Genomic DNA, 70,627 nt, shown 5'->3' on the forward strand with positions numbered 1-70,627 from the left:
CACCCACGGGAGACGGGCAAGCAGGGCGCAGTGCGGATCTGGCTGTGTCCACTCACCCACGGCAGACGGTAAGGCAGGGCGCAGTGCGGATCTGGCTGTGTCCACTCGCCCACGACAGACGGGCAGGCAGGGCGCAGTGCGGATCTGGCAGTGTCCACTCACCCACGGGAGACGGGCAAGCAGGGCGCAGTGCGGATCTGGCTGTGTCCACTCGCCCACGGGAGACCGGCAGGCAGGGCGCAGTGCGGATCTGGCTGTGTCCACTCACTGACGGGAGACGGGCAGGCAATGCGCAGTGCGGATCTGGCTGTGTCCACTCACCCACGGCAGACGGGCAGGCAGGGCGCAGTGCGGATTTGGCTGTGTCCACTCGCCCACGGGAGACGGGCAGGTAGGGCGCAGTGCGGATCTGGCTGTGTCTACTCACCCACGGGAGACGGGCAGGCAGGGTGCAGTGCGGATCTGGCTATTTCCACTCACCCACGGCAGGCGGTCAGGCAGGGCGCAGTGCGGATCTGGCTGTGTCCACTCACCCACGGCAGACGGTCAAGCAGGGCGCAGTGCGGATCTGGCTGTGTCCACTCACCCACGGGAGATGGGCAGAGAGGGTGCTGTGTGGATATGGCTATGTCCACTGACCCACGGCAGACGGGCAGGCAGGGCGCAGTGCGGATCTGACTGTGTCCACTCACCCACGGCAGACTGTCAGGCAGGGCGCAGGGCGGATCTGGCTTTGTCCACTCACCCACGGGAGACGGGCAGGCAGGGCGCAGTGTGGATCTGGCTGTGTCCACTCGCCCACGGGAGACGGGCAGGCAGGGCGCAGTGCGGATCTGGCTGTGTCCACTCACCCACGGGAGACTGGCAGGCAGGGCCCAGTGAGGATCTGGCTGTGTCCACTCACCCAGGGGAGACGGGCAGGCAAGGCGCAGTGTGGATCTGGCTGTGTCCACTCACCCACGGGAGACGGGCAGAGAGGGTGCTGTGTGGATATGGCTATGTCCACTGACCCACGGCAGACGGGCAGGCAGGGCGCAGTGCGGATCTGTCTGTGTCCACTCACCCACGGCAGACTGTCAGGCAGGTTGCAGTGCGGATCTGGCTGTGTCCACTCACCCACGGCAGACGGTCAGTCTGGGTGCAGTGCGGATCTGGCTGTGTCCACTCACCCACGGGAGACGGGCAGGCAGGGCGCAGTGTGGATCTGGCTGTGTCCACTTACCCACGTGAGACGGGCAGGCAAGGCGCAGTGCGGATCTGGCTGTGTCCACTCACCCACGGGAGACGGTCAGGCAGGGCGCAGTGCGGATCCGGCTGTGTCCACTCACCCACGGGAGATGGGCAGAGACGGTGCTGTGTGGATCTGGCTATGTCCACTGACCCACGGCAGACGGGCAGGCAGGGCGCAGTACGGATCTGGCTGTGTCAACTCACCCACGGCAGGCGGTCAGGCATGGCACAGTGCGGATCTGGCTGTGTCCACGCACCCACAGCAGGCGGTCAGGAAGTGCGCAGTGCGGATCTGGCTGTGTCCACTCGGCCACGGGAGACGGGCAGGTAGGGCGCAGTGCGGATCTGGCTGTGTCCACTCGCCCACGGGAGACGGGCAGGTAGGGTGCAGTGTGGATCTGGCTGTGTCCCCTCGCCCACTGTAGACGGGCTGGCAGGGCGCAGTGCGGATCTGGCTGTGTCCACTCACCCACGAGAGACGGGCAGGCAGGGCGCAGTGTGGATCTGGCTGTGTCCACTCACCCACGGCAGACGGGCAGGCAGGGCGCAGTGCGGATCTGGCTGTGCCCACTCGCCCACGGGAGACGGGCAGGCAGGGCGCAGTGCGGATCTGGCTGTGTCCACTCACCCACGGCTGGCGGTCAAGCAGGGCGCAGTGCGGATCTGGCTGTGTCCACTCACCCACGGGAGACGGGCAGGCAGGGCGCAGTGTGGATCTGGCTGTGTCCACTCGCCCAGGGGAGACGGGCAGGCAGGGCGCAGTGCGGATCTGGCTGTGTCCACTCACTCACAGCTGGCGGTCAGGCAGGGCGCAGTGCGGATCTGGCTGTGTCCACACACCCACGGCAGACGGTCAGGCAGGGCGCAGTGCGGATCTGGCTGTGTCCACTTGCCCACGGCAGACGGACAGGCAGAGCGCAGTGCGGATCTGGCTGTGGCCACTCACCCACGGGAGACGGGCAGGCAGGGCGCAGTGCGGATCTGGCTGTGTCCACTCACTGACGGGAGACGGGCAGGCAAGGCGCAGTGCGGATCTGGCTGTCTCCACTCACCCACGGCAGACGGGCAGGCAGGGCGCAGTGCGGATATGGCTGTGTCCACTTGCCCACGGGGGACGGGCAGGTAGGGCGGAGTGCGGATCTGGCTGTGTCCACTCACCCACGGGAGACGGGCAGGCAGGGCGCAGTGCGGATCTGGATGTGTCCACTCACCCACGTGAGACGTGCAGGCAGCGCGCAGTGCGGATCTGGCTGTGTCCACTCACCCACGGCAGACGGACAGGCAGGGCGCAGTGCGAATCTGGTTGTGTCCACTCACCCACGGCAGACGGTCAGGCAGGGCGCAGTGCGGATCCGGCTGTGTCCACTTACCCACGGGAGATGGGCAGAGACGGTGCTGTGTGGATCTGGCTATGTCCACTAACCCACGGCAGACTGGCAGGCAGAGCGCAGTGTGGATCTGGCTGTGTCCACTCACCCACGGCAGGCGGTCAGGCAGGGCGCAGTGCGGATCTTGCTGTGTCCACTCACCCACGGCAAGCGGTCAGGCAGGGCGCAGTGTGGATCTGGCTGTGTCCTCTGGCCCACGGCAGATGGTCAGGCAGGGCGCAGTGCGGATCTGGCTGTGTCCACTCGCCCGTGGCAGACGGACAGGCAGGGTGCAGTGTGGATCTGGCTGTGTCCTCTGGCCCACGGCAGATGGTCAGGCAGGGCGCAGTGCGGATCTGGCTGTGTCCACTCGCCCGTGGCAGACGGGCAGGCTGGGCGCAGTGCGGATCTGGCTGTGTCCACTCGCCCTCTGGAGACGGGCAGGGTGGGAGCAGTGCGGATCTGGCTGTGTCCACTCACCCACGGGAGACGGGCAGGCAGGGCACAGTGCGGATCTGGGTGTGTCCACTCACTGAAGAAAGACGGGCAGGCAAGGCGCAGTGCGGATCTGGCTGTGTCCACTCACCCACGGCAGACGGGCAGGCAGGGCGCAGTGCGGATATGGCTGTGTCCACTCACCCACGGGAGACGGGCAGGTAGGGCGCAGTGCGGATCTGGCTGTGTCCACTCACCCACGGGAGACGGGCAGGCAGGGCGCAGTGCGGATCTTGCTGTGTCCACTCACCCACGGCAGGCGGTCAGGCAGGGCGCAGTGCGGTACTGGCTGTGTCCACTCACCCACGGCAGACGGTCAGGCAGGGCGCAGTGCGGATATGGCTGTGTCCACTCGCCCACGGCAGAGGGGCAGGCAGGGCGCAGTGTGGATCTGGCTGTGTCCACTCACCCCCGGCAGACGGTAAGGCAGTGCGCAGTGCGGATCTGGCTGTGTCCACTCGCCCACGGCAGACGGGCAGGCAGGGCGCAGTGCGGATCTGGCTGTGTCCACTCACCCCCGGGAGACGTGCAGGCAGGGCGCAGTGCGGATCTGGCTGTGTCCACTCACCCACGGGAGACGGACTGGCAGGGCGCAGTGCGGATCTGGCTGTGTCCACTCACCCACGTGAGACGGGCAGGCAGCGCGCAGTGCGGATCTGTCTGTGTCTACTCACCAACGGCAGACGGTCAGGAAGGGCGCAGTGCGGATCAGGCTGTGTCCACTCACCCACGGCAGACAGTCAGGCAGGGCGCAGTGCGGATCTGGCTGTGTCCATTCACCCACGGGAGACCGGCAGGCAGGGCGCAGTGCGGATCTGGCTGTGTCCACTCGCCCACGGGAGACGGGCAGGCAGGGCGCAGTGCGGATCTGGCTGTGTCCACTCACTGACGGGAGACGGGCAGGCAAGGCGCAGTGCCGATCTGGCTGTGTCCACTCACCCACGGCAGACGGGCAGGCAGGGCGCAGTGCGGATCTGGCTGTGTCCACTCGCCCACGGGAGACGGGCAGGTAGGGCGGAGTGCGGATCTGGCTGTGTCCACTCACCCACGGGAGACGGGCAGGCAGGGCGCAGTGCGGATCTGGCTATGTCCACTCACCCACAGCAGGCGGTCAGGCAGGGCGCAGTGCGGACCTGGCTGTGTCCACTCACCCACGGCAGACGGTAAGGCAGGGCGCAGTGCGGATCCGGCTGTGTCCACTTACCCACGGGAGATGGGCAGAGACGGTGCTGTGTTGATCTGGCTATGTCCACTAACCCACGGCAGACGGTCAGGCAGGGCGCAGTGCGGATCTAGCTGTGTCCACTCGCCCATGGCAGACGGACAGGCAGGGTGCAGAGTGGATCTGGCTGTGTCCTCTCGCCCACGGCAGATGGTCAGGCAGGGCGCAGTGCGGATCTGGCTGTGTCCACTCGCCTGTGGCAGACGGGCAGGCAGGGCGCAGTGCGGATCTGGCTGTGTCCACTCACCCACGGGAGACGGGCAGGCAGGGCGCAGTGCGGATCTGGGTATGTCCACTCACTGAAGGGAGACGGGCAGGCAAGGCACAGTGCGGATCTGGCTGTGTCCACTCACCCACGGGAGACGGGCAGGCAGGGCGCAGTGCGGATCTGGCAGTGTCCACTCACCCACGGCAGGCGGTCAGGCAGGGCGCAGTGCGGATCTGGCTGTGTCCACTCACCCACGGCAGACGGTCAGGCAGGGCGCAGTGCGGATCTAGCTTGTCCACTCGCCCACGGCAGAGGGGCAGGCAGGGCGCAGTGTGGATCTGGCTGTGTCCACTCACCCACGGCAGATGGTAAGGCAGGGCGCAGTGCGGATCTGGCTGTGTCCACTCACCCACGGGAGACGGGCAAGCAGGGCGCAGTGCGGATCTGGCTGTGTCCACTCACCCACGGCAGACGGTAAGGCAGGGCGCAGTGCGGATCTGGCTGTGTCCACTCGCCCACGACAGACGGGCAGGCAGGGCGCAGTGCGGATCTGGCAGTGTCCACTCACCCACGGGAGACGGGCAAGCAGGGCGCAGTGCGGATCTGGCTGTGTCCACTCACCCACGGAAGGCGGTCAGGCAGGGGGCAGTGCGGATCTTGCTGTGTCCACTCACCCACGGCAAGCGGTCAGGAAGGGCGCAGTACGGATCTGGCTGTGTCCACTCACCCTCGGCAGACGGTCGGGCAGGGCGCAGTGCGGATCTGGCTGTGTCCACTCACCCACGGCAGAAGGGCAGGCAGGGCGCAGTGCGGATCTGGCAGTGTCCACTCGCCCACGGGAGACGGGCAGGCAGGGCGCAGTGCGGATCTGGCTGTGTCCACTCGCCCACGTCAGGCGGTCAGGCAGGGCGCAGTGCGGATCTGGCTGTGTCCACTCGCCCACGGCAGACGGGCAGGCAGGGCGCAGTGCGGATCTGGCTGTGTCCACTCGCCCACGGGAGACGGCGGGCAGGGCGCAGTGCGGATCTGGCTGTGTCCACTCGCCCACGGGAGACGGGCAGGCAGGGCGCAGTGCGGATCTAGCTGTGTCCACTCACTGACGGGAGACGGGCAGGCAAGGCGCAGTGCGGATCTGGCTGTGTCCACTCACCCACGGCTGACGGGCAGGCAGGGCGCAGTGCGGATCTGGCTGTGTCCACTCACCCACGGCAGACGGTCAGGCAGGGCGCAGTGCGGATCTGGCTGTGTCCACTCGCCCACGGCAGAGGGGCAGTCAGGGCGCAGTGTGGATCTGGCTGTTTCCACTCACCCACGGCAGACGGTCAGGCAGGGCGCAGTGCGGATCTGGCTGTGTCCACTCGCCCACGGCAGACGGGCAGGCAGGGCGCAGTGCGGATCTGGCTGTGTCCACTCGCCCACGGCAGACGGGCAGGCAGGGCGCAGTGCGGACCTGGCAGTGTCCACTCGCCCACGGCAGAGGGGCAGGCAGGGCGCAGTGTGGATCTGGCTGTGTCCACTCGCCCACGGCAGACGGTCAGGCAGGGCGCAGTGCGGATCTGGCTGTGTCCACTCGCCCACGGCAGAGGGGCAGGCAGCGCGCAGTGCGGATCTGGCTGTGTCCACTCACTGACGGGAGACGGGCAGGCAAGGCGCAGTGTGGATCTGGCTGTGTCCACTCGCCCAGGGGAGGCGGGCAGGCAGGGCGCAGTGCGGATCTGGCTGTGTCCACTCACCCACCGCTGGCGGTCAGGAAGGGCGCAGTGCGGATCTGGCTGTGTCCACTCACCCACGGCAGACGGTCAGGCAGGGCGCAGTGCGGATCTGGCTGTGTGCACTTGCCCACGGCAGACGGACAGGCAGGGCGCAGTGCGGATCTGGCTGTGTCCACTCGCCCACTGGAGACGGGCAGGCAGGGCGCAGTGCGGATCTGGCTGTGTCCACTCACCCACGGGAGACGGGCAGGCAGGGCGCAGTGCGGATCTGGCTGTGTCCACTCACCCACGGGAGACGGGCAGGCAGGGCGCAGTGCGGATCTGGCTGTGTCCACTCACTGACGGGAGACGGGCAGGCAAGGCGCAGTGCGGATCTAGCTGTGTCCACTCACTGACGGGAGACGGGCAGGCAAGGCGCAGTGCGGATCTGGCTGTGTCCACTCACCCACGGCTGACGGGCAGGCAGGGCGCAGTGCGGATCTGGCTGTGTCCACTCACCCACGGCAGACGGTCAGGCAGGGCGCAGTGCGGATCTGGCTGTGTCCACTCGCCCACGGCAGAGGGGCAGTCAGGGCGCAGTGTGGATCTGGCTGTGTCCACTCACCCACGGCAGACGGTCAGGCAGGGCGCAGTGCGGATCTGGCTGTGTCCACTCGCCCACGGCAGACGGGCAGGCAGGGCGCAGTGCGGATCTGGCTGTGTCCACTCACCCACGGCAGACGGGCAGGCAGGGCGCAGTGCGGACCTGGCAGTGTCCACTCGCCCACGGCAGAGGGGCAGGCAGGGCGCAGTGTGGATCTGGCTGTGTCCACTCGCCCACGGCAGACGGTCAGGCAGGGCGCAGTGCGGTTCTGGCTGTGTCCACTCGCCCACGGCAGAGGGGCAGGCAGCGCGCAGTGCGGATCTGGCTGTGTCCACTCACTGACGGGAGACGGGCAGGCAAGGCGCAGTGTGGATCTGGCTGTGTCCACTCGCCCAGGGGAGACGGGCAGGCAGGGCGCAGTGCGGATCTGGCTGTGTCCACTCACCCACCGCTGGCGGTCAGGCAGGGCGCAGTGCGGATCTGGCTGTGTCCACTCACCCACGGCAGACGGTCAGGCAGGGCGCAGTGCGGATCTGGCTGTGTCCACTTGCCCACGGCAGACGGACAGGCAGGGCGCAGTGCGGATCTGGCTGTGTCCACTCGCCCACTGGAGACGGGCAGGCAGGGCGCAGTGCGGATCTGGCTGTGTCCACTCACCCACGGGAGACGGGCAGGCAGGGCGCAGTGCGGATCTGGCTGTGTCCACTCACTGACGGGAGACGGGCAGGCGAGGCACAGTGCGGATCTGGCTGTGTCCACTCACCCACGGCAGACGGGCAGGCAGGGCGCAGTGCGGATCTGGCTGTGTCCACTCGCCCACGGGAGACGGGCAGGTAGGGCGGTGTGCGGATCTGGCTGTTTCCACTCACCTACGGGAGACGGGCAGGCAGGGCGCAGTGCGGATCTGGCTGTGTCCAGTCACCCACAGCAGCTGGTCAGGCAGGGCGCAGTGCGGATCTGGCTGTGTCCACTCACCCACGGCAGACGGTCAGGCAGGGCCCAGTGCGGATCTGGCTGTGTCCACTCGCCCGCGGAAGAGGGGCAGGCAGGGCTCTGTGTGGATCTGGCTGTGTCCACTAACCCACGGCAGACGGTCAGGCAGGGCGCAGTGTGGATCTGACTGTGTCCACTCGCTCACGGCAGACGGGCAGGCAGGGCGCAGTGCGGATCTGGCTGTGTCACTCGCCCACGGGAGACCGGCAGGCAGGGCGCAGTGCGGATCTGGCTGTGTCCACTCGCACACGGGAGATGGGCAGGCAGGGCGCAGTGCGGATCTGGCTGTGTCCACTCACTGACGGGAGACGGGCATTCAAGGCGCAGTGCGGATCTGGCTGTGTCCACTCGCCCACGGGAGACGGGCAGGCAGGGCGCAGTGCGGATCTGGCTCTGTACACTCACCCACGGCAGACGGTCAGGCAGGGCGCAGTGCGGATCTGTCTCTGTACACTCACCCACGGCAGACGGTCAGGCAGGGCGCAGTGCGGATCTGGCTGTGTAAACTCGCCCGCGGCAGAGGGGCAGGCAGGGCTCAGTGTGGATCTGGCTGTGTCCACTCACCCACGGCAGACGGTCGGGCAGGGTGCAGTGCAGATCTGGCTGTGTCCACTCACCCACGGGAGACGGGCAGGCAGGGCGCAGTCCGGATCTTGCTGTGTCCACTCACCCACGGCAGACGAGCAGGCAGGGCGCAGTGTGGATCTGGCTGTGTCCACTCACCCACGGCAGACGGTCAGGCAGGGCGCAGTGCGGATCTGGCTGTGTCCACCCACTCACGGCAGACGGGCAGGCAGGGCGCAGTGCGGATCTGGCTGTGTCCACTCGCCCACGGGAGACCGGCAGGCAGGGCGCAGTGCGGATCTGGCTGTGTCCACTCACCCACGGCAGGCGGTCAGGCAGGGCGCAGTGTGGATCTGGCTGTGTCCACTCGCCCACTGGAGACGGGCAGGGTGGGAGCAGTGCGGATCTGGCTGTGTCCACTCACCCACGGGAGACGGGCAGGCAGGGCACAGTGCGGATCTGGGTGTGTCCACTCACTGACGGGAGACGGGCAGGCAAGGCGCAGTGCGGATCTGGCTGTGTCCACTCACCCACGGGAGACGGGCAGGCAGGGCGCAGTGCGGATCTGGCTGTGTCCACTCACCCACGGCAGGCGGTCAGGCAGGGCGCAGTGCGGATCTGGCTGTGTCCACTCACACACGGCAGATGGTAAGGCAGGGCGCAGTGCGGATCTAGCTTGTCCACTCGCCCACGGCAGAGGGGCAGGCAGGGCGCAGTGTGGATCTGGCTGTGTCCACTCACCCACGGCAGATGGTAAGGCAGGGCGCAGTGCGGATCTGGGTGTGTCCACTCGCCCACGGCAGACGGGCAGGCAGGGCGCAGTGCGGATCTGGCTGTGTCCACTCACCCACGGGAGACGGGCAAGCAGGGCGCAGTGCGGATCTGGCTGTGTCCACTCACCCACGGCAGACGGTAAGGCAGGGCGCAGTGCGGATCTGGCTGTGTCCACTCGCCCACGTCAGACGGGCAGGCAGGGCGCAGTGCGGATCTGGCAGTGTCCACTCACCCACGGGAGACGGGCAAGCAGGGCGCAGTGCGGATCTGGCTGTGTCCACTCACCCACGGAAGGCGGTCAGGCAGGGGGCAGTGCGGATCTTGCTGTGTCCACTCACCCACGGCAAGCGGTCAGGAAGGGCGCAGTACGGATCTGGCTGTGTCCACTCACCCTCGGCAGACGGTCGGGCAGGGCGCAGTGCGGATCTGGCTGTGTCCACTCACCCACGGCAGAAGTGCAGGCAGGGCGCAGTGCGGATCTGGCAGTGTCCACTCGCCCACGGGAGACGGGCAGGCAGGGCGCAGTGCGGATCTGGCTGTGTCCACTCGCCCACGTCAGGCGGTCAGGCAGGGCGCAGTGCGGATCTGGCTGTGTCCACTCGCCCACGGCAGACGGGCAGGCAGGGCGCAGTGCGGATCTGGCTGTGTCCACTCGCCCACGGGAGACCGGCGGGCAGGGCGCAGTGCGGATCTGGCTGTGTCCACTCGCCCACGGGAGACGGGCAGGCAGGGCGCAGTGCGGATCTAGCTGTGTCCACTCACTGACGGGAGACGGGCAGGCAAGGCGCAGTGCGGATCTGGCTGTGTCCACTCACCCACGGCTGACGGGCAGGCAGGGCGCAGTGCGGATCTGGCTGTGTCCACTCGCCCACGGGAGACGGGCAGGTAGGGCGCAGTGCGGATCTGGCTGTTTCCACTCACCTACGGGAGACGGGCAGGCAGGGCGCAGTGCGGATCTGGCTGTGTCCAGTCACCCACAGCAGCTGGTCAGGCAGGGCGCAGTGCGGATCTGGCTGTGTCCACTCACCCACGGCAGACGGTCAGGCAGGGCCCAGTGCGGATCTGGCTGTGTCCACTCGCCCGCGGCAGAGGGGCAGGCAGGGCTCTGTGTGGATCTGGCTGTGTCCAGTAACCCACGGCAGACGGTCAGGCAGGGCGCAGTGTGGATCTGACTGTGTCCACTCGCTCACGGCAGACGGGCAGGCAGGGCGCAGTGCGGATCTGGCTGTGTCACTCGCCCACGGGAGAACGGCAGGCAGGGCGCAGTGCGGATCTGGCTGTGTCCACTCGCACACGGGAGATGGGCAGGCAGGGCGCAGTGCGGATCTGGCTGTGTCCACTCACTGACGGGAGACGGGCAGGCAAGGCGCAGTGCGGATCTGGCTGTGTCCACTCGCCCACGGGAGACGGGCAGGCAGGGCGCAGTGCGGATCTGGCTCTGTACACTCACCCACGGCAGACGGTCAGGCAGGGCGCAGTGCGGATCTGGCTCTGTACACTCACCCACGGCAGACGGTCAGGCAGGGCGCAGTGCGGATCTGGCTGTGTAAACTCGCCCGCGGCAGAGGGGCAGGCAGGGCTCAGTGTGGATCTGGCTGTGTCCACTCACCCACGGCAGACGGTCGGGCAGGGTGCAGTGCAGATCTGGCTGTGTCCACTCACCCACGGCAGACGGTCGGGCAGGGTGCAGTGCAGATCTGGCTGTGTCCACTCACCCACGGGAGACGGGCAGGCAGGGCGCAGTCCGGATCTGGCTGTGTCCACTCACCCACGGCAGACGAGCAGGCAGGGCGCAGTGTGGATCTGGCTGTGTCCACTCACCCACGGCAGACGGTCAGGCAGGGCGCAGTGCGGATCTGGCTCTGTCCACCCGCTCACGGCAGACGGGCAGGCAGGGCGCAGTGCGGATCTGGCTGTGTCCACTCGCCCACGGGAGACCGGCAGGCAGGGCGCAGTGCGGATCTGGCTGTGTCCACTCACCCACGGCAGGCGGTCAGGCAGGGCGCAGTGTGGATCTGGCTGTGTCCACTCGCCCACTGGAGACGGGCAGGGTGGGAGCAGTGCGGATCTGGCTGTGTCCACTCACCCACGGGAGACGGGCAGGCAGGGCACAGTGCGGATCTGGGTGTGTCCACTCACTGAAGGGAGATGGGCAGGCAAGGCGCAGTGCGGATCTGGCGGTGTCCACTCACCCACGGCAGACGGGCAGGCAGGGCGCAGTGCGGATATGGCTGTGTCCACTCACCCACGGGAGACGGGCAGGTAGGGCGCAGTGCGGATCTGGCTGTGTCCACTCGCCTGTGGCAGACGGGCAGGCAGGGCGCAGTGTGGATCTGGCTGTGTCCACTCGCCCACTGGAGATGGGCACGCAGGGCGCAGTGCGGATCTGGCTGTGTCCACTCACCCACGGGAGACGGGCAGGCAGGGCACAGTGCGGATCTGGGTGTGTCCACTCACTGAAGGGAGACGGGCAGGCAAGGCGCAGTGCGGATCTGGCTGTGTCCAATCACCCACGGGAGACGGGCAGGCAGGGCGCAGTGCGGATCTGGCTGTGTCCCCTCAACCACGGCAGGCGGTCAGGCAGGGCGCAGTGCGGATCTGGCTGTGTCCACTCACCCACGGCAGACGGTCAGGCAGGGCGCAGTGCGGATCTAGCTGTGTCCACTCGCCCACGGCAGAGGGGCAGGCAGGGCGCAGTGTGGATCTGGCTGTGTCCACTCACCCACGGCAGACGGTAAGGCAGGGCGCACTGCAGATCTGGCTGTGTCCACTCGCCCACGGCAGACGGGCAGGCAGGGCGCAGTGCGGATCTGGCTGTGTCCACTCGCCCACGGGAGACCGGCGGGCAGGGCGCAGTGCGGATCTGGCTGTGTCCACTCGCCCACGGGAGACGGGCAGGCAGGGCGCAGTGCGGATCTAGCTGTGTCCACTCACTGACGGGAGACGGGCAGGCAAGGCGCAGTGCGGATCTGGCTGTGTCCACTCACCCACGGCTGACGGGCAGGCAGGGCGCAGTGCGGATCTGGCTGTGTCCACTCGCCCACGGGAGACGGGCAGGTAGGGCGCAGTGCGGATCTGGCTGTTTCCACTCACCTACGGGAGACGGGCAGGCAGGGCGCAGTGCGGATCTGGCTGTGTCCAGTCACCCACAGCAGCTGGTCAGGCAGGGCGCAGTGCGGATCTGGCTGTGTCCACTCACCCACGGCAGACGGTCAGGCAGGGCCCAGTGCGGATCTGGCTGTGTCCACTCGCCCGCGGCAGAGGGGCAGGCAGGGCTCTGTGTGGATCTGGCTGTGTCCACTAACCCACGGCAGACGGTCAGGCAGGGCGCAGTGCGGATCCGGCTGTGTCCACTTACCCACGGGAGATGGGCAGAGACGGTGCTGTGTGGATCTGGCTATGTACACTAACCCACGGCAGACTGGCAGGCAGAGCGCAGTGTGGATCTGGCTGTGTCCACTCACCCACGGCAGGCGGTCAGGCAGGGCGCAGTGCGGATCTTGCTGTGTCCACTCACCCACGGCAAGCGGTCAGGCAGGGCGCAGTGTGGATCTGGCTGTGTCCACTCACCCACGGCAGAAGGTCAGGCAGGGCGCAGTGCGGAACTGGCAGTGTCCACTCGCCCACCGGAGTCGGGCAGGCAGGGCGCAGTGCGGATCTGGCTGTGTCCACTCACCCACGGTAGGCGGTCAGGCAGGGCGCACTGCGGATCTGGCTGTGTCCACTCACCCACGGCAGACGGTCAGGCAGGGCACAGTGCGGATCTAGCTGTGTCCACTCGCCCACGGCAGACGGACAGGCAGGGTGCAGTGTGGATCTGGCTGTGTCCTCTGGCCCACGGCAGACGGTCAGGCAGGGCGCAGTGCGGATCTGGCTGTGTCCACTCGCCCACTGGAGACGGGCAGGGTGGGAGCAGTGCGGATCTGGCTGTGTCCACTCACCCACGGGAGACGGGCAGGCAGGGCACAGTGCGGATCTGGGTGTGTCCACTCACTGAAGGGAGACAGGCAGGCAAGGCGCAGTGCGGATCTGGCTGTGTCCACTCACCCACGGCAGGCGGTCAGGCAGGGCGCAGTGCGGTACTGGCTGTGTCCACTCACCCACGGCAGACGGTCAGGCAGGGCGCAGTGCGGATCCGGCTGTGTCCACACGCCCACGGCAGAGGGGCAGGCAGGGCGCAATGTGGATCTGGCTGTGTCCACTCGCCCACGGGAGACGGGCAGGTAGGGCAGAGTGCAGATCTGGCTGTGTCCACTCACCCACGGGAGACGGGCAGGCAGGGCGCAGTGCGGATCTGGCTGTGTCCACTCACCCACAGCAGGCGGTCAGGCAGGGCGCAGTGCGGACCTGGCTGTGTCCACTCACCCACGGCAGACGGTCAGGCAGGGCGCAGTGCGGATCCGGCTGTGTCCACTTACCCACGGGAGATGGGCAGAGACGGTGCTGTGTTGATCTGGCTATGTCCACTAACCCACGGCAGACGGTCAGGCAGGGCGCAGTGCGGATCTAGCTGTGTCCACTCGCCCATGGCAGACGGACAGGCAGGGTGCAGAGTGGATCTGGCTGTGTCCTCTCGCCCACGGCAGACGGTCAGGCAGGGCGCAGTGCGGATCTGGCTGTGTCCACTCGCCTGTGGCAGACGGGCAGGCAGGGCGCAGTGTGGATCTGGCTGTGTCCACTCGCCCACTGGAGACGGGCAGGCAGGGCGCAGTGCGGATCTGGCTGTGTCCACTCACCCACGGGAGACGGGCAGGCAGGGCACAGTGCGGATCTGCGTGTGTCCACTCACTGAAGGGAGACGGGCAGGCAAGGCGCAGTGCGGATCTGGCTGTGTCCACTCACCCACGGGAGACGGGCAGGCAGGGCGCAGTGCGGATCTGGCTGTGTCCACTCACCCACGGCAGGCGGTCAGGCAGGGCGCAGTGCGGATCTGGATGTGTCCACTCGCCCACGGCAGAGGGGCAGGCAGGGCGCAGTGCGGATCTAGCTGTGTCCACTCGCCCACGGCAGAGGGGCAAGCAGGGCACAGTGTGGATCTGGCTGTGTCCACTCACCCACGGCAGACGGTAAGGCAGGGCGCAGTGCGGATCTGGCTGTGTCCACTCGCCCACGGCAGACGGGCAGGCAGGGCGCAGTGCGGATCTGGCTGTGTCCACTCACCCACGGGAGACGGGCAAGCAGGGCGCAGTGCGGATCTGGCTGTGTCCACTCACCCACGGCAGACGGTAAGGCAGGGCGCAGTGCGGATCTGGCTGTGTCCACTCGCCCACGGGAGACGGGCAAGCAGGGCGCAGTGCGGATCTGGCTGTGTCCACTCGCCCACGGGAGACCGGCAGGCAGGGCGCAGTGCGGATCTGGCTGTGTCCACTCACTGACGGGAGACGGGCAGGCAATGCGCAGTGCGGATCTGGCTGTGTCCACTCACCCACGGGAGACGGGCAAGCAGGGCGCAGTGCGGATCTGGCTGTGTCCACTCGCCCACGGGAGACCGGCAGGCAGGGCGCAGTGCGGATCTGGCTGTGTCCACTCACTGACGGGAGACGGGCAGGCAATGCGCAGTGCGGATCTGGCTGTGTCCACTCACCCACGGCAGACGGGCAGGCAGGGCGCAGTGCGGATTTGGCTGTGTCCACTCGCCCACGGGAGACGGGCAGGTAGGGCGCAGTGCGGATCTGGCTGTGTCTACTCACCCACGGGAGACGGGCAGGCAGGGTGCAGTGCGGATCTGGCTATTTCCACTCACCCACGGCAGGCGGTCAGGCAGGGCGCAGTGCGGATCTGGCTGTGTCCACTCACCCACGGCAGACGGTCAAGCAGGGCGCAGTGCGGATCTGGCTGTGTCCACTCACCCACGGGAGATGGGCAGAGAGGGTGCTGTGTGGATATGGCTATGTCCACTGACCCACGGCAGACGGGCAGGCAGGGCGCAGTGTGGATCTGGCTGTGTCCACTCGCCCACGGCAGACGGTCAGGCAGGGCGCAGTGCGGTTCTGGCTGTGTCCACTCGCCCACGGCAGAGGGGCAGGCAGCGCGCAGTGCGGATCTGGCTGTGTCCACTCACTGACGGGAGACGGGCAGGCAAGGCGCAGTGTGGATCTGGCTGTGTCCACTCGCCCAGGGGAGACGGGCAGGCAGGGCGCAGTGCGGATCTGGCTGTGTCCACTCACCCACCGCTGGCGGTCAGGCAGGGCGCAGTGCGGATCTGGCTGTGTCCACTCACCCACGGCAGACGGTCAGGCAGGGCGCAGTGCGGATCTGGCTGTGTCCACTTGCCCACGGCAGACGGACAGGCAGGGCGCAGTGCGGATCTGGCTGTGTCCACTCGCCCACTGGAGACGGGCAGGCAGGGCGCAGTGCGGATCTGGCTGTGTCCACTCACCCATGGGAGACGGGCAGGCAGGGCGCAGTGCGGATCTGGCTGTGTCCACTCACTGACGGGAGACGGGCAGGCAAGGCACAGTGCGGATCTGGCTGTGTCCACTCACCCACGGCAGACGGGCAGGCAGGGCGCAGTGCGGATCTGGCTGTGTCCACTCGCCCACGGGAGACGGGCAGGTAGGGCGGTGTGCGGATCTGGCTGTTTCCACTCACCTACGGGAGACGGGCAGGCAGGGCGCAGTGCGGATCTGGCTGTGTCCAGTCACCCACAGCAGCTGGTCAGGCAGGGCGCAGTGCGGATCTGGCTGTGTCCACTCACCCACGGCAGACGGTCAGGCAGGGCCCAGTGCGGATCTGGCTGTGTCCACTCGCCCGCGGAAGAGGGGCAGGCAGGGCTCTGTGTGGATCTGGCTGTGTCCACTAACCCACGGCAGACGGTCAGGCAGGGCGCAGTGTGGATCTGACTGTGTCCACTCGCTCACGGCAGACGGGCAGGCAGGGCGCAGTGCGGATCTGGCTGTGTCACTCGCCCACGGGAGACCGGCAGGCAGGGCGCAGTGCGGATCTGGCTGTGTCCACTCGCACACGGGAGATGGGCAGGCAGGGCGCAGTGCGGATCTGGCTGTGTCCACTCACTGACGGGAGACGGGCAGGCAAGGCGCAGTGCGGATCTGGCTGTGTCCACTCGCCCACGGGAGACGGGCAGGCAGGGCGCAGTGCGGATCTGGCTCTGTACACTCACCCACGGCAGACGGTCAGGCAGGGCGCAGTGCGGATCTGTCTCTGTACACTCACCCACGGCAGACGGTCAGGCAGGGCGCAGTGCGGATCCTGCTGTGTCCACCCACTCACGGCAGACGGGCAGGCAGGGCGCAGTGCGGATCTGGCTGTGTCCACTCGCCCACGGGAGACCGGCAGGCAGGGCGCAGTGCGGATCTGGCTGTGTCCACTCACCCACGGCAGGCGGTCAGGCAGGGCGCAGTGTGGATCTGGCTGTGTCCACTCGCCCACTGGAGACGGGCAGGGTGGGAGCAGTGCGGATCTGGCTGTGTCCACTCACCCACGGGAGACGGGCAGGCAGGGCACAGTGCGGATCTGGGTGTGTCCACTCACTGACGGGAGACGGGCAGGCAAGGCGCAGTGCGGATCTGGCTGTGTCCACTCACCCACGGGAGACGGGCAGGCAGGGCGCAGTGCGGATCTGGCTGTGTCCACTCACCCACGGCAGGCGGTCAGGCAGGGCGCAGTGCGGATCTGGCTGTGTCCACTCACCCACGGCAGATGGTCAGGCAGGGCGCAGTGCGGATCTAGCTTGTCCACTCGCCCACGGCAGAGGGGCAGGCAGGGCGCAGTGTGGATCTGGCTGTGTCCACTCACCCACGGCAGATGGTAAGGCAGGGCGCAGTGCGGATCTGGGTGTGTCCACTCGCCCACGGCAGACGGGCAGGCAGGGCGCAGTGCGGATCTGGCTGTGTCCACTCACCCACGGGAGACGGGCAAGCAGGGCGCAGTGCGGATCTGGCTGTGTCCACTCACCCACGGCAGACGGTAAGGCAGGGCGCAGTGCGGATCTGGCTGTGTCCACTCGCCCACGTCAGACGGGCAGGCAGGGCGCAGTGCGGATCTGGCAGTGTCCACTCACCCACGGGAGACGGGCAAGCAGGGCGCAGTGCGGATCTGGCTGTGTCCACTCACCCACGGAAGGCGGTCAGGCAGGGGGCAGTGCGGATCTTGCTGTGTCCACTCACCCACGGCAAGCGGTCAGGAAGGGCGCAGTACGGATCTGGCTGTGTCCACTCACCCTCGGCAGACGGTCGGGCAGGGCGCAGTGCGGATCTGGCTGTGTCCACTCACCCACGGCAGAAGTGCAGGCAGGGCGCAGTGCGGATCTGGCAGTGTCCACTCGCCCACGGGAGACGGGCAGGCAGGGCGCAGTGCGGATCTGGCTGTGTCCACTCGCCCACGTCAGGCGGTCAGGCAGGGCGCAGTGCGGATCTGGCTGTGTCCACTCGCCCACGGCAGACGGGCAGGCAGGGCGCAGTGCGGATCTGGCTGTGTCCACTCGCCCACGGGAGACCGGCGGGCAGGGCGCAGTGCGGATCTGGCTGTGTCCACTCGCCCACGGGAGACGGGCAGGCAGGGCGCAGTGCGGATCTAGCTGTGTCCACTCACTGACGGGAGACGGGCAGGCAAGGCGCAGTGCGGATCTGGCTGTGTCCACTCACCCACGGCTGACGGGCAGGCAGGGCGCAGTGCGGATCTGGCTGTGTCCACTCGCCCACGGGAGACGGGCAGGTAGGGCGCAGTGCGGATCTGGCTGTTTCCACTCACCTACGGGAGACGGGCAGGCAGGGCGCAGTGCGGATCTGGCTGTGTCCAGTCACCCACAGCAGCTGGTCAGGCAGGGCGCAGTGCGGATCTGGCTGTGTCCACTCACCCACGGCAGACGGTCAGGCAGGGCCCAGTGCGGATCTGGCTGTGTCCACTCACCCACGGCAGACGGTCAGGCAGGGCGCAGTGCGGATCTGGCTGTGTCCACACGCCCACGGCAGAGGGGCAGGCAGGGCGCAATGTGGATCTGGCTGTGTCCACTCGCCCACGGGAGACGGGCAGGTAGGGCAGAGTGCAGATCTGGCTGTGTCCACTCACCCACGGGAGACGGGCAGGCAGGGCGCAGTGCGGATCTGGCTGTGTCCACTCACCCACAGCAGGCGGTCAGGCAGGGCGCAGTGCGGACCTGGCTGTGTCCACTCACCCACGGCAGACGGTCAGGCAGGGCGCAGTGCGGATCCGGCTGTGTCCACTTACCCACGGGAGATGGGCAGAGACGGTGCTGTGTTGATCTGGCTATGTCCACTAACCCACGGCAGACGGTCAGGCAGGGCGCAGTGCGGATCTAGCTGTGTCCACTCGCCCATGGCAGACGGACAGGCAGGGTGCAGAGTGGATCTGGCTGTGTCCTCTCGCCCACGGCAGACGGTCAGGCAGGGCGCAGTGCGGATCTGGCTGTGTCCACTCGCCTGTGGCAGACGGGCAGGCAGGGCGCAGTGTGGATCTGGCTGTGTCCACTCGCCCACTGGAGACGGGCAGGCAGGGCGCAGTGCGGATCTGGCTGTGTCCACTCACCCACGGGAGACGGGCAGGCAGGGCACAGTGCGGATCTGCGTGTGTCCACTCACTGAAGGGAGACGGGCAGGCAAGGCGCAGTGCGGATCTGGCTGTGTCCACTCACCCACGGGAGACGGGCAGGCAGGGCGCAGTGCGGATCTGGCTGTGTCCACTCACCCACGGCAGGCGGTCAGGCAGGGCGCAGTGCGGATCTGGATGTGTCCACTCGCCCACGGCAGAGGGGCAGGCAGGGCGCAGTGCGGATCTAGCTGTGTCCACTCGCCCACGGCAGAGGGGCAAGCAGGGCACAGTGTGGATCTGGCTGTGTCCACTCACCCACGGCAGACGGTAAGGCAGGGCGCAGTGCGGATCTGGCTGTGTCCACTCGCCCACGGCAGACGGGCAGGCAGGGCGCAGTGCGGATCTGGCTGTGTCCACTCACCCACGGGAGACGGGCAAGCAGGGCGCAGTGCGGATCTGGCTGTGTCCACTCACCCACGGCAGACGGTAAGGCAGGGCGCAGTGCGGATCTGGCTGTGTCCACTCGCCCACGACAGACGGGCAGGCAGGGCGCAGTGCGGATCTGGCAGTGTCCACTCACCCACGGGAGACGGGCAAGCAGGGCGCAGTGCGGATCTGGCTGTGTCCACTCGCCCACGGGAGACCGGCAGGCAGGGCGCAGTGCGGATCTGGCTGTGTCCACTCACTGACGGGAGACGGGCAGGCAATGCGCAGTGCGGATCTGGCTGTGTCCACTCACCCACGGCAGACGGGCAGGCAGGGCGCAGTGCGGATTTGGCTGTGTCCACTCGCCCACGGGAGACGGGCAGGTAGGGCGCAGTGCGGATCTGGCTGTGTCTACTCACCCACGGGAGACGGGCAGGCAGGGTGCAGTGCGGATCTGGCTATTTCCACTCACCCACGGCAGGCGGTCAGGCAGGGCGCAGTGCGGATCTGGCTGTGTCCACTCACCCACGGCAGACGGTCAAGCAGGGCGCAGTGCGGATCTGGCTGTGTCCACTCTCCCACGGGAGATGGGCAGAGAGGGTGCTGTGTGGATATGGCTATGTCCACTGACCCACGGCAGACGGGCAGGCAGGGCGCAGTGCGGATCTGACTGTGTCCACTCACCCACGGCAGACTGTCAGGCAGGGCGCAGGGCGGATCTGGCTTTGTCCACTCACCCACGGGAGACGGGCAGGCAGGGCGCAGTGTGGATCTGGCTGTGTCCACTCGCCCACGGGAGACGGGCAGGCAGGGCGCAGTGCGGATCTGGCTGTGTCCACTCACCCACGGGAGACTGGCAGGCAGGGCCCAGTGAGGATCTGGCTGTGTCCACTCACCCAGGGGAGACGGGCAGGCAAGGCGCAGTGTGGATCTGGCTGTGTCCACTCACCCACGGGAGACGGGCAGAGAGGGTGCTGTGTGGATATGGCTATGTCCACTGACCCACGGCAGACGGGCAGGCAGGGCGCAGTGCGGATCTGTCTGTGTCCACTCACCCACGGCAGACTGTCAGGCAGGTTGCAGTGCGGATCTGGCTGTGTCCACTCACCCACGGCAGACGGTCAGTCTGGGTGCAGTGCGGATCTGGCTGTGTCCACTCACCCACGGGAGACGGGCAGGCAGGGCGCAGTGTGGATCTGGCTGTGTCCACTTACCCACGTGAGACGGGCAGGCAAGGCGCAGTGCGGATCTGGCTGTGTCCACTCACCCACGGGAGACGGTCAGGCAGGGCGCAGTGCGGATCCGGCTGTGTCCACTCACCCACGGGAGATGGGCAGAGACGGTGCTGTGTGGATCTGGCTATGTCCACTGACCCACGGCAGACGGGCAGGCAGGGCGCAGTACGGATCTGGCTGTGTCAACTCACCCACGGCAGGCGGTCAGGCATGGCACAGTGCGGATCTGGCTGTGTCCACGCACCCACAGCAGGCGGTCAGGAAGTGCGCAGTGCGGATCTGGCTGTGTCCACTCGGCCACGGGAGACGGGCAGGTAGGGCGCAGTGCGGATCTGGCTGTGTCCACTCGCCCACGGGAGACGGGCAGGTAGGGTGCAGTGTGGATCTGGCTGTGTCCCCTCGCCCACTGTAGACGGGCTGGCAGGGCGCAGTGCGGATCTGGCTGTGTCCACTCACCCACGAGAGACGGGCAGGCAGGGCGCAGTGTGGATCTGGCTGTGTCCACTCACCCACGGCAGACGGGCAGGCAGGGCGCAGTGCGGATCTGGCTGTGCCCACTCGCCCACGGGAGACGGGCAGGCAGGGCGCAGTGCGGATCTGGCTGTGTCCACTCACCCACGGCTGGCGGTCAAGCAGGGCGCAGTGCGGATCTGGCTGTGTCCACTCACCCACGGGAGACGGGCAGGCAGGGCGCAGTGTGGATCTGGCTGTGTCCACTCGCCCAGGGGAGACGGGCAGGCAGGGCGCAGTGCGGATCTGGCTGTGTCCACTCACTCACAGCTGGCGGTCAGGCAGGGCGCAGTGCGGATCTGGCTGTGTCCACACACCCACGGCAGACGGTCAGGCAGGGCGCAGTGCGGATCTGGCTGTGTCCACTTGCCCACGGCAGACGGACAGGCAGAGCGCAGTGCGGATCTGGCTGTGGCCACTCACCCACGGGAGACGGGCAGGCAGGGCGCAGTGCGGATCTGGCTGTGTCCACTCACTGACGGGAGACGGGCAGGCAAGGCGCAGTGCGGATCTGGCTGTCTCCACTCACCCACGGCAGACGGGCAGGCAGGGCGCAGTGCGGATATGGCTGTGTCCACTTGCCCACGGGGGACGGGCAGGTAGGGCGGAGTGCGGATCTGGCTGTGTCCACTCACCCACGGGAGACGGGCAGGCAGGGCGCAGTGCGGATCTGGATGTGTCCACTCACCCACGTGAGACGTGCAGGCAGCGCGCAGTGCGGATCTGGCTGTGTCCACTCACCCACGGCAGACGGACAGGCAGGGCGCAGTGCGAATCTGGTTGTGTCCACTCACCCACGGCAGACGGTCAGGCAGGGCGCAGTGCGGATCCGGCTGTGTCCACTTACCCACGGGAGATGGGCAGAGACGGTGCTGTGTGGATCTGGCTATGTCCACTAACCCACGGCAGACTGGCAGGCAGAGCGCAGTGTGGATCTGGCTGTGTCCACTCACCCACGGCAGGCGGTCAGGCAGGGCGCAGTGCGGATCTTGCTGTGTCCACTCACCCACGGCAAGCGGTCAGGCAGGGCGCAGTGTGGATCTGGCTGTGTCCTCTGGCCCACGGCAGATGGTCAGGCAGGGCGCAGTGCGGATCTGGCTGTGTCCACTCGCCCGTGGCAGACGGACAGGCAGGGTGCAGTGTGGATCTGGCTGTGTCCTCTGGCCCACGGCAGATGGTCAGGCAGGGCGCAGTGCGGATCTGGCTGTGTCCACTCGCCCGTGGCAGACGGGCAGGCTGGGCGCAGTGCGGATCTGGCTGTGTCCACTCGCCCTCTGGAGACGGGCAGGGTGGGAGCAGTGCGGATCTGGCTGTGTCCACTCACCCACGGGAGACGGGCAGGCAGGGCACAGTGCGGATCTGGGTGTGTCCACTCACTGAAGAAAGACGGGCAGGCAAGGCGCAGTGCGGATCTGGCTGTGTCCACTCACCCACGGCAGACGGGCAGGCAGGGCGCAGTGCGGATATGGCTGTGTCCACTCACCCACGGGAGACGGGCAGGTAGGGCGCAGTGCGGATCTGGCTGTGTCCACTCACCCACGGGAGACGGGCAGGCAGGGCGCAGTGCGGATCTTGCTGTGTCCACTCACCCACGGCAGGCGGTCAGGCAGGGCGCAGTGCGGTACTGGCTGTGTCCACTCACCCACGGCAGACGGTCAGGCAGGGCGCAGTGCGGATATGGCTGTGTCCACTCGCCCACGGCAGAGGGGCAGGCAGGGCGCAGTGTGGATCTGGCTGTGTCCACTCACCCCCGGCAGACGGTAAGGCAGTGCGCAGTGCGGATCTGGCTGTGTCCACTCGCCCACGGCAGACGGGCAGGCAGGGCGCAGTGCGGATCTGGCTGTGTCCACTCACCCCCGGGAGACGGGCAGGCAGGGCGCAGTGCGGATCTGGCTGTGTCCACTCACCCACGGGAGACGGACTGGCAGGGCGCAGTGCGGATCTGGCTGTGTCCACTCACCCACGTGAGACGGGCAGGCAGCGCGCAGTGCGGATCTAGCTGTGTCCACTCACTGACGGGAGACGGGCAGGCAAGGCGCAGTGCGGATCTGGCTGTGTCCACTCACCCACGGCTGACGGGCAGGCAGGGCGCAGTGCGGATCTGGCTGTGTCCACTCACCCACGGCAGACGGTCAGGCAGGGCGCAGTGCGGATCTGGCTGTGTCCACTCGCCCACGGCAGAGGGGCAGTCAGGGCGCAGTGTGGATCTGGCTGTGTCCACTCACCCACGGCAGACGGTCAGGCAGGGCGCAGTGCGGATCTGGCTGTGTCCACTCGCCCACGGCAGACGGGCAGGCAGGGCGCAGTGCGGATCTGGCTGTGTCCACTCGCCCACGGCAGACGGGCAGGCAGGGCGCAGTGCGGACCTGGCAGTGTCCACTCGCCCACGGCAGAGGGGCAGGCAGGGCGCAGTGTGGATCTGGCTGTGTCCACTCGCCCACGGCAGACGGTCAGGCAGGGCGCAGTGCGGATCTGGCTGTGTCCACTCGCCCACGGCAGAGGGGCAGGCAGCGCGCAGTGCGGATCTGGCTGTGTCCACTCACTGACGGGAGACGGGCAGGCAAGGCGCAGTGTGGATCTGGCTGTGTCCACTCGCCCAGGGGAGGCGGGCAGGCAGGGCGCAGTGCGGATCTGGCTGTGTCCACTCACCCACCGCTGGCGGTCAGGAAGGGCGCAGTGCGGATCTGGCTGTGTCCACTCACCCACGGCAGACGGTCAGGCAGGGCGCAGTGCGGATCTGGCTGTGTCCACTTGCCCACGGCAGACGGACAGGCAGGGCGCAGTGCGGATCTGGCTGTGTCCACTCGCCCACTGGAGACGGGCAGGCAGGGCGCAGTGCGGATCTGGCTGTGTCCACTCACCCACGGGAGACGGGCAGGCAGGGCGCAGTGCGGATCTGGCTGTGTCCACTCACTGACGGGAGACGGGCAGGCAAGGCACAGTGCGGATCTGGCTGTGTCCACTCACCCACCTCAGACGGGCAGGCAGGGCGCAGTGCGGATCTGGCTGTGTCCACTCGCCCACGTCAGGCGGTCAGGCAGGGCGCAGTGCGGATCTGGCTGTGTCCACTCGCCCACGGCAGACGGGCAGGCAGGGCGCAGTGCGGATCTGGCTGTGTCCACTCGCCCACGGGAGACGGCGGGCAGGGCGCAGTGCGGATCTGGCTGTGTCCACTCGCCCACGGGAGACGGGCAGGCAGGGCGCAGTGCGGATCTAGCTGTGTCCACTCACTGACGGGAGACGGGCAGGCAAGGCGCAGTGCGGATCTGGCTGTGTCCACTCACCCACGGCTGACGGGCAGGCAGGGCGCAGTGCGGATCTGGCTGTGTCCACTCACCCACGGCAGACGGTCAGGCAGGGCGCAGTGCGGATCTGGCTGTGTCCACTCGCCCACGGCAGAGGGGCAGTCAGGGCGCAGTGTGGATCTGGCTGTGTCCACTCACCCACGGCAGACGGTCAGGCAGGGCGCAGTGCGGATCTGGCTGTGTCCACTCGCCCACGGCAGACGGGCAGGCAGGGCGCAGTGCGGATCTGGCTGTGTCCACTCACCCACGGCAGACGGGCAGGCAGGGCGCAGTGCGGACCTGGCAGTGTCCACTCGCCCACGGCAGAGGGGCAGGCAGGGCGCAGTGTGGATCTGGCTGTGTCCACTCGCCCACGGCAGACGGTCAGGCAGGGCGCAGTGCGGTTCTGGCTGTGTCCACTCGCCCACGGCAGAGGGGCAGGCAGCGCGCAGTGCGGATCTGGCTGTGTCCACTCACTGACGGGAGACGGGCAGGCAAGGCGCAGTGTGGATCTGGCTGTGTCCACTCGCCCAGGGGAGACGGGCAGGCAGGGCGCAGTGCGGATCTGGCTGTGTCCACTCACCCACCGCTGGCGGTCAGGCAGGGCGCAGTGCGGATCTGGCTGTGTCCACTCACCCACGGCAGACGGTCAGGCAGGGCGCAGTGCGGATCTGGCTGTGTCCACTTGCCCACGGCAGACGGACAGGCAGGGCGCAGTGCGGATCTGGCTGTGTCCACTCGCCCACTGGAGACGGGCAGGCAGGGCGCAGTGCGGATCTGGCTGTGTCCACTCACCCACGGGAGACGGGCAGGCAGGGCGCAGTGCGGATCTGGCTGTGTCCACTCACTGACGGGAGACGGGCAGGCAAGGCACAGTGCGGATCTGGCTGTGTCCACTCACCCACGGCAGACGGGCAGGCAGGGCGCAGTGCGGATCTGGCTGTGTCCACTCGCCCACGGGAGACGGGCAGGTAGGGCGGTGTGCGGATCTGGCTGTGTCCACTCACCCACGGCAGGCGGTCAGGCAGGGCGCAGTGTGGATCTGGCTGTGTCCACTCGCCCACTGGAGACGGGCAGGGTGGGAGCAGTGCGGATCTGGCTGTGTCCACTCACCCACGGGAGACGGGCAGGCAGGGCACAGTGCGGATCTGGGTGTGTCCACTCACTGACGGGAGACGGGCAGGCAAGGCGCAGTGCGGATCTGGCTGTGTCCACTCACCCACGGGAGACGGGCAGGCAGGGCGCAGTGCGGATCTGGCTGTGTCCACTCACCCACGGCAGGCGGTCAGGCAGGGCGCAGTGCGGATCTGGCTGTGTCCACTCACCCACGGCAGATGGTCAGGCAGGGCGCAGTGCGGATCTAGCTTGTCCACTCGCCCACGGCAGAGGGGCAGGCAGGGCGCAGTGTGGATCTGGCTGTGTCCACTCACCCACGGCAGATGGTAAGGCAGGGCGCAGTGCGGATCTGGGTGTGTCCACTCGCCCACGGCAGACGGGCAGGCAGGGCGCAGTGCGGATCTGGCTGTGTCCACTCACCCACGGGAGACGGGCAAGCAGGGCGCAGTGCGGATCTGGCTGTGTCCACTCACCCACGGCAGACGGTAAGGCAGGGCGCAGTGCGGATCTGGCTGTGTCCACTCGCCCACGTCAGACGGGCAGGCAGGGCGCAGTGCGGATCTGGCAGTGTCCACTCACCCACGGGAGACGGGCAAGCAGGGCGCAGTGCGGATCTGGCTGTGTCCACTCACCCACGGAAGGCGGTCAGGCAGGGGGCAGTGCGGATCTTGCTGTGTCCACTCACCCACGGCAAGCGGTCAGGAAGGGCGCAGTACGGATCTGGCTGTGTCCACTCACCCTCGGCAGACGGTCGGGCAGGGCGCAGTGCGGATCTGGCTGTGTCCACTCACCCACGGCAGAAGTGCAGGCAGGGCGCAGTGCGGATCTGGCAGTGTCCACTCGCCCACGGGAGACGGGCAGGCAGGGCGCAGTGCGGATCTGGCTGTGTCCACTCGCCCACGTCAGGCGGTCAGGCAGGGCGCAGTGCGGATCTGGCTGTGTCCACTCGCCCACGGCAGACGGGCAGGCAGGGCGCAGTGCGGATCTGGCTGTGTCCACTCGCCCACGGGAGACCGGCGGGCAGGGCGCAGTGCGGATCTGGCTGTGTCCACTCGCCCACGGGAGACGGGCAGGCAGGGCGCAGTGCGGATCTAGCTGTGTCCACTCACTGACGGGAGACGGGCAGGCAAGGCGCAGTGCGGATCTGGCTGTGTCCACTCACCCACGGCTGACGGGCAGGCAGGGCGCAGTGCGGATCTGGCTGTGTCCACTCGCCCACGGGAGACGGGCAGGTAGGGCGCAGTGCGGATCTGGCTGTTTCCACTCACCTACGGGAGACGGGCAGGCAGGGCGCAGTGCGGATCTGGCTGTGTCCAGTCACCCACAGCAGCTGGTCAGGCAGGGCGCAGTGCGGATCTGGCTGTGTCCACTCACCCACGGCAGACGGTCAGGCAGGGCCCAGTGCGGATCTGGCTGTGTCCACTCGCCCGCGGCAGAGGGGCAGGCAGGGCTCTGTGTGGATCTGGCTGTGTCCACTAACCCACGGCAGACGGTCAGGCAGGGCGCAGTGTGGATCTGACTGTGTCCACTCGCTCACGGCAGACGGGCAGGCAGGGCGCAGTGCGGATCTGGCTGTGTCACTCGCCCACGGGAGAACGGCAGGCAGGGCGCAGTGCGGATCTGGCTGTGTCCACTCGCACACGGGAGATGGGCAGGCAGGGCGCAGTGCGGATCTGGCTGTGTCCACTCACTGACGGGAGACGGGCAGGCAAGGCGCAGTGCGGATCTGGCTGTGTCCACTCGCCCACGGGAGACGGGCAGGCAGGGCGCAGTGCGGATCTGGCTCTGTACACTCACCCACGGCAGACGGTCAGGCAGGGCGCAGTGCGGATCTGGCTCTGTACACTCACCCACGGCAGACGGTCAGGCAGGGCGCAGTGCGGATCTGGCTGTGTAAACTCGCCCGCGGCAGAGGGGCAGGCAGGGCTCAGTGTGGATCTGGCTGTGTCCACTCACCCACGGCAGACGGTCGGGCAGGGTGCAGTGCAGATCTGGCTGTGTCCACTCACCCACGGCAGACGGTCGGGCAGGGTGCAGTGCAGATCTGGCTGTGTCCACTCACCCACGGGAGACGGGCAGGCAGGGCGCAGTCCGGATCTGGCTGTGTCCACTCACCCACGGCAGACGAGCAGGCAGGGCGCAGTGTGGATCTGGCTGTGTCCACTCACCCACGGCAGACGGTCAGGCAGGGCGCAGTGCGGATCTGGCTCTGTCCACCCGCTCACGGCAGACGGGCAGGCAGGGCGCAGTGCGGATCTGGCTGTGTCCACTCGCCCACGGGAGACCGGCAGGCAGGGCGCAGTGCGGATCTGGCTGTGTCCACTCACCCACGGCAGGCGGTCAGGCAGGGCGCAGTGTGGATCTGGCTGTGTCCACTCGCCCACTGGAGACGGGCAGGGTGGGAGCAGTGCGGATCTGGCTGTGTCCACTCACCCACGGGAGACGGGCAGGCAGGGCACAGTGCGGATCTGGGTGTGTCCACTCACTGAAGGGAGATGGGCAGGCAAGGCGCAGTGCGGATCTGGCGGTGTCCACTCACCCACGGCAGACGGGCAGGCAGGGCGCAGTGCGGATATGGCTGTGTCCACTCACCCACGGGAGACGGGCAGGCAGGGCACAGTGCGGATCTGGGTGTGTCCACTCACTGACGGGAGACGGGCAGGCAAGGCGCAGTGCGGATCTGGCTGTGTCCACTCACCCACGGGAGACGGGCAGGCAGGGCGCAGTGCGGATCTGGCTGTGTCCACTCACCCACGGCAGGCGGTCAGGCAGGGCGCAGTGCGGATCTGGCTGTGTCCACTCACCCACGGCAGATGGTCAGGCAGGGCGCAGTGCGGATCTAGCTTGTCCACTCGCCCACGGCAGAGGGGCAGGCAGGGCGCAGTGTGGATCTGGCTGTGTCCACTCACCCACGGCAGATGGTAAGGCAGGGCGCAGTGCGGATCTGGGTGTGTCCACTCGCCCACGGCAGACGGGCAGGCAGGGCGCAGTGCGGATCTGGCTGTGTCCACTCACCCACGGGAGACGGGCAAGCAGGGCGCAGTGCGGATCTGGCTGTGTCCACTCACCCACGGCAGACGGTAAGGCAGGGCGCAGTGCGGATCTGGCTGTGTCCACTCGCCCACGTCAGACGGGCAGGCAGGGCGCAGTGCGGATCTGGCAGTGTCCACTCACCCACGGGAGACGGGCAAGCAGGGCGCAGTGCGGATCTGGCTGTGTCCACTCGCCCACGGGAGACCGGCAGGCAGGGCGCAGTGCGGATCTGGCTGTGTCCACTCGCCCACGGCAGGCGGTCAGGCAGGGCGCAGTGTGGATCTGGCTGTGTCCACTCGCCTACTGGAGACGGGCAGGGTGGGAGCAGTGCGGATCTGGCTGTGTCCACTCACCCACGGGAGACGGGCAGGCAGGGCACAGTGCGGATCTGGGTGTGTCCACTCACTGAAGGGAGATGGGCAGGCAAGGCGCAGTGCGGATCTGGCGGTGTCCACTCACCCACGGCAGACGGGCAGGCAGGGCGCAGTGCGGATATGGCTGTGTCCACTCACCCACGGGAGACGGGCAGGCAGGGCACAGTGCGGATCTGGGTGTGTCCACTCACTGACGGGAGACGGGCAGGCAAGGCGCAGTGCGGATCTGGCTGTGTCCACTCACCCACGGGAGACGGGCAGGCAGGGCGCAGTGCGGATCTGGCTGTGTCCACTCACCCACGGCAGGCGGTCAGGCAGGGCGCAGTGCGGATCTGGCTGTGTCCACTCACCCACGGCAGATGGTCAGGCAGGGCGCAGTGCGGATCTAGCTTGTCCACTCGCCCACGGCAGAGGGGCAGGCAGGGCGCAGTGTGGATCTGGCTGTGTCCACTCACCCACGGCAGATGGTAAGGCAGGGCGCAGTGCGGATCTGGGTGTGTCCACTCGCCCACGGCAGACGGGCAGGCAGGGCGCAGTGCGGATCTGGCTGTGTCCACTCACCCACGGGAGACGGGCAAGCAGGGCGCAGTGCGGATCTGGCTGTGTCCACTCACCCACGGCAGACGGTAAGGCAGGGCGCAGTGCGGATCTGGCTGTGTCCACTCGCCCACGTCAGACGGGCAGGCAGGGCGCAGTGCGGATCTGGCAGTGTCCACTCACCCACGGGAGACGGGCAAGCAGGGCGCAGTGCGGATCTGGCTGTGTCCACTCACCCACGGAAGGCGGTCAGGCAGGGGGCAGTGCGGATCTTGCTGTGTCCACTCACCCACGGCAAGCGGTCAGGAAGGGCGCAGTACGGATCTGGCTGTGTCCACTCACCCTCGGCAGACGGTCGGGCAGGGCGCAGTGCGGATCTGGCTGTGTCCACTCACCCACGGCAGAAGTGCAGGCAGGGCGCAGTGCGGATCTGGCAGTGTCCACTCGCCCACGGGAGACGGGCAGGCAGGGCGCAGTGCGGATCTGGCTGTGTCCACTCGCCCACGTCAGGCGGTCAGGCAGGGCGCAGTGCGGATCTGGCTGTGTCCACTCGCCCACGGCAGACGGGCAGGCAGGGCGCAGTGCGGATCTGGCTGTGTCCACTCGCCCACGGGAGACCGGCGGGCAGGGCGCAGTGCGGATCTGGCTGTGTCCACTCGCCCACGGGAGACGGGCAGGCAGGGCGCAGTGCGGATCTAGCTGTGTCCACTCACTGACGGGAGACGGGCAGGCAAGGCGCAGTGCGGATCTGGCTGTGTCCACTCACCCACGGCTGACGGGCAGGCAGGGCGCAGTGCGGATCTGGCTGTGTCCACTCGCCCACGGGAGACGGGCAGGTAGGGCGCAGTGCGGATCTGGCTGTTTCCACTCACCTACGGGAGACGGGCAGGCAGGGCGCAGTGCGGATCTGGCTGTGTCCAGTCACCCACAGCAGCTGGTCAGGCAGGGCGCAGTGCGGATCTGGCTGTGTCCACTCACCCACGGCAGACGGTCAGGCAGGGCCCAGTGCGGATCTGGCTGTGTCCACTCGCCCGCGGCAGAGGGGCAGGCAGGGCTCTGTGTGGATCTGGCTGTGTCCACTAACCCACGGCAGACGGTCAGGCAGGGCGCAGTGTGGATCTGACTGTGTCCACTCGCTCACGGCAGACGGGCAGGCAGGGCGCAGTGCGGATCTGGCTGTGTCACTCGCCCACGGGAGAACGGCAGGCAGGGCGCAGTGCGGATCTGGCTGTGTCCACTCGCACACGGGAGATGGGCAGGCAGGGCGCAGTGCGGATCTGGCTGTGTCCACTCACTGACGGGAGACGGGCAGGCAAGGCGCAGTGCGGATCTGGCTGTGTCCACTCGCCCACGGGAGACGGGCAGGCAGGGCGCAGTGCGGATCTGGCTCTGTACACTCACCCACGGCAGACGGTCAGGCAGGGCGCAGTGCGGATCTGGCTCTGTACACTCACCCACGGCAGACGGTCAGGCAGGGCGCAGTGCGGATCTGGCTGTGTAAACTCGCCCGCGGCAGAGGGGCAGGCAGGGCTCAGTGTGGATCTGGCTGTGTCCACTCACCCACGGCAGACGGTCGGGCAGGGTGCAGTGCAGATCTGGCTGTGTCCACTCACCCACGGCAGACGGTCGGGCAGGGTGCAGTGCAGATCTGGCTGTGTCCACTCACCCACGGGAGACGGGCAGGCAGGGCGCAGTCCGGATCTGGCTGTGTCCACTCACCCACGGCAGACGAGCAGGCAGGGCGCAGTGTGGATCTGGCTGTGTCCACTCACCCACGGCAGACGGTCAGGCAGGGCGCAGTGCGGATCTGGCTCTGTCCACCCGCTCACGGCAGACGGGCAGGCAGGGCGCAGTGCGGATCTGGCTGTGTCCACTCGCCCACGGGAGACCGGCAGGCAGGGCGCAGTGCGGATCTGGCTGTGTCCACTCACCCACGGCAGGCGGTCAGGCAGGGCGCAGTGTGGATCTGGCTGTGTCCACTCGCCCACTGGAGACGGGCAGGGTGGGAGCAGTGCGGATCTGGCTGTGTCCACTCACCCACGGGAGACGGGCAGGCAGGGCACAGTGCGGATCTGGGTGTGTCCACTCACTGAAGGGAGATGGGCAGGCAAGGCGCAGTGCGGATCTGGCGGTGTCCACTCACCCACGGCAGACGGGCAGGCAGGGCGCAGTGCGGATATGGCTGTGTCCACTCACCCACGGGAGACGGGCAGGTAGGGCGCAGTGCGGATCTGGCTGTGTCCACTCGCCTGTGGCAGACGGGCAGGCAGGGCGCAGTGTGGATCTGGCTGTGTCCACTCGCCCACTGGAGATGGGCACGCAGGGCGCAGTGCGGATCTGGCTGTGTCCACTCACCCACGGGAGACGGGCAGGCAGGGCACAGTGCGGATCTGGGTGTGTCCACTCACTGAAGGGAGACGGGCAGGCAAGGCGCAGTGCGGATCTGGCTGTGTCCAATCACCCACGGGAGACGGGCAGGCAGGGCGCAGTGCGGATCTGGCTGTGTCCCCTCAACCACGGCAGGCGGTCAGGCAGGGCGCAGTGCGGATCTGGCTGTGTCCACTCACCCACGGCAGACGGTCAGGCAGGGCGCAGTGCGGATCTAGCTGTGTCCACTCGCCCACGGCAGAGGGGCAGGCAGGGCGCAGTGTGGATCTGGCTGTGTCCACTCACCCACGGCAGACGGTAAGGCAGGGCGCACTGCAGATCTGGCTGTGTCCACTCGCCCACGGCAGACGGGCAGGCAGGGCGCAGTGCGGATCTGGCTGTGTCCACTCGCCCACGGGAGACCGGCGGGCAGGGCGCAGTGCGGATCTGGCTGTGTCCACTCGCCCACGGGAGACGGGCAGGCAGGGCGCAGTGCGGATCTAGCTGTGTCCACTCACTGACGGGAGACGGGCAGGCAAGGCGCAGTGCGGATCTGGCTGTGTCCACTCACCCACGGCTGACGGGCAGGCAGGGCGCAGTGCGGATCTGGCTGTGTCCACTCGCCCACGGGAGACGGGCAGGTAGGGCGCAGTGCGGATCTGGCTGTTTCCACTCACCTACGGGAGACGGGCAGGCAGGGCGCAGTGCGGATCTGGCTGTGTCCAGTCACCCACAGCAGCTGGTCAGGCAGGGCGCAGTGCGGATCTGGCTGTGTCCACTCACCCACGGCAGACGGTCAGGCAGGGCCCAGTGCGGATCTGGCTGTGTCCACTCGCCCGCGGCAGAGGGGCAGGCAGGGCTCTGTGTGGATCTGGCTGTGTCCACTAACCCACGGCAGACGGTCAGGCAGGGCGCAGTGCGGATCCGGCTGTGTCCACTTACCCACGGGAGATGGGCAGAGACGGTGCTGTGTGGATCTGGCTATGTACACTAACCCACGGCAGACTGGCAGGCAGAGCGCAGTGTGGATCTGGCTGTGTCCACTCACCCACGGCAGGCGGTCAGGCAGGGCGCAGTGCGGATCTTGCTGTGTCCACTCACCCACGGCAAGCGGTCAGGCAGGGCGCAGTGTGGATCTGGCTGTGTCCACTCACCCACGGCAGAAGGTCAGGCAGGGCGCAGTGCGGAACTGGCAGTGTCCACTCGCCCACCGGAGTCGGGCAGGCAGGGCGCAGTGCGGATCTGGCTGTGTCCACTCACCCACGGTAGGCGGTCAGGCAGGGCGCACTGCGGATCTGGCTGTGTCCACTCACCCACGGCAGACGGTCAGGCAGGGCACAGTGCGGATCTAGCTGTGTCCACTCGCCCACGGCAGACGGACAGGCAGGGTGCAGTGTGGATCTGGCTGTGTCCTCTGGCCCACGGCAGACGGTCAGGCAGGGCGCAGTGCGGATCTGGCTGTGTCCACTCGCCCACTGGAGACGGGCAGGGTGGGAGCAGTGCGGATCTGGCTGTGTCCACTCACCCACGGGAGACGGGCAGGCAGGGCACAGTGCGGATCTGGGTGTGTCCACTCACTGAAGGGAGACAGGCAGGCAAGGCGCAGTGCGGATCTGGCTGTGTCCACTCACCCACGGCAGGCGGTCAGGCAGGGCGCAGTGCGGTACTGGCTGTGTCCACTCACCCACGGCAGACGGTCAGGCAGGGCGCAGTGCGGATCTGGCTGTGTCCACACGCCCACGGCAGAGGGGCAGGCAGGGCGCAATGTGGATCTGGCTGTGTCCACTCGCCCACGGGAGACGGGCAGGTAGGGCAGAGTGCAGATCTGGCTGTGTCCACTCACCCACGGGAGACGGGCAGGCAGGGCGCAGTGCGGATCTGGCTGTGTCCACTCACCCACAGCAGGCGGTCAGGCAGGGCGCAGTGCGGACCTGGCTGTGTCCACTCACCCACGGCAGACGGTCAGGCAGGGCGCAGTGCGGATCCGGCTGTGTCCACTTACCCACGGGAGATGGGCAGAGACGGTGCTGTGTTGATCTGGCTATGTCCACTAACCCACGGCAGACGGTCAGGCAGGGCGCAGTGCGGATCTAGCTGTGTCCACTCGCCCATGGCAGACGGACAGGCAGGGTGCAGAGTGGATCTGGCTGTGTCCTCTCGCCCACGGCAGACGGTCAGGCAGGGCGCAGTGCGGATCTGGCTGTGTCCACTCGCCTGTGGCAGACGGGCAGGCAGGGCGCAGTGTGGATCTGGCTGTGTCCACTCGCCCACTGGAGACGGGCAGGCAGGGCGCAGTGCGGATCTGGCTGTGTCCACTCACCCACGGGAGACGGGCAGGCAGGGCACAGTGCGGATCTGCGTGTGTCCACTCACTGAAGGGAGACGGGCAGGCAAGGCGCAGTGCGGATCTGGCTGTGTCCACTCACCCACGGGAGACGGGCAGGCAGGGCGCAGTGCGGATCTGGCTGTGTCCACTCACCCACGGCAGGCGGTCAGGCAGGGCGCAGTGCGGATCTGGCTGTGTCCACTCGCCCACGGCAGAGGGGCAGGCAGGGCGCAGTGCGGATCTAGCTGTGTCCACTCGCCCACGGCAGAGGGGCAGGCAGGGCACAGTGTGGATCTGGCTGTGTCCACTCACCCACGGCAGACGGTAAGGCAGGGCGCAGTGCGGATCTGGCTGTGTCCACTCGCCCACGGCAGACGGGCAGGCAGGGCGCAGTGCGGATCTGGCTGTGTCCACTCACCCACGGGAGACGGGCAAGCAGGGCGCAGTGCGGATCTGGCTGTGTCCACTCACCCACGGCAGACGGTAAGGCAGGGCGCAGTGCGGATCTGGCTGTGTCCACTCGCCCACGACAGACGGGCAGGCAGGGCGCAGTGCGGATCTGGCAGTGTCCACTCACCCACGGGAGACGGGCAAGCAGGGCGCAGTGCGGATCTGGCTGTGTCCACTCGCCCACGGGAGACCGGCAGGCAGGGCGCAGTGCGGATCTGGCTGTGTCCACTCACTGACGGGAGACGGGCAGGCAATGCGCAGTGCGGATCTGGCTGTGTCCACTCACCCACGGCAGACGGGCAGGCAGGGCGCAGTGCGGATTTGGCTGTGTCCACTCGCCCACGGGAGACGGGCAGGTAGGGCGCAGTGCGGATCTGGCTGTGTCTACTCACCCACGGGAGACGGGCAGGCAGGGTGCAGTGCGGATCTGGCTATTTCCACTCACCCACGGCAGGCGGTCAGGCAGGGCGCAGTGCGGATCTGGCTGTGTCCACTCACCCACGGCAGACGGTCAAGCAGGGCGCAGTGCGGATCTGGCTGTGTCCACTCACCCACGGGAGATGGGCAGAGAGGGTGCTGTGTGGATATGGCTATGTCCACTGACCCACGGCAGACGGGCAGGCAGGGCGCAGTGCGGATCTGACTGTGTCCACTCACCCACGGCAGACTGTCAGGCAGGGCGCAGGGCGGATCTGGCTTTGTCCACTCACCCACGGGAGACGGGCAGGCAGGGCGCAGTGTGGATCTGGCTGTGTCCACTCGCCCACGGGAGACGGGCAGGCAGGGCGCAGTGCGGATCTGGCTGTGTCCACTCACCCACGGGAGACTGGCAGGCAGGGCCCAGTGAGGATCTGGCTGTGTCCACTCACCCAGGGGAGACGGGCAGGCAAGGCGCAGTGTGGATCTGGCTGTGTCCACTCACCCACGGGAGACGGGCAGAGAGGGTGCTGTGTGGATATGGCTATGTCCACTGACCCACGGCAGACGGGCAGGCAGGGCGCAGTGCGGATCTGTCTGTGTCCACTCACCCACGGCAGACTGTCAGGCAGGTTGCAGTGCGGATCTGGCTGTGTCCACTCACCCACGGCAGACGGTCAGTCTGGGTGCAGTGCGGATCTGGCTGTGTCCACTCACCCACGGGAGACGGGCAGGCAGGGCGCAGTGTGGATCTGGCTGTGTCCACTTACCCACGTGAGACGGGCAGGCAAGGCGCAGTGCGGATCTGGCTGTGTCCACTCACCCACGGGAGACGGTCAGGCAGGGCGCAGTGCGGATCCGGCTGTGTCCACTCACCCACGGGAGATGGGCAGAGACGGTGCTGTGTGGATCTGGCTATGTCCACTGACCCACGGCAGACGGGCAGGCAGGGCGCAGTACGGATCTGGCTGTGTCAACTCACCCACGGCAGGCGGTCAGGCATGGCACAGTGCGGATCTGGCTGTGTCCACGCACCCACAGCAGGCGGTCAGGAAGTGCGCAGTGCGGATCTGGCTGTATCCACTCACCCAGGGCAGACGGTCAGGCAGGGCGCAGTGCGGATCTGGCTGTGTCCACTCACCCACGGGAGACGGGCAGGCAGGGCGCAGTGCGGATCTGGCTGTGTCCACTCACCCACGGCAGGCGGTCAGGCAGGGCGAAGTGCGGATCTGTCTGTGTCCACTCACCCACGGCAGACGGGCAGGCAGGGCGCAGTGTGGATCTGGCTGTATCCACTCACCCACGGCAGAGGGTCAGGCAGGGCGCATTGCGGATCTGGCTGTGTCCACTCACCCACGGCAGACAGGCAGGCAGGGCGCAGTGTGGATCTGGCAGTGTCCACTCACCCACGGCAGACGGTCAGGCAGGGCGCAGTGCGGATCCGGCTGTGTCCACTCACCCACGGGAGATGGGCAGAGAGGGTGCTGTGTGGATATGGCTATGTCCACTGACCCACGGCAGACGGGCAGGCAGGGCGCAGTGCGGATCTGGCTGTGTCCACTCACCCACGGCAGACGGTCAGGCAGGGCGCAGTGCGGATCTGGCTGTGTCCATTCACCCACGGGAGACCGGCAGGCAGGGCGCAGTGCGGATCTGGCTGTGTCCACTCGCCCACGGGAGACGGGCAGGCAGGGCGCAGTGCGGATCTGGCTGTGTCCACTCACTGACGGGAGACGGGCAGGCAAGGCGCAGTGCGGATCTGGCTGTGTCCACTCACCCACGGGAGACGGGCAGGCAGGGCGCAGTGTGGATCTGGCTGTGTCCACTCGCCCAGGGGAGACGGGCAGGCAGGGCGCAGTGCGGATCTGGCTGTGTCCACTCACTCACAGCTGGCGGTCAGGCAGGGCGCAGTGCGGATCTGGCTGTGTCCACACACCCACGGCAGACGGTCAGGCAGGGCGCAGTGCGGATCTGGCTGTGTCCACTTGCCCACGGCAGACGGACAGGCAGAGCGCAGTGCGGATCTGGCTGTGGCCACTCACCCACGGGAGACGGGCAGGCAGGGCGCAGTGCGGATCTGGCTGTGTCCACTCACTGACGGGAGACGGGCAGGCAAGGCGCAGTGCGGATCTGGCTGTCTCCACTCACCCACGGCAGACGGGCAGGCAGGGCGCAGTGCGGATATGGCTGTGTCCACTTGCCCACGGGGGACGGGCAGGTAGGGCGGAGTGCGGATCTGGCTGTGTCCACTCACCCACGGGAGACGGGCAGGCAGGGCGCAGTGCGGATCTGGATGTGTCCACTCACCCACGTGAGACGTGCAGGCAGCGCGCAGTGCGGATCTGGCTGTGTCCACTCACCCACGGCAGACGGACAGGCAGGGCGCAGTGCGAATCTGGTTGTGTCCACTCACCCACGGCAGACGGTCAGGCAGGGCGCAGTGCGGATCCGGCTGTGTCCACTTACCCACGGGAGATGGGCAGAGACGGTGCTGTGTGGATCTGGCTATGTCCACTAACCCACGGCAGACTGGCAGGCAGAGCGCAGTGTGGATCTGGCTGTGTCCACTCACCCACGGCAGGCGGTCAGGCAGGGCGCAGTGCGGATCTTGCTGTGTCCACTCACCCACGGCAAGCGGTCAGGCAGGGCGCAGTGTGGATCTGGCTGTGTCCTCTGGCCCACGGCAGATGGTCAGGCAGGGCGCAGTGCGGATCTGGCTGTGTCCACTCGCCCGTGGCAGACGGACAGGCAGGGTGCAGTGTGGATCTGGCTGTGTCCTCTGGCCCACGGCAGATGGTCAGGCAGGGCGCAGTGCGGATCTGGCTGTGTCCACTCGCCCGTGGCAGACGGGCAGGCTGGGCGCAGTGCGGATCTGGCTGTGTCCACTCGCCCTCTGGAGACGGGCAGGGTGGGAGCAGTGCGGATCTGGCTGTGTCCACTCACCCACGGGAGACGGGCAGGCAGGGCACAGTGCGGATCTGGGTGTGTCCACTCACTGAAGAAAGACGGGCAGGCAAGGCGCAGTGCGGATCTGGCTGTGTCCACTCACCCACGGCAGACGGGCAGGCAGGGCGCAGTGCGGATATGGCTGTGTCCACTCACCCACGGGAGACGGGCAGGTAGGGCGCAGTGCGGATCTGGCTGTGTCCACTCACCCACGGGAGACGGGCAGGCAGGGCGCAGTGCGGATCTTGCTGTGTCCACTCACCCACGGCAGGCGGTCAGGCAGTGCGCAGTGCGGTACTGGCTGTGTCCACTCACCCACGGCAGACGGTCAGGCAGGGCGCAGTGCGGATATGGCTGTGTCCACTCGCCCACGGCAGAGGGGCAGGCAGGGCGCAGTGTGGATCTGGCTGTGTCCACTCACCCCCGGCAGACGGTAAGGCAGTGCGCAGTGCGGATCTGGCTGTGTCCACTCGCCCACGGCAGACGGGCAGGCAGGGCGCAGTGCGGATCTGGCTGTGTCCACTCACCCCCGGGAGACGGGCAGGCAGGGCGCAGTGCGGATCTGGCTGTGTCCACTCACCCACGGGAGACGGACTGGCAGGGCGCAGTGCGGATCTGGCTGTGTCCACTCACCCACGTGAGACGGGCAGGCAGCGCAGTGCGGATCTGGCTGTGTCTACTCACCAACGGCAGACGGTCAGGAAGGGCGCAGTGCGGATCAGGCTGTGTCCACTCACCCACGGCAGACAGTCAGGCAGGGCGCAGTGCGGATCTGGCTGTGTCCATTCACCCACGGGAGACCGGCAGGCAGGGCGCAGTGCGGATCTGGCTGTGTCCACTCGCCCACGGGAGACGGGCAGGCAGGGCGCAGTGCGGATCTGGCTGTGTCCACTCACTGACGGGAGACGGGCAGGCAAGGCGCAGTGCCGATCTGGCTGTGTCCACTCACCCACGGCAGACGGGCAGGCAGGGCGCAGTGCGGATCTGGCTGTGTCCACTCGCCCACGGGAGACGGGCAGGTAGGGCGGAGTGCGGATCTGGCTGTGTCCACTCACCCACGGGAGACGGGCAGGCAGGGCGCAGTGCGGATCTGGCTGTGTCCACTCACCCACAGCAGGCGGTCAGGCAGGGCGCAGTGCGGACCTGGCTGTGTCCACTCACCCACGGCAGACGGTCAGGCAGGGCGCAGTGCGGATCCGGCTGTGTCCACTTATCCACGGGAGATGGGCAGAGACGGTGCTGTGTTGATCTGGCTATGTCCACTAACCCACGGCAGACGGTCAGGCAGGGCGCAGTGCGGATCTGGCTGTGTCCACTCACTGACGGGAGACGGGCAGGCAAGGCACAGTGCGGATCTGGCTGTGTCCACTCACCCACGGCAGACGGGCAGGCAGGGCGCAGTGCGGATCTGGCTGTGTCCACTCGCCCACGTCAGGCGGTCAGGCAGGGCGCAGTGCGGATCTGGCTGTGTCCACTCGCCCACGGCAGACGGGCAGGCAGGGCGCAGTGCGGATCTGGCTGTGTCCACTCGCCCACGGGAGACGGCGGGCAGGGCGCAGTGCGGATCTGGCTGTGTCCACTCGCCCACGGGAGACGGGCAGGCAGGGCGCAGTGCGGATCTGGCTGTGTCCACTCACTGACGGGAGACGGGCAGGCAAGGCGCAGTGCGGATCTGGCTGTGTCCACTCACCCACGGCTGACGGGCAGGCAGGGCGCAGTGCGGATCTGGCTGTGTCCACTCACCCACGGCAGACGGTCAGGCAGGGCGCAGTGCGGATCTGGCTGTGTCCACTCGCCCACGGCAGAGGGGCAGTCAGGGCGCAGTGTGGATCTGGCTGTGTCCACTCACCCACGGCAGACGGTCAGGCAGGGCGCAGTGCGGATCTGGCTGTGTCCACTCGCCCACGGCAGACGGGCAGGCAGGGCGCAGTGCGGATCTGGCTGTGTCCACTCACCCACGGCAGACGGGCAGGCAGGGCGCAGTGCGGACCTGGCAGTGTCCACTCGCCCACGGCAGAGGGGCAGGCAGGGCGCAGTGTGGATCTGGCTGTGTCCACTCGCCCACGGCAGACGGTCAGGCAGGGCGCAGTGCGGTTCTGGCTGTGTCCACTCGCCCACGGCAGAGGGGCAGGCAGCGCGCAGTGCGGATCTGGCTGTGTCCACTCACTGACGGGAGACGGGCAGGCAAGGCGCAGTGTGGATCTGGCTGTGTCCACTCGCCCAGGGGAGACGGGCAGGCAGGGCGCAGTGCGGATCTGGCTGTGTCCACTCACCCACCGCTGGCGGTCAGGCAGGGCGCAGTGCGGATCTGGCTGTGTCCACTCACCCACGGCAGACGGTCAGGCAGGGCGCAGTGCGGATCTGGCTGTGTCCACTTGCCCACGGCAGACGGACAGGCAGGGCGCAGTGCGGATCTGGCTGTGTCCACTCGCCCACTGGAGACGGGCAGGCAGGGCGCAGTGCGGATCTGGCTGTGTCCACTCACCCACGGGAGACGGGCAGGCAGGGCGCAGTGCGGATCTGGCTGTGTCCACTCACTGACGGGAGACGGGCAGGCAAGGCACAGTGCGGATCTGGCTGTGTCCACTCACCCACGGCAGACGGGCAGGCAGGGCGCAGTGCGGATCTGGCTGTGTCCACTCGCCCACGGGAGACGGGCAGGTAGGGCGGTGTGCGGATCTGGCTGTTTCCACTCACCTACGGGAGACGGGCAGGCAGGGCGCAGTGCGGATCTGGCTGTGTCCAGTCACCCACAGCAGCTGGTCAGGCAGGGCGCAGTGCGGATCTGGCTGTGTCCACTCACCCACGGCAGACGGTCAGGCAGGGCCCAGTGTGGATCTGGCTGTGTCCACTCGCCCGCGGAGGAGGGGCAGGCAGGGCTCTGTGTGGATCTGGCTGTGTCCACTAACCCACGGCAGACGGTCAGGCAGGGCGCAGTGTGGATCTGACTGTGTCCACTCGCTCACGGCAGACGGGCAGGCAGGGCGCAGTGCGGATCTGGCTGTGTCACTCGCCCACGGGAGACCGGCAGGCAGGGCGCAGTGCGGATCTGGCTGTGTCCACTCGCACACGGGAGATGGGCAGGCAGGGCGCAGTGCGGATCTGGCTGTGTCCACTCACTGACGGGAGACGGGCAGGCAAGGCGCAGTGCGGATCTGGCTGTGTCCACTCGCCCACGGGAGACGGGCAGGCAGGGCGCAGTGCGGATCTGGCTCTGTACACTCACCCACGGCAGACGGTCAGGCAGGGCGCAGTGCGGATCTGTCTCTGTACACTCACCCACGGCAGACGGTCAGGCAGGGCGCAGTGCGGATATGGCTGTGTAAACTCGCCCGCGGCAGAGGGGCAGGCAGGGCTCAGTGTGGATCTGGCTGTGTCCACTCACCCACGGCAGACGGTCGGGCAGGGTGCAGTGCAGATCTGGCTGTGTCCACTCACCCACGGCAGACGGTCGGGCAGGGTGCAGTGCAGATCTGGCTGTGTCCACTCACCCACGGCAGACGGTCGGGCAGGGTGCAGTGCAGATCTGGCTGTGTCCACTCACCCACGGGAGACGGGCAGGCAGGGCGCAGACCGGATCTGGCTGTGTCCACTCACCCACGGCAGACGGGCAGGCAGGGCACAGTGCGGATCTGGGTGTGTCCACTCACTGACGGGAGACGGGCAGGCAAGGCGCAGTGCGGATCTGGCTGTGTCCACTCACCCACGGGAGACGGGCAGGCAGGGCGCAGTGCGGATCTGGCTGTGTCCACTCACCCACGGCAGGCGGTCAGGCAGGGCGCAGTGCGGATCTGGCTGTGTCCACTCACCCACGGCAGACGGTCAGGCAGGGCGCAGTGCGGATCTAGCTTGTCCACTCGCCCACGGCAGAGGGGCAGGCAGGGCGCAGTGTGGATCTGGCTGTGTCCACTCACCCACGGCAGATGGTAAGGCAGGGCGCAGTGCGGATCTGGGTGTGTCCACTCGCCCACGGCAGACGGGCAGGCAGGGCGCAGTGCGGATCTGGCTGTGTCCACTCACCCACGGGAGACGGGCAAGCAGGGCGCAGTGCGGATCTGGCTGTGTCCACTCACCCACGGCAGACGGTAAGGCAGGGCGCAGTGCGGATATGGCTGTGTCCACTCGCCCACGTCAGACGGGCAGGCAGGGCGCAGTGCGGATCTGGCAGTGTCCACTCACCCACGGGAGACGGGCAAGCAGGGCGCAGTGCGGATCTGGCTGTTTCCACTCACCCACGGAAGGCGGTCAGGCAGGGGGCAGTGCGGATCTTGCTGTGTCCACTCACCCACGGCAAGCGGTCAGGAAGGGCGCAGTACGGATCTGGCTGTGTCCACTCACCCTCGGCAGACGGTCGGGCAGGGCGCAGTGCGGATCTGGCTGTGTCCACTCACCCACGGCAGAAGGGCAGGCAGGGCGCAGTGCGGATCTGGCAGTGTCCACTCGCCCACGGGAGACGGGCAGGCAGGGCGCAGTGCGGATCTGGCTGTGTCCACTCGCCCACGTCAGGCGGTCAGGCAGGGCGCAGTGCGGATCTGGCTGTGTCCACTCGCCCACGGCAGACGGGCAGGCAGGGCGCAGTGCGGATCTGGCTGTGTCCACTCGCCCACGGGAGACCGGCGGGCAGGGCGCAGTGCGGATCTGGCTGTGTCCACTCGCCCACGGGAGACGGGCAGGCAGGGCGCAGTGCGGATCTAGCTGTGTCCACTCACTGACGGGAGACGGGCAGGCAAGGCGCAGTGCGGATCTGGCTGTGTCCACTCACCTACGGCTGACGGGCAGGCAGGGCGCAGTGCGGATCTGGCTATGTCCACTCGCCCACGGGAGACGGGCAGGTAGGGCGCAGTGCGGATCTGGCTGTTTCCACTCACCTACGGGAGACGGGCAGGCAGGGCGCAGTGCGGATCTGGCTGTGTCCAGTCACCCACAGCAGCTGGTCAGGCAGGGCGCAGTGCGGATCTGGCTGTGTCCACTCACCCACGGCAGACGGTCAGGCAGGGCCCAGTGCGGATCTGGCTGTGTCCACTCGCCCGCGGCAGAGGGGCAGGCAGGGCTCTGTGTGGATCTGGCTGTGTCCACTAACCCACGGCAGACGGTCAGGCAGGGCGCAGTGTGGATCTGACTGTGTCCACTCGCTCACGGCAGACGGGCAGGCAGGGCGCAGTGCGGATCTGGCTGTGTCACTCGCCCACGGGAGAACGGCAGGCAGGGCGCAGTGCGGATCTGGCTGTGTCCACTCGCACACGGGAGATGGGCAGGCAGGGCGCAGTGCGGATCTGGCTGTGTCCACTCACTGACGGGAGACGGGCAGGCAAGGCGCAGTGCGGATCTGGCTGTGTCCACTCGCCCACGGGAGACGGGCAGGCAGGGCGCAGTGCGGATCTGGCTCTGTACACTCACCCACGGCAGACGGTCAGGCAGGGCGCAGTGCGGATCTGGCTCTGTACACTCACCCACGGCAGACGGTCAGGCAGGGCGCAGTGCGGATCTGGCTGTGTAAACTCGCCCGCGGCAGAGGGGCAGGCAGGGCTCAGTGTGGATCTGGCTGTGTCCACTCACCCACGGCAGACGGTCGGGCAGGGTGCAGTGCAGATCTGGCTGTGTCCACTCACCCACGGCAGACGGTCGGGCAGGGTGCAGTGCAGATCTGGCTGTGTCCACTCACCCACGGGAGACGGGCAGGCAGGGCGCAGTCCGGATCTGGCTGTGTCCACTCACCCACGGCAGACGAGCAGGCAGGGCGCAGTGTGGATCTGGCTGTGTCCACTCACCCACGGCAGACGGTCAGGCAGGGCGCAGTGCGGATCTGGCTCTGTCCACCCGCTCACGGCAGACGGGCAGGCAGGGCGCAGTGCGGATCTGGCTGTGTCCACTCGCCCACGGGAGACCGGCAGGCAGGGCGCAGTGCGGATCTGGCTGTGTCCACTCACCCACGGCAGGCGGTCAGGCAGGGCGCAGTGCGGATCTGGCTGTGTCCACTCGCCCACTGGAGACGGGCAGGGTGGGAGCAGTGCGGATCTGGCTGTGTCCACTCACCCACGGGAGACGGGCAGGCAGGGCACAGTGCGGATCTGGGTGTGTCCACTCACTGAAGGGAGATGGGCAGGCAAGGCGCAGTGCGGATCTGGCGGTGTCCACTCACCCACGGCAGACGGGCAGGCAGGGCGCAGTGCGGATATGGCTGTGTCCACTCACCCACGGGAGACGGGCAGGTAGGGCGCAGTGCGGATCTGGCTGTGTCCACTCGCCTGTGGCAGACGGGCAGGCAGGGCGCAGTGTGGATCTGGCTGTGTCCACTCGCCCTTTGGAGATGGGCAGGCAGGGCGCAGTGCGGATCTGGCTGTGTCCACTCACCCACGGGAGACGGGCAGGCAGGGCACAGTGCGGATCTGGGTGTGTCCACTCACTGAAGGGAGACGGGCAGGCAAGGCGCAGTGCGGATCTGGCTGTGTCCAATCACCCACGGGAGACGGGCAGGCAGGGCGCAGTGCGGATCTGGCTGTGTCCCCTCAACCACGGCAGGCGGTCAGGCAGGGCGCAGTGCGGATCTGGCTGTGTCCACTCACCCACGGCAGACGGTCAGGCAGGGCGCAGTGCGGATCTAGCTGTGTCCACTCGCCCACGGCAGAGGGGCAGGCAGGGCGCAGTGTGGATCTGGCTGTGTCCACTCACCCACGGCAGACGGTAAGGCAGGGCGCAGTGCAGATCTGGCTGTGTCCACTCGCCCACGGCAGACGGGCAGGCAGGGCGCAGTGCGGATCTGGCTGTGTCCACTCGCCCACGGGAGACCGGCGGGCAGGGCGCAGTGCGGATCTGGCTGTGTCCACTCGCCCACGGGAGACGGGCATGCAGGGCGCAGTGCGGATCTAGCTGTGTCCACTCACTGACGGGAGACGGGCAGGCAAGGCGCAGTGCGGATCTGGCTGTGTCCACTCACCCACGGCTGACGGGCAGGCAGGGCGCAGTGCGGATCTGGCTGTGTCCACTCGCCCACGGGAGACGGGCAGGTAGGGCGCAGTGCGGATCTGGCTGTTTCCACTCACCTACGGGAGACGGGCAGGCAGGGCGCAGTGCGGATCTGGCTGTGTCCAGTCACCCACAGCAGCTGGTCAGGCAGGGCGCAGTGCGGATCTGGCTGTGTCCACTCACCCACGGCAGACGGTCAGGCAGGGCCCAGTGCGGATCTGGCTGTGTCCACTCGCCCGCGGCAGAGGGGCAGGCAGGGCTCTGTGTGGATCTGGCTGTGTCCACTAACCCACGGCAGACGGTCAGGCAGGGCGCAGTGTGGATCTGACTGTGTCCACTCGCTCACGGCAGACGGGCAGGCAGGGCGCAGTGCGGATCTGGCTGTGTCACTCGCCCACGGGAGAACGGCAGGCAGGGCGCAGTGCGGATCTGGCTGTGTCCACTCGCACACGGGAGATGGGCAGGCAGGGCGCAGTGCGGATCTGGCTGTGTCCACTCACTGACGGGAGACGGGCAGGCAAGGCGCAGTGCGGATCTGGCTGTGTCCACTCGCCCACGGGAGACGGGCAGGCAGGGCGCAGTGCGGATCTGGCTCTGTACACTCACCCACGGCAGACGGTCAGGCAGGGCGCAGTGCGGATCTGGCTCTGTACACTCACCCACGGCAGACGGTCAGGCAGGGCGCAGTGCGGATCTGGCTGTGTAAACTCGCCCGCGGCAGAGGGGCAGGCAGGGCTCAGTGTGGATCTGGCTGTGTCCACTCACCCACGGCAGACGGTCGGGCAGGGTGCAGTGCAGATCTGGCTGTGTCCACTCACCCACGGGAGACGGGCAGGCAGGGCGCAGTCCGGATCTGGCTGTGTCCACTCACCCACTGCAGACGAGCAGGCAGGGCGCAGTGTGGATCTGGCTGTGTCCACTCACCCACGGCAGACGGTCAGGCAGGGCGCAGTGCGGATCTGGCTCTGTCCACCCGCTCACGGCAGACGGGCAGGCAGGGCGCAGTGCGGATCTGGCTGTGTCCACTAGCCCACGGGAGACCGGCAGGCAGGGCGCAGTGCGGATCTGGCTGTGTCCACTCACCCACGGCAGGCGGTCAGGCAGGGCGCAGTGCGGATCTGGCTGTGTCCACTCGCCCACTGGAGACGGGCAGGGTGGAAGCAGTGCGGATCTGGCTGTGTCCACTCACCCACGGGAGACGGGCAGGCAGGGCACAGTGCGGATCTGGGTGTGTCCACTCACTGAAGGGAGATGGGCAGGCAAGGCGCAGTGCGGATCTGGCGGTGTCCACTCACCCACGGCAGACGGGCAGGCAGGGCGCAGTGCGGATATGGCTGTGTCCACTCACCCACGGGAGACGGGCAGGTAGGGCGCAGTGCGGATCTGGCTGTGTCCACTCGCCTGTGGCAGACGGGCAGGCAGGGCGCAGTGTGGATCTGGCTGTGTCCACTCGCCCACTGGAGATGGGCAGGCAGGGCGCAGTGCGGATCTGGCTGTGTCCACTCACCCACGGGAGACGGGCAGGCAGGGCACAGTGCGGATCTGGGTGTGTCCACTCACTGAAGGGAGACGGGCAGGCAAGGCGCAGTGCGGATCTGGCTGTGTCCAATCACCCACGGGAGACGGGCAGGCAGGGCGCAGTGCGGATCTGGCTGTGTCCCCTCAACCACGGCAGGCGGTCAGGCAGGGCGCAGTGCGGATCTGGCTGTGTCCACTCACCCACGGCAGACGGTCAGGCAGGGCGCAGTGCGGATCTAGCTGTGTCCACTCGCCCACGGCAGAGGGGCAGGCAGGGCGCAGTGTGGATCTGGCTGTGTCCACTCACCCACGGCAGACGGTAAGGCAGGGCGCAGTGCGGATCTGGCTGTGTCCACTCGCCCACGGCAGACGGGCAGGCAGGGCGCAGTGCGGATCTGGCTGTGTCCACTCACCCACGGGAGACGGGCAAGCAGGGCGCAGTGCGGATCTGGCTGTGTCCACTCGCCCACGGGAGACCGGCAGGCAGGGCGCAGTGCGGATCTGGCTGTGTCCACTCACCCACGGCAGGCGGTCAGGCAGGGCGCAGTGCGGATCTGGCTGTGTCCACTCGCCCACTGGAGACGGGCAGGGTGGGAGCAGTGCGGATCTGGCTGTGTCCACTCACCCACGGGAGACGGGCAGGCAGGGCACAGTGCGGATCTGGGTGTGTCCACTCACTGAAGGGAGATGGGCAGGCAAGGCGCAGTGCGGATCTGGCGGTGTCCACTCACCCACGGCAGACGGGCAGGCAGGGCGCAGTGCGGATATGGCTGTGTCCACTCACCCACGGGAGACGGGCAGGTAGGGCGTAGTGCGGATCTGGCTGTGTCCACTCGCCTGTGGCAGACGGGCAGGCAGGGCGCAGTGTGGATCTGGCTGTGTCCACTCGCCCACTGGAGATGGGCAGGCAGGGCGCAGTGCGGATCTGGCTGTGTCCACTCACCCACGGGAGACTGGCAGGCAGGGCACAGTGCGGATCTGGGTGTGTCCACTCACTGAAGGGAGACGGGCAGGCAAGGCGCAGTGCGGATCTGGCTGTGTCCAATCACCACGGGAGACGGGCAGGCAGGGCGCAGTGCGGATCTGGCTGTGTCCCCTCAACCACGGCAGGCGGTCAGGCAGGGCGCAGTGCGGATCTGGCTGTGTCCACTCACCCACGGTAGACGGTCAGGCAGGGCGCAGTGCGGATCTAGCTGTGTCCACTCGCCCACGGCAGAGGGGCAGGCAGGGCGCAGTGTGGATCTGGCTGTGTCCACTCACCCACGGCAGACGGTAAGGCAGGGCGCAGTGCGGATCTGGCTGTGTCCACTCGCCCACGGCAGACGGGCAGGCAGGGCGCAGTGCGGATCTGGCTGTGTCCACTCACCCACGGGAGACGGGCAAGCAGGGCGCAGTGCGGATCTGGCTGTGTCCACTCACCCACGGCAGACGGTAAGGCAGGGCGCAGTGCGGATCTGGCTGTGTCCACTCGCCCACGACAGACGGGCAGGCAGGGCGCAGTGCGGATCTGGCAGTGTCCATTCACCCACGGGAGACGGGCAAGCAGGGCGCAGTGCGGATCTGGCTGTGTCCACTCACCCACGGAAGGCGGTCAGGCAGGGGGCAGTGGGGATCTTGCTGTGTCCACTCACCCACGGCAAGCGGTCAGGAAGGGCGCAGTACGGATCTGGCTGTGTCCACTCACCCTCGGCAGACGGTCAGGCAGGGCGCAGTGCGGATCTGGCTGTGTCCACTCCCACACTGCAGAAGGGCAGGCAGGGCGCAGTGCGGATCTGGCATTGTCCACTCGCCCACGGGAGACGGGCAGGCAGGGCGCAGTGCGGATCTGGCTGTGTCCACTCGCCCGCGGCAGAGGGGCAGGCAGGGCTCAGTGTGGATCTGGCTGTGTCACTCGCCCACGGGAGACGGGCAGGCAGGGCACAGTACGGATCTGGCTGTGTCCACTCGCCCGCGGCAGAGGGGCAGGCAGGGCTCAGTGTGGATCTGGCTGTGTCCACTCACCCACGGCAGACGGTCGGGCAGGGTGCAGTGCAGATCTGGCTGTGTCCACTCACCCACGGGAGACGGGCAGGCAGGGCGCAGTCCGGATCTGGCTGTGTCCACTCACCCACGGCAGACGAGCAGGCAGGGCGCAGTGTGGATCTGGCTGTGTCCACTCACCCACGGCAGACGGTCAGGCAGGGCGCAGTGCGGATCTGGCTGTGTCCACCCGCTCACGGCAGACGGGCAGGCAGGGCGCAGTGCGGATATGGCTGTGTCCACTCGCCCACGGGAGACCGGCAGGCAGGGCGCAGTGCGGATCTGGCTGTGTCCACTCGCCCACGGGAGATGGGCAGGCAGGGCGCAGTGAGGATCTGGCTGTGTCCACTCACCCACGGGAGACGGGCAGGCAGGGCGCAGTGCGGATCTGGCTGTGTCCACTCACCCACGGCAGACGGTCAGGCAGGGCGCAGTGCGGATCTGGCTGTGTCCACTCACCCACGGGAGACGGGCAGGCAGGGCGCAGTGCGGATCTGGCTGTGTCCACTCACCCACGTGAGACGTGCAGGCAGCGAGCAGTGCGGATCTGGCTGTGTCCACTCACCCACGGCAGACGGACAGGCAGGGCGCAGTGCGGATCTGGTTGTGTCCACTCACCCACGGCAGACGGTCAGGCAGGGCGCAGTGCGGATCCGGCTGTGTCCACTTACCCACGGGAGATGGGCAGAGACGGTGCTGTGTGGATCTGGCTATGTCCACTAACCCACGGCAGACTGGCAGGCAGAGCGCAGTGTGGATCTGGCTGTGTCCACTCACCCACGGCAGGCGGTCAGGCAGGGCGCAGTGCGTATCTTGCTGTGTCCACTCACCCAGGGCAAGCGGTCAGCCAGGGCGCAGTGCGGATCTGGCTGTGTCCACACACCCACGGCAGAAGGGCAGGCAGGGCGCAGTGCGGAACTGGCAGTGTCTACTCGCCCACGGGAGTCGGGCAGGCAGGGCGCAATGCGGATCTGGCTGTGTCCACTCACCCACGGTAGGCGGTCAGGCAGGGCGCACTGCGGATCTGGCTGTGTCCACTCACCCACGGCAGACGGTCAGGCAGGGCGCAGTGCGGATCTAGCTGTGTCCACTCGCCCACGGCAGACGGACAGGCAGGGTGCAGTGTGGATCTGGCTGTGTCCTCTGGCCCACGGCAGACGGTCAGGCAGGGCGCAGTGCGGATCTGGCTTTGTCCACTCGCCCGTGGCAGACGGGCAGGCTGGGCGCAGTGCGGATCTGGCTGTGTCCACTCGCCCACTGGAGACGGGCAGGGTGGGAGCAGTGCGGATCTGGCTGTGTCCACTCACCCACGGGAGACGGGCAGGCAGGGCACAGTGCGGATCTGGGTGTGTCCACTCACTGAAGGGAGACGGGCAGGCAAGGCGCAGTGCGGATCTGGCGGTGTCCACTCGCCCACGGCAGACGGGCAGGCAGGGCGCAGTGCGGATATGGCTGTGTCCACTCACCCACGGGAGACGGGCAGGTAGGGCGCAGTGCGGATATGGCTGTGTCCACTTACCCACGGGAGACGGGCAGGCAGGGCGCAGTGCGGATCTGGCTATGTCCAGTCACCCACGGCAGGCGGTCAGGCAGGGCGCAGTGCGGATCTGGCTATGTCCAGTCACCCACGGCAGACGGTCAGGAAGGGCGCAGTGCGGATCTGGCTGTGTCCACTAACCCACGGCAGACGGTCAGGCAGGGCGCAGTGCGGATCCGGCTGTGTCCACTTACCCACGGGAGATGGGCAGAGACGGTGCTGTGTGGATCTGGCTATGTCCACTAACCCACGGCAGACTGGCAGGCAGAGCGCAGTGTGGATCTAGCTGTGTCCTTTCACCCACGGCAGGCGGTCAGGCAGGGCGCAGTGCGGAACTTGCTGTGTCCACTAACCCACGGCAAGCGGTCAGGAAGGGCGCAGTGCGGATCTGGCTGTCCACTCACCCAAGGCAGACGGTCAGGCAGGGCGCAGTGCGGATCTGGCAGTGTCCACTCGCCCACGGGAGACGGGCAGGAAGGGCGCAGTGCGGATCTGGCTGTGTCCACTCGCCCACGGCAGGCGGTCAGGCAGGGTGCAGTGCGGATCTGGCTGTGTCCACTCGCCCACGGGAGACGGGCAGGCAGGGCGCAGTGCGGATCTGGCTGTGTCCACTCATTGACGGGAGACGGGCAGGCAAGGCGCAGTGCCGATCTGGCTGTGTCCACTCACCGACGTGAGACGGGCAGGCAGGGCGCAGTGCGGATCTGGCTGTGTCCACTCGCCCACGGGAGACGGGCAGGTAGGGCGCAGTGCGGATCTGGCTGTGTCCACTCGCCCACGGGAGACGAGCAGGTAGGGTGCAGTGTGGATCTGGCTGTGTCCACTCGCCCACTGTAGACGGGCTGGCAGGGCGCAGTGCGGATCTGGCTGTGTCCACTCACCCACGAGAGACGGGCAGGCAGGTCGCAGTGTGGATCTGGCTGTGTCCACTCACCCACGGCAGACGGGCAGGCTGGGCGCAGTGCGGATCTGGCTGTGCCCACTCGCACACGGGAGACGGGCAGGCAGGGCGCAGTGCGGATCTGGCTGTGTCCACTCACCCACGGCTGGCGGTCAGGCAGGGCGCAGTGCGGATCTGGCTGTGTCCACTCACCCACGGCAGATGGTCAGGCAGGGCGCAGTGCGGATCTGGCTGTGTCCACTCGCCCACGGCAGACGGACAGGCAGGGCGCAGTGCGGATCTGGCTGTGTCCACTCGCCCACGGCAGACGGTCAGGCAGGGCGCAGTGCGGATCTGGCTGTGTCCACTCGCCGACGGCAGACGGGCAGGCAGGGCGCAATGTGGATCTGGCTGTGTCCACTCGCCCACGGCAGACGGTCAGGCAGGGTGCAGTGCAGATCTGGCTGTGTCCATTCGCCGACGGCAGACGGGCAGGCAGGGCGCAGTGTGGATCTGGCTGTGTCCACTCGCCCACTGGAGACGGGCTGGCAGGGCGCAGTGCGGATCTGGCTGTGTCCACTCACCCAAGGGATATGGGCAGGCAGGGCGCAGTGTGGATCTGGCTGTGTCCACTCGCCCAGGGGAGACGGGCAGGCAGGGCGCAGTGCGGATCTGGCTGTGTCCACTCACTCACAGCTGGCGGTCAGGCAGGGCGCAGTGCGGATCTGGCTGTGTCCACTCACCCACGGCAGACGGTCAGGCAGGGCGCAGTGCGGATCTGGCTGTGTCCACTTGCCCACGGCAGACGGACAGGCAGAGCGCAGTGCGGATCTGGCTGTGTCCACTCGCCCACTGGAGACGGGCAGGCAGGGCGCAGTGCGGATCTGGCTGTGGCCACTCACCCACGGGAGACGGGCAGGCAGGGCGCAGTGCGGATCTGGCTGTGTCCACTCACTGACGGGAGACGGGCAGGCAAGGCGCAGTGCGGATCTGGCTGTGTCCACTCACCCACGGCAGACGGGCAGGCAGGACGCAGTGCGGATATGGCTGTGTCCACTTTCCCACGGGAGACGGGCAGGTAGGGCGGAGTGCGGATCTCGCTGTGTCCACTCACCTACGGGAGACGGGCAGGCAGGGCGCAGTGCGGATCTGGCTGTGTCCACTCACCCACAGCAGGCGGTCAGGCAGCGCGCAGTGCGGATTTGGCTGTGTACACTCACCCACGGCAGACGGTCAGGCAGGGCGCAGTGCGGATCTGGCTGTGTCCACTCGCCCGCGGCAGAGGGGCAGGCAGGGCTCAGTGTGGATCTGGCTGTGTCCACTCACCCACGGCAGACGGTCGGGCAGGGTGCAGTGCAGATCTGGCTGTGTCCACTCACCCACGGGAGACGGGCAGGCAGGGCGCAGTCCGGATCTGGCTGTGTCCACTCACCCACGGCAGACGAGCAGGCAGGGCGCAGTGTGGATCTGGCTGTGTCCACTCACCCACGGCAGACGGTCAGGCAGGGCGCAGTGCGGATCTGGCTGTGTCCACCCGCTCACGGCAGACGGGCAGGCAGGGCGCAGTGCGGATCTGGCTGTGTCCACTCGCCCACGGGAGACCGGCAGGCAGGGCGCAGTGCGGATCTGGCTGTGTCCACTCGCCCACGGGAGATGGGCAGGCAGGGCGCAGTGAGGATCTGGCTGTGTCCACTCACCCACGGGAGACGGGCAGGCAGGGCGCAGTGCGGATCTGGCTGTGTCCACTCACCCACGGCAGACGGTCAGGCAGGGCGCAGTGCGGATCTGGCTGTGTCCACTCACCCACGGGAGACGGGCAGGCAGGGCGCAGTGCGGATCTGGCTGTGTCCACTCACCCACGTGAGACGTGCAGGCAGCGCGCAGTGCGGATCTGGCTGTGTCCACTCACCCACGGCAGACGGACAGGCAGGGCGCAGTGCGAATCTGGTTGTGTCCACTCACCCAAGGCAGACGGTCAGGCAGGGCGCAGAGCGGATCCGGCTGTGTCCACTTACCCACGGGAGATGGGCAGAGACGGTGCTGTGTGGATCTGGCTATGTCCACTAACCCACGGCAGACTGGCAGGCAGAGCGCAGTGTGGATCTGGCTGTGTCCACTCACCCACGGCAGGCGGTCAGGCAGGGCGCAGTGCGGATCTTGCTGTGTCCACTCACCCACGGCAAGCGGTCAGGCAGGGCGCAGTGCGGATCTGGCTGTGTCCACTCACCCACGGCAGAAGGGCAGGCAGGGCGCAGTGCGGAACTGGCAGTGTCCACTCGCCCACCGGAGTCGGGCAGGCAGGGCGCAGTGCGGATCTGGCTGTGTCCACTCACCCACGGTAGGCGGTCAGGCAGGGCGCACTGCGGATCTGGCTGTGTCCACTCACCCACGGCAGACGGTCAGGCAGGGCACAGTGCGGATCTAGCTGTGTCCACTCGCCCACGGCAGACGGACAGGCAGGGTGCAGTGTGGATCTGGCTGTGTCCTCTGGCCCACGGCAGACGGTCAGGCAGGGCGCAGTGCGGATCTGGCTGTGTCCACTCGCCCGTGGCAGACGGGCAGGCTGGGCGCAGTGCGGATCTGGCTGTGTCCACTCGCCCACTGGAGACGGGCAGGGTGGGAGCAGTGCGGATCTGGCTGTGTCCACTCACCCACGGGAGACGGGCAGGCAGGGCACAGTGCGGATCTGGGTGTGTCCACTCACTGAAGAAAGACGGGCAGGCAAGGCGCAGTGCGGATCTGGCTGTGTCCACTCACCCACGGCAGACGGGCAGGCAGGGCGCAGTGCGGATATGGCTGTGTCCACTCACCCACGGGAGACGGGCAGGTAGGGCGCAGTGCGGATCTGGCTGTGTCCACTCACCCACGGGAGACGGGCAGGCAGGGCGCAGTGCGGATCTGGCTGTGTCCACTCACCCACGGCAGGCGGTCAGGCAGGGCGCAGTGCGGTACTGGCTGTGTCCACTCACCCACGGCAGACGGTAAGGCAGGGCGCAGTGCGGATCTGGCTGTGTCCACTCGCCCACGGCAGACGGGCAGGCAGGGCGCAGTGCGGATCTGGCTGTGTCCACTCACCCCCGGGAGACGGGCAGGCAGGGCGCAGTGCGGATCTGGCTGTGTCCACTCACCCACGGGAGACGTACTGGCAGGGCGCAGTGCGGATCTGGCTGTGTCCACTCACCCACGTGAGACGGGCAGGCAGCGCGCAGTGCGGATCTGGCTGTGTCTACTCACCAACGGCAGACGGTCAGGAAGGGCGCAGTGCGGATCTGGCTGTGTCCACTCACCCACGGCAGACGGTCAGGCAGGGCGCAGTGCGGATCTGGCTGTGTCCATTCACCCACGGGAGACCGGCAGGCAGGGCGCAGTTCGGATCTGGCTGTGTCCACTCGCCCACGGGAGACGGGCAGGCAGGGCGCAGTGCGGATCTGGCTGTGTCCACTCACTGACGGGAGACGGGCAGGCAAGGCGCAGTGCCGATCTGGTTGTGTCCACTCACCCACGGCAGACGGGCAGGCAGGGCGCAGTGCGGATCTGGCTGTGTCCACTCGCCCACGGGAGACGGGCAGGTAGGGCGGAGTGCGGATCTGGCTGTGTCCACTCACCCACGGGAGACGGGCAGGCAGGGCGCAGTGCGGATCTGGCTGTGTCTACTCACCCACAGAAGGCGGTCAGGCAGGGCGCAGTGCGGACCTGGCTGTGTCCACTCACCCACGGCAGAAGGTCAGGCAGGCGCAGTGCGGATCCTGCTGTGTCCACTTACCCACGGGAGATGGGCAGAGACGGTGCTGTGTTGATCTGGCTATGTCCACTAACCCACGGCAGACGGTCAGGCAGGGCGCAGTGCGGATTTAGTTGTGTCCACTCGCCCATGGCAGACGGACCGGCAGGGTGCAGAGTGGATCTGGCTGCGTCCTCTCGCCCACGGCAGACGGTCAGGCAGGGCGCAGTGCGGATCTGGCTGTGTCCACTCGCCTGTGGCATACGGGCAGGCAGGGCGCAGTGTGGATCTGGCTGTGTCCACTCGCCCACTGGAGACGGGCAGGCAGGGCGCAGTGCGGATCTGGCTGTGTCCACTCGCCCACGGCAGACGGGCAGGCAGGGCGCAGTGCGGATCTGGCTGTGTCCACTCACCCACGGGAGACGGGCAAGCAGGGCGCAGTGCGGATCTGGCTGTGTCCACTCACCCACGGCAGACGGTAAGGCAGGGCGCAGTGCGGATCTGGCTGTGTCCACTCGCCCACGACAGACGGGCAGGCAGGGCGCAGTGCGGATCTGGCAGTGTCCATTCACCCACGGGAGACGGGCAAGCAGGGCGCAGTGCGGATCTGGCTGTGTCCACTCACCCACGGAAGGCGGTCAGGCAGGGGGCAGTGGGGATTTTGCTGTGTCCACTCACCCACGGCAAGCGGTCAGGAAGGGCGCAGTACGGATCTGGCTGTGTCCACTCACCCTCGGCAGACGGTCAGGCAGGGCGCAGTGCGGATCTGGCTGTGTCCACTCCCACACGGCAGAAGGGCAGGCAGGGCGCAGTGCGGATCTGGCATTGTCCACTCGCCCACGGGAGACGGGCAGGCAGGGCGCAGTGCGGATCTGGCTGTGTCCACTCGCCCGCGGCAGAGGGGCAGGCAGGGCTCAGTGTGGATCTGGCTGTGTCACTCGCCCACGGGAGACGGGCAGGCAGGGCACAGTACGGATCTGGCTGTGTCCACTCGCCCGCGGCAGAGGGGCAGGCAGGGCTCAGTGTGGATCTGGCTGTGTCCACTCACCCACGGCAGACGGTCGGGCAGGGTGCAGTGCAGATCTGGCTGTGTCCACTCACCCACGGGAGACGGGCAGTCAGGGCGCAGTCCGGATCTGGCTGTGTCCACTCACCCACGGCAGACGAGCAGGCAGGGCGCAGTGTGGATCTGGCTGTGTCCACTCACCCACGGCAGACGGTCAGGCAGGGCGCAGTGCGGATCTGGCTGTGTCCACCCGCTCACGGCAGACGGGCAGGCAGGGCGCAGTGCGGATCTGGCTGTGTCCACTCGCCCACGGGAGACCGGCAGGCAGGGCGCAGTGCGGATCTGGCTGTGTCCACTCGCCCACGGGAGATGGGCAGGCAGGGCGCAGTGAGGATCTGGCTGTGTCCACTCTCCCACGGGAGACGGGCAGGCAGGGCGCAGTGCGGATCTGGCTGTGTCCACTCACCCACGGCAGACGGTCAGGCAGGGCGCAGTGCGGATCTGGCTGTGTCCACTCACCCACGGGAGACGGGCAGGCAGGGCGCAGTGCGGATCTGGCTGTGTCCACTCACCCACGTGAGACGTGCAGGCAGCGCGCAGTGCGGATCTGGCTGTGTCCACTCACCCACGGCAGACGGACAGGCAGGGCGCAGTGCGGATCTGGTTGTGTCCACTCACCCACGGCAGACGGTCAGGCAGGGCGCAGTGCGGATCCGGCTGTGTCCACTTACCCACGGGAGATGGGCAGAGACGGTGCTGTGTGGATCTGGCTATGTCCACTAACCCACGGCAGACTGGCAGGCAGAGCACAGTGTGGATCTGGCTGTGTCCACTCACCCACGGCAGGCGGTCAGGCAGGGCGCAGTGCGGATCTTGCTGTGTCCACTCACCCAGGGCAAGCGGTCAGCCAGGGCGCAGTGCGGATCTGGCTGTGTCCACACACCCACGGCAGAAGGGCAGGCAGGGCGCAGTGCGGAACTGGCAGTGTCTACTCGCCCACGGGAGTCGGGCAGGCAGGGCGCAATGCGGATCTGGCTGTGTCCACTCACCCACGGTAGGCGGTCAGGCAGGGCGCACTGCGGATCTGGCTGTGTCCACTCACCCACGGCAGACGGTCAGGCAGGGCGCAGTGCGGATCTAGCTGTATCCACTCGCCCACGGCAGACGGACAGCAGGGTGCAGTGTGGATCTGGCTGTGTCCTCTGGCCCACGGCAGACGGTCAGGCAGGGCGCAGTGCGGATCTGGCTTTGTCCACTCGCCCGTGGCAGACGGGCAGGCTGGGCGCAGTGCGGATCTGGCTGTGTCCACTCGCCCACTGGAGACGGGCAGGGTGGGAGCAGTGCGGATCTGGCTGTGTCCACTCACCCACGGGAGACGGGCAGGCAGGGCACAGTGCGGATCTGGGTGTGTCCACTCACTGAAGGGAGACGGGCAGGCAAGGAGCAGTGCGGATCTGGCGGTGTCCACTCGCCCACGGCAGACTGGCAGGCAGGGCGCAGTGCGGATATGGCTGTGTCCACTCACCCACGGGAGACGGGCAGGTAGGGCGCAGTGCGGATCTGGCTGTGTCCACTTACCCACGGGAGACGGGCAGGCAGGGCGCAGTGCGGATCTGGCTATGTCCAGTCACCCACGGCAGGCGGTCAGGCAGGGCGCAGTGCGGATCTGGCTATGTCCAGTCACCCACGGCAGACGGTCAGGAAGGGCGCAGTGCGGATCTGGCTGTGTCCACTAACCCACGGCAGACGGTCAGGCAGGGCGCAGTGCGGATCCGGCTGTGTCCACTTACCCACGGGAGATGGGCAGAGACGGTGCTGTGTGGATCTGGCTATGTCCACTAACCCACGGCAGACTGGCAGGCAGAGCGCAGTGTGGATCTAGCTGTGTCCACTCACCCACGGCAGGCGGTCAGGCAGGGCGCAGTGCGGAACTTGCTGTGTCCACTAACCCACGGCAAGCGGTCAGGAAGGGCGCAGTGCGGATCTGGCTGTCCACTCACCCAAGGCAGACGGTTAGGCAGGGCGCAGTGCGGATCTGGCTGTGTCCACTCACCCTCGGCAGAAGGGCAGGCAGGGCGCACTGCGGATCTGGCAGTGTCCACTCGCCCACGGGAGACGGGCAGGAAGGGCGCAGTGCGGATCTGGCTGTGTCCACTCGCCCACGGCAGGCGGTCAGGCAGGGTGCAGTGCGGATCTGGCTGTGTCCACTCGCCCACGGGAGACGGGCAGGCAGGGCGCAGTGCGGATCTGGCTGTGTCCACTCATTGACGGGAGACGGGCAGGCAAGGCGCAGTGCCGATCTGGCTGTGTCCACTCACCGACGTGAGACGGGCAGGCAGGGCGCAGTGCGGATCTGGCTGTGTCCACTCGCCCACGGGAGACGGGCAGGTAGGGCGCAGTGCGGATCTGGCTGTGTCCACTCGCCCACGGGAGACGAGCAGGTAGGGTGCAGTGTGGATCTGGCTGTGTCCACTCGCCCACTGTAGACGGGCTGGCAGGGCGCAGTGCGGGTCTGGCTGTGTCCACTCACCCACGAGAGACGGGCAGGCAGGTCGCAGTGTGGATCTGGCTGTGTCCACTCACCCACGGCAGACGGGCAGGCTGGGCGCAGTGCGGATCTGGCTGTGCCCACTCGCACACGGGAGACGGGCAGGCAGGGCGCAGTGCGGATCTGGCTGTGTCCACTCACCCACGGCTGGCGGTCAGGCAGGGCGCAGTGCGGATCTGGCTGTGTCCACTCACCCACGGCAGATGGTCAGGCAGGGCGCAGTGCGGATCTGCCTGTGTCCACTCGCCCACGGCAGACGGACAGGCAGGGCGCAGTGCGGATCTGGCTGTGTCCACTCGCCGACGGCAGACGGGCAGGCAGGGCGCAATGTGGATCTGGCTGTGTCCACTCGCCCACGGCAGACGGTCAGGCAGGGTGCAGTGCAGATCTGGCTGTGTCCATTCGCCGACGGCAGACGGGCAGGCAGGGCGCAGTGTGGATCTGGCTGTGTCCACTCGCCCACTGGAGACGGGCTGGCAGGGCGCAGTGCGGATCTGGCTGTGTCCACTCACCCAAGGGATATGGGCAGGCAGGGCGCAGTGTGGATCTGGCTGTGTCCACTCGCCCAGGGGAGACGGGCAGGCAGGGCGCAGTGCGGATCTGGCTGTGTCCACTCACTCACAGCTGGCGGTCAGGCAGGGCGCAGTGCGGATCTGGCTGTGTCCACTCACCCACGGCAGACGGTCAGGCAGGGCGCAGTGCGGATCTGGCTGTGTCCACTTGCCCACGGCAGATGGACAGGCAGAGCGCAGTGCGGATCTGGCTGTGTCCACTCGCCCACTGGAGACGGGCAGGCAGGGCGCAGTGCGGATCTGGCTGTGGCCACTCACCCACGGGAGACGGGCAGGCAGGGCGCAGTGCGGATCTGGCTGTGTCCACTCACTGACGGGAGACGGGCAGGCAAGGCGCAGTGCGGATCTGGCTGTGTCCACTCACCCACGGCAGACGGGCAGGCAGGACGCAGTGCGGATATGGCTGTGTCCACTTTCCCACGGGAGACGGGCAGGTAGGGCGGAGTGCGGATCTCGCTGTGTCCACTCACCTACGGGAGACGGGCAGGCAGGGCGCAGTGCGGATCTGGCTGTGTCCACTCACCCACAGCAGGCGGTCAGGCAGCGCGCAGTGCAGATTTGGCTGTGTACACTCACCCACGGCAGACGGTCAGGCAGGGCGCAGTGCGGATCTGGCTGTGTCCACTCGCCCGCGGCAGAGGGGCAGGCAGGGCTCAGTGTGGATCTGGCTGTGTCCACTCACCCACGGCAGACGGTCGGGCAGGGTGCAGTGCAGATCTGGCTGTGTCCACTCACCCACGGGAGACGGGCAGGCAGGGCGCAGTCCGGATCTGGCTGTGTCCACTCACCCACGGCAGACGAGCAGGCAGGGCGCAGTGTGGATCTGGCTGTGTCCACTCACCCACGGCAGACGGTCAGGCAGGGCGCAGTGCGGATCTGGCTGTGTCCACCCGCTCACGGCAGACGGGCAGGCAGGGCGCAGTGCGGATCTGGCTGTGTCCACTCGCCCACGGGAGACCGGCAGGCAGGGCGCAGTGCGGATCTGGCTGTGTCCACTCGCCCACGGGAGATGGGCAGGCAGGGCGCAGTGAGGATCTGGCTGTGTCCACTCACCCACGGGAGACGGGCAGGCAGGGCGCAGTGCGGATCTGGCTGTGTCCACTCACCCACGGCAGACGGTCAGGCAGGGCGCAGTGCGGATCTGGCTGTGTCCACTCACCCACGGGAGACGGGCAGGCAGGGCGCAGTGCGGATCTGGCTGTGTCCACTCACCCACGTGAGACGTGCAGGCAGCGCGCAGTGCGGATCTGGCTGTGTCCACTCACCCACGGCAGACGGACAGGCAGGGCGCAGTGCGAATCTGGTTGTGTCCACTCACCCAAGGCAGACGGTCAGGCAGGGCGCAGAGCGGATCCGGCTGTGTCCACTTACCCACGGGAGATGGGCAGAGACGGTGCTGTGTGGATCTGGCTATGTCCACTAACCCACGGCAGACTGGCAGGCAGAGCGCAGTGTGGATCTGGCTGTGTCCACTCACCCACGGCAGGCGGTCAGGCAGGGCGCAGTGCGGATCTTGCTGTGTCCACTCACCCACGGCAAGCGGTCAGGCAGGGCGCAGTGCGGATCTGGCTGTGTCCACTCACCCACGGCAGAAGGGCAGGCAGGGCGCAGTGCGGAACTGGCAGTGTCCACTCGCCCACCGTAGTCGGGCAGGCAGGGCGCAGTGCGGATCTGGCTGTGTCCACTCACCCACGGCAGGCGGTCAGGCAGGGCGCAGTGCGGTACTGGCTGTGTCCACTCACCCACGGCAGACGGTAAGGCAGGGCGCAGTGCGGATCTGGCTGTGTCCACTCACCCACGGGAGACGGGCAGGCAGGGCACAGTGCGGATCTGGGTATGTCCACTCACTGAAGGGAGACGGGCAGGCAAGGCGCAGTGCGGATCTGGCTGTGTCCACTCACCCACGGGAGACGGGCAGGCAGGGCGCAGTGCGGATCTGGCTGTGTCCACTGACCCACGGCAGGCGGTCAGGCAGGGCGCAGTGCGGATCTGGCTGTGTCCACTCACCCACGGCAGACGGTAAGGCAGGGCGCAGTGCGGATCTGGCTGTGTCCACTCGCCCACGACAGACGGGCAGGCAGGGCGCAGTGCGGATCTGGCAGTGTCCATTCACCCACGGGAGACGGGCAAGCAGTGCGCAGTGCGGATCTGGCTGTGTCCACTCACTCACGGAAGGCGGTCAGGCAGGGGGCAGTGGGGATCTTGCTGTGTCCACTCACCCACGGCAAGCGGTCAGGAAGGGCGCAGTACGGATCTGGCTGTGTCCACTCACCCTCGGCAGACGGTCAGGCAGGGCGCAGTGCGGATCTGGCTGTGTCCACTCCCACACGGCAGAAGGGCAGGCAGGGCGCAGTGCGGATCTGGCTGTGTCCACTCACCCACGGCAGATGGTCAGGCAGGGCGCAGTGCGGATCTGGCTGTGTCAACTCGCCCACGGCAGACGGACAGGCAGGGCGCAGTGCGGATCTGGCTGTGTCCACTCGCCCACGGCAGACGGTCAGGCAGGGCGCAGTGCGGATCTGGCTGTGTCCACTCGCCGACGGCAGACGGGCAGGCAGGGCGCAATGTGGATCTGGCTGTGTCCACTCGCCCACGGCAGACGGTCAGGCAGGGTGCAGTGCAGATCTGGCTGTGTCCATTCGCCGACGGCAGACGGGCAGGCAGGGCGCAGTGTGGATCTGGCTGTGTCCACTCGCCCACTGGAGACGGGCTGGCAGGGCGCAGTGCGGATCTGGCTGTGTCCACTCACCCAAGGGATATGGGCAGGCAGGGCGCAGTGTGGATCTGGCTGTGTCCACTCGCCCAGGGGAGACGGGCAGGCAAGGCGCAGTGCGGATCTGGCTGTGTCCACTCACTCACAGCTGGCGGTCAGGCAGGGCGCAGTGCGGATCTGGCTGTGTCCACTCACCCACGGCAGACGGTCAGGCAGGGCGCAGTGCGGATCTGGCTGTGTCCACTCGCCCACGACAGACGGACAGGCAGAGCGCAGTGCGGATCTGGCTGTGTCCACTCGCCCACTGGAGACGGGCAGGCAGGGCGCAGTGCGGATCTGGCTGTGGCCACTCACCCACGGGAGACGGGCAGGCAGGGCGCAGTGCGGATCTGGCTGTGTCCACTCACTGACGGGAGACGGGCAGGCAAGGCGCAGTGCGGATCTGGCTGTGTCCACTCACCCACGGCAGACGGGCAGGCAGGACGCAGTGCGGATATGGCTGTGTCCACTTTCCCACGGGAGACGGGCAGGTAGGGCGGAGTGCGGATCTCGCTGTGTCCACTCACCTACGGGAGACGGGCAGGCAGGGCGCAGTGCGGATCTGGCTGTGTCCACTCACCCACAGCAGGCGGTCAGGCAGCGCGCAGTGCGGATTTGGCTGTGTACACTCACCCACGGCAGACGGTCAGGCAGGGCGCAGTGCGGATCTGGCTGTGTCCACTCGCCCGCGGCAGAGGGGCAGGCAGGGCTCAGTGTGGATCTGGCTGTGTCCACTCACCCACGGCAGACGGTCGGGCAGGGTGCAGTGCAGATCTGGCTGTGTCCACTCACCCACGGGAGACGGGCAGGCAGGGCGCAGTCCGGATCTGGCTGTGTCCACTCACCCACGGCAGACGAGCAGGCAGGGCGCAGTGTGGATCTGGCTGTGTCCACTCACCCACGGCAGACGGTCAGGCAGGGCGCAGTGCGGATCTGGCTGTGTCCACCCGCTCACGGCAGACGGGCAGGCAGGGCGCAGTGCGGATCTGGCTGTGTCCACTCGCCCACGGGAGACCGGCAGGCAGGGCGCAGTGCGGATCTGGCTGTGTCCACTCGCCCACGGGAGATGGGCAGGCAGGGCGCAGTGAGGATCTGGCTGTGTCCACTCACCCACGGGAGACGGGCAGGCAGGGCGCAGTGCGGATCTGGCTGTGTCCACTCACCCACGGCAGACGGTCAGGCAGGGCGCAGTGCGGATCTGGCTGTGTCCACTCACCCACGGGAGACGGGCAGGCAGGGCGCAGTGCGGATCTGGCTGTGTCCACTCACCCACGTGAGACGTGCAGGCAGCGCGCAGTGCGGATCTGGCTGTGTCCACTCACCCACGGCAGACGGACAGGCAGGGCGCAGTGCGAATCTGGTTGTGTCCACTCACCCAAGGCAGACGGTCAGGCAGGGCGCAGAGCGGATCCGGCTGTGTCCACTTACCCACGGGAGATGGGCAGAGACGGTGCTGTGTGGATCTGGCTATGTCCACTAACCCACGGCAGACTGGCAGGCAGAGCGCAGTGTGGATCTGGCTGTGTCCACTCAACCACGGCAGGCGGTCAGGCAGGGCGCAGTGCGGATCTTGCTGTGTCCACTCACCCACGGCAAGCGGTCAGGCAGGGCGCAGTGCGGATCTGGCTGTGTCCACTCACCCACGGCAGAAGGGCAGGCAGGGCGCAGTGCGGAACTGGCAGTGTCCACTCGCCCACCGGAGTCGGGCAGGCAGGGCGCAGTGCGGATCTGGCTGTGTCCACTCACCCACGGTAGGCGGTCAGGCAGGGCGCACTGCGGATCTGGCTGTGTCCACTCACCCACGGCAGACGGTCAGGCAGGGCACAGTGCGGATCTGGCTGTGTCCACTCGCCCACGGCAGACGGACAGGCAGGGTGCAGTGTGGATCTGGCTGTGTCCTCTGGCCCACGGCAGACGGTCAGGCAGGGCGCAGTGCGGATCTGGCTGTGTCCACTCGCCCGTGGCAGACGGGCAGGCTGGGCGCAGTGCGGATCTGGCTGTGTCCACTCGCCCACTGGAGACGGGCAGGGTGGGAGCAGTGCGGATCTGGCTGTGTCCACTCACCCACGGGAGACGGGCAGGCAGGGCACAGTGCGGATCTGGGTGTGTCCACTCACTGAAGAAAGACGGGCAGGCAAGGCGCAGTGCGGATCTGGCTGTGTCCACTCACCCACGGCAGACGGGCAGGCAGGGCGCAGTGCGGATATGGCTGTGTCCACTCACCCACGGGAGACGGGCAGGTAGGGCGCAGTGCGGATCTGGCTGTGTCCACTCACCCACGGGAGACGGGCAGGCAGGGCGCAGTGCGGATCTGGCTGTGTCCACTCACCCACGGCAGGCGGTCAGGCAGGGCGCAGTGCGGTACTGGCTGTGTCCACTCACCCACGGCAGGCGGTAAGGCAGGGCGCAGTGCGGATCTGGCTGTGTCCACTCGCCCACGGCAGACGGGCAGGCAGGGCGCAGTGCGGATCTGGCTGTGTCCACTCACCCCCGGGAGACGGGCAGGCAGGGCGCAGTGCGGATCTGGCTGTGTCCACTCACCCACGGGAGACGTACTGGCAGGGCGCAGTGCGGATCTGGCTGTGTCCACTCACCCACGTGAGACGGGCAGGCAGCGCGCAGTGCGGATCTGGCTGTGTCTACTCACCAACGGCAGACGGTCAGGAAGGGCGCAGTGCGGATCTGGCTGTGTCCACTCACCCACGGCAGACGGTCAGGCAGGGCGCAGTGCGGATCTGGCTGTGTCCATTCACCCACGGGAGACCGGCAGGCAGGGCGCAGTGCGGATCTGGCTGTGTCCACTCGCCCACGGGAGACGGGCAGGCAGGGCGCAGTGCGGATCTGGCTGTGTCCACTCACTGATGGGAGACGGGCAGGCAAGGCGCAGTGCCGATCTGGCTGTGTCCACTCACCCACGGCAGACGGGCAGGCAGGGCGCAGTGCGGATCTGGCTGTGTCCACTCGCCCACGGGAGACGGGCAGGTAGGGCGGAGTGCGGATCTGGCTGTGTCCACTCACCCACGGGAGACGGGCAGGCAGGGCGCAGTGCGGATCTGGCTGTGTCTACTCACCCACAGCAGGCGGTCAGGCAGGGCGCAGTGCGGACCTGGCTGTGTCCACTCACCCACGGCAGAAGGTCAGGCAGGCGCAGTGCGGATCCTGCTGTGTCCACTTACCCACGGGAGATGGGCAGAGACGGTGCTGTGTTGATCTGGCTATGTCCACTAACCCACGGCAGACGGTCAGGCAGGGCGCAGTGCGGATTTAGCTGTGTCCACTCGCCCATGGCAGACGGACAGGCAGGGTGCAGAGTGGATCTGGCTGTGTCCTCTCGCCCACGGCAGACGGTCAGGCAGGGCGCAGTGCGGATCTGGCTGTGTCCACTCGCCTGTGGCAGACGGGCAGGCAGGGCGCAGTGTGGATCTGGCTGTGTCCACTCGCCCACTGGAGACGGGCAGGCAGGGCGCAGTGCGGATCTGGCTGTGTCCACTCACCCACGGGAGACGGGCAGGCAGGGCACAGTGCGGATCTGGGTATGTCCACTCACTGAAGGGAGACGGGCAGGCAAGGCGCAGTGCGGATCTGGCTGTGTCCACTCGCCCACGACAGACGGGCAGGCAGGGCGCAGTGCGGATCTGGCAGTGTCCACTCACCCACGGGAGACGGGCAAGCAGGGCGCAGTGCGGATCTGGCTGTGTCCACTCACCCACGGAAGGCGGTCAGGCAGGGGGCAGTGCGGATCTTGCTGTGTCCACTCACCCACGGCAAGCGGTCAGGAAGGGCGCAGTACGGATCTGGCTGTGTCCACTCACCCTCGGCAGACGATCGGGCAGGGCGCAGTGCGGATCTGGCTGTGTCCACTCACCAACGGCAGAAGGGCAGGCAGGGCGCAGTGCGGATCTGGCTGTGTCCACTCACCCACGGCAGACGGTCAGGCAGGGCGCAGTGCGGATCTGGCTGTGTCCACTCGCCCACGGCAGACGGACAGGCAGAGCGCAGTGCGGATCTGGCTGTGGCCACTCACCCACGGGAGACGGGCAGGCAGGGCGCAGTGCGGATCTGGCTGTGTCAACTCACTGACGGGAGACGGGCAGGCAAGGCGCAGTGCGGATCTGGCTGTGTCCACTCACCCACGGCAGACGGGCAGGCAGGGCGCAGTGCGGATATGGCTGTGTCCACTTGCCCACGGGGGACGGGCAGGTAGGGCGGAGTGCGGATCTGGCTGTGTCCACTCACCCACGGGAGACGGGCAGGCAGGGCGCAGTGCGGATCTGGATGTGTCCACTCACCCACGTGAGACGTGCAGGCAGCGCGCAGTGCGGATCTGGCTGTGTCCACTCACCCACGGCAGACGGACAGGCAGGGCGCAGTGCGGATCTTGCTGTGTCCACTCACCCACGGCAAGCGGTCAGGCAGGGCGCAGTGTGGATCTGGCTGTGTCCTCTGGCCCACGGCAGATGGTCAGGCAGGGCGCAGTGCGGATCTGGCTGTGTCCACTCGCCCGTGGCAGACGGACAGGCAGGGTGCAGTGTGGATCCGGCTGTGTCCTCTGGCCCACGGCAGATGGTCAGGCAGGGCGCAGTGCGGATCTGGCTGTGTCCACTCGCCCGTGGCAGACGGGCAGGCTGGGCGCAGTGCGGATCTGGCTGTGTCCACTCGCCCTCTGGAGACGGGCAGGGTGGGAGCAGTGCGGATCTGGCTGTGTCCACTCACCCACGGGAGACGGGCAGGCAGGGCACAGTGCGGATCTGGGTGTGTCCACTCACTGAAGAAAGACGGGCAGGCAAGGCGCAGTGCGGATCTGGCTGTGTCCACTCACCCACGGCAGACGGGCAGGCAGGGCGCAGTGCGGATCTGGCTGTGTCCACTCGCCCACGGCAGACGGGCAGGCAGGGCGCAGTGCGGATCTGGCTGTGTCCACTCACCCCCGGGAGACGGGCAGGCAGGGCGCAGTGCGGATCTGGCTGTGTCCACTCACCCACGGGAGACGGACTGGCAGGGCGCAGTGCGGATCTGGCTGTGTCCACTCACCCACGTGAGACGGGCAGGCAGCGCGCAGTGCGGATCTGGCTGTGTCTACTCACCAACGGCAGACGGTCAGGAAGGGCGCAGTGCGGATCAGGCTGTGTCCACTCACCCACGGCAGACGGTCAGGCAGGGCGCAGTGCGGATCTGGCTGTGTCCATTCACCCACGGGAGACCGGCAGGCAGGGCGCAGTGCGGATCTGGCTGTGTCCACTCGCCCACGGGAGACGGGCAGGCAGGGCGCAGTGCGGATCTGGCTGTGTCCACTCACTGACGGGAGACGGGCAGGCAAGGCGCAGTGCCGATCTGGCTGTGTCCACTCACCCACGGCAGACGGGCAGGCAGGGCGCAGTGCGGATCTGGCTGTGTCCACTCGCCCACGGGAGACGGGCAGGTAGGGCGGAGTGCGGATCTGGCTGTGTCCACTCACCCACGGGAGACGGGCAGGCAGGGCGCAGTGCGGATCTGGCTGTGTCCACTCACCCACAGCAGGCGGTCAGGCAGGGCGCAGTGCGGACCTGGCTGTGTCCACTCACCCACGGCAGACGGTCAGGCAGGGCGCAGTGCGGATCCGGCTGTGTCCACTTACCCACGGGAGATGGGCAGAGACGGTGCTGTGTTGATCTGGCTATGTCCACTAACCCACGGCAGACGGTCAGGCAGGGCGCAGTGCGGATCTAGCTGTGTCCACTCGCCCATGGCAGACGGACAGGCAGGGTGCAGAGTGGATCTGGCTGTGTCCTCTCGCCCACGGCAGACGGTCAGGCAGGGCGCAGTGCGGATCTGGCTGTGTCCACTCGCCTGTGGCAGACGGGCAGGCAGGGCGCACTGTGGATCTGGCTGTGTCCACTCTCCCACTGGAGACGGGCAGGCAGGGCGCAGTGCGGATCTGGCTGTGTCCACTCACCCACGGGAGACGGGCAGGCAGGGCACAGTGCGGATCTGGGTATGTCCACTCACTGAAGGGAGACGGGCAGGCAAGGCGCAGTGCGGATCTGGCTGTGTCCACTCACCCACGGGAGACGGGCAGGCAGGGCGCAGTGCGGATCTGGCTGTGTCCACTGACCCACGGCAGGCGGTCAGGCAGGGCGCAGTGCGGATCTGGCTGTGTCCACTCACCCACGGCAGACGGTCAGGCAGGGCGCAGTGCGGATCTAGCTTGTCCACTCGCCCACGGCAGAGGGGCAGGCAGGGCGCAGTGTGGATCTGGCTGTGTCCACTCACCCACGGCAGATGGTAAGGCAGGGCGCAGTGCGGATCTCGTTGTGTCCACTCGCCCACGGTAGACGGGCAGGCAGGGCGCAGTGCGGATCTGGCTGTGTCCACTCACCCACGGGAGACGGGCAAGCAGGGCGCAGTGCGGATCTGGCTGTGTCCACTCACCCACGGCAGACGGTAAGGCAGGGCGCAGTGCGGATCTGGCTGTGTCCACTCGCCCACGACAGACGGGCAGGCAGGGCGCAGTGTGGATCTGGCAGTGTCCACTCACCCACGGGAGACGGGCAAGCAGGGCGCAGTGCGGATCTGCCTGTGTCCACTCACCCACGGAAGGCGGTCAGGCAGGGGGCAGTGCGGATCTTGCTGTGTCCACTCACCCACGGCAAGCGGTCAGGAAGGGCGCAGTACGGATCTGGCTGTGTCCACTCACCCTCGGCAGACGGACGGGCAGGGCGCAGTGCGGATCTGGCTGTGTCCACTCACCAACGGCAGAAGGGCAGGCAGGGCGCAGTGCGGATCTGGCAGTGTCCACTCGCCCACGGGAGACGGGCAGGCAGGGCGCAGTGCGGATCTGGCTGTGTCCACTCGCCCACGGCAGGCGGTCAGGAAGGGCGCAGTGCGGATCTGGCTGTGTCCACTCGCCCACGGCAGACGGGCAGGCAGGGCGCAGTGCGGATCTGGCTGTGTCCACTCGCCCACGGGAGACCGGCGGGCAGGGCGCGGTGCGGATCTGGCTGTGTCCACTCGCCCACGGGAGACGGGCAGGCAGGGCGCAGTGCGGATCTAGCTGTGTCCACTCACTGACGGGAGACGGGCAGGCAAGGCGCAGTGCGGATCTGGCTGTGTCCACTCACCCACGGCTGACGGGCAGGCAGGGCGCAGTGCGGATCTGGCTGTGTCCACTCGCCCACGGGAGACGGGCAGGTAGGGCGCAGTGCGGATCTGGCTGTGTCTACTCACCCACGGGAGACGGGCAGGCAGGGCGCAGTGCGGATCTGGCTGTGTCCACTCACCCACGGCAGGCGGTCAGGCAGGGCGCAGTGCGGATCTGGCTGTGTCCACTCACCCACGGCAGACGGTCAGGCAGGGCGCAGTGCGGACCTGGCTGTGTCCACTCGCCCACGGCAGACGGGCAGGCAGGGCGCAGTGCGGATCTGGCTGTGTCCACTCACCCACGGCAGATGGGCAGGCAGGGCCCAGTGCGGACCTGGCAGTGTCCACTCGCCCACGGCAGAGGGGCAGGCAGGGCGCAGTGTGGATCTGGCTGTGTCCACTCGCCCACGGCAGACGGTCAGGCAGGGCGCAGTGCGGATCTGGCTGTGTCCACTCGCCCACGGCAGAGGGGCAGGCAGCGCGCAGTGCGGATCTGGCTGTGTCCACTCACTGACGGGAGACGGGCAGGCAAGGCGCAGTGTGGATCTGGCTGTGTCCACTCGCCCAGGGGAGACGGGCAGGCAGGGCGCAGTGCGGATCTTGCTGTGTCCACTCACCCACGGCAAGCGGTCAGGCAGGGCGCAGTGTGGATCTGGCTGTGTCCTCTGGCCCACGGCAGATGGTCAGGCAGGGCGCAGTGCGGATCTGGCTGTGTCCACTCGCCCGTGGCAGACGGACAGGCAGGGTGCAGTGTGGATCTGGCTGTGTCCTCTGGCCCACGGCAGATGGTCAGGCAGGGCGCAGCGCGGATCTGGCTGTGTCCACTCGCCCGTGGCAGACGGGCAGGCTGGGCGCAGTGCGGATCTGGCTGTGTCCACTCGCCCACTGGAGACGGGCAGGCAGGGCACAGTGCGGATCTGGGTGTGTCCACTCACTGAAGAAAGACGGGCAGGCAAGGCGCAGTGCGGATCTGGCTGTGTCCACTCACCCACGGCAGACGGGCAGGCAGGGCGCAGTGCGGATATGGCTGTGTCCACTCACCCACGGGAGACGGGCAGGTAGGGCGCAGTGCGGATCTGGCTGTGTCCACTCACCCACGGGAGACGGGCAGGCAGGGCGCAGTGCGGATCTGGCTGTGTCCACTCACCCACGGCAGGCGGTCAGGCAGGGCGCAGTGCGGTACTGGCTGTGTCCACTCACCCACGGCAGACGGTCAGGCAGGGCGCAGTGCGGATATGGCTGTGTCCACTCGCCCACGGCAGAGAGGCAGGCAGGGCGCAGTGTGGATCTGGCTGTGTCCACTCACCCCCGGCAGACGGTAAGGCAGGGCGCAGTGCGGATCTGGCTGTGTCCACTCTCCCACGGCAGACGGGCAGGCAGGGCGCAGTGCGGATCTGGCTGTGTCCACTCACCCTCGGGAGACGGGCAGGCAGGGCGCAGTGCGGATCTGGCTGTGTCCACTCACCCACGGGAGACGGACTGGCAGGGCGCAGTGCGGATCTGGCTGTGTCCACTCACCCACGTGAGACGGGCAGGCAGCGCGCAGTGCGGATCTGGCTGTGTCTACTCACCAACGGCAGACGGTCAGGAAGGGCGCAGTGCGGATCTGGCTGTGTCCACTCACCCACGGCAGACGGTCAGGCAGGGCGCAGTGCGGATCTGGCTGTGTCCATTCACCCACGGGAGACCGGCAGGCAGGGCGCAGTGCGGATCTGGCTGTGTCCACTCGCCCACGGGAGACGGGCAGGCAGGGCGCAGTGCGGATCTGGCTGTGTCCACTCACTGACGGGAGACGGGCAGGCAAGGCGCAGTGCCGATCTGGCTGTGTCCACTCACCCACGGCAGACGGGCAGGCAGGGCGCAGTGCGGATCTGGCTGTGTCCACTCGCCCACGGGAGACGGGCAGGTAGGGCGGAGTGCGGATCTGGCTGTGTCCACTCACCCACGGGAGACGGGCAGGGAGGGCGCAGTGCGGATCTGGCTGTGTCCACTCACCCACAGCAGGCGGTCAGGCAGGGCGCAGTGCGGACCTGGCTGTGTCCACTCACCCGCGGCAGACGGTCAGGCAGGGCGCAGTGCGGATCCGGCTGTGTCCACTTACCCACGGGAGATGGGCAGAGACGGTGCTGTGTTGATCTGGCTATGTCCACTAACCCACGGCAGATGGTCAGGCAGGGCGCAGTGCGGATCTAGCTGTGTCCACTCGCCCATGGCAGACGGACAGGCAGGGTGCAGAGTGGATCTGGCTGTGTCCTCTCGCCCACGGCAGACGGTCAGGCAGGGCGCAGTGCGGATCTGGCTGTGTCCACTCGCCTGTGG

The sequence above is a fragment of the Microcebus murinus genome, chromosome 3, assembly GCF_040939455.1.
Source record: "Microcebus murinus isolate Inina chromosome 3, M.murinus_Inina_mat1.0, whole genome shotgun sequence".
NCBI lineage: Eukaryota > Metazoa > Chordata > Mammalia > Primates > Cheirogaleidae > Microcebus > Microcebus murinus.